At 42.2% G+C, this 72089-nt stretch overlaps 1 protein-coding gene and 1 long non-coding RNA gene across 25 annotated transcripts; one reads left to right on the forward strand and one right to left on the reverse strand.

Annotated features, from left to right (window-relative positions):
• Positions 1–3636: 3636 nt before the first annotated feature.
• LOC122456013 lies at positions 3637–26618 on the forward strand. Its single transcript, XR_006274613.1, has 3 exons — positions 3637–3649; positions 9367–9369; positions 25885–26618. It is a non-coding gene; the product is annotated as an uncharacterized LOC122456013 (long non-coding RNA).
• TPM1 (tropomyosin 1) lies at positions 11565–34708 on the reverse strand. 24 transcript variants are annotated; one of them, XM_038418757.2, is made up of 10 exons: positions 34326–34565; positions 33605–33730; positions 33305–33430; positions 24568–24701; positions 23071–23188; positions 22251–22321; positions 21308–21383; positions 20727–20789; positions 20370–20439; positions 11565–12461 (listed from the first exon to the last, which is right to left on the reverse strand). In XM_038418757.2, exons 1-10 carry the CDS (start codon positions 34437–34439, stop codon positions 12379–12381), a joined length of 981 nt encoding a protein of 326 aa, XP_038274685.1. In that variant the 5' UTR covers positions 34440–34565; the 3' UTR covers positions 11565–12378. The 24 variants fall into 24 exon arrangements, with proteins under 24 accessions (XP_038274685.1, XP_043349351.1, XP_038274671.1 ...); XM_043493416.1 differs by lacking the exon at positions 33605–33730 and adding an exon at positions 18970–19048 and having other exon boundaries at positions 11565–17341; positions 34326–34563; XM_038418743.2 differs by lacking the exons at positions 21308–21383; positions 33605–33730 and adding an exon at positions 21872–21947 and having other exon boundaries at positions 34326–34708.
• Between the last annotated feature and the right edge of the window lie 37381 nt (positions 34709–72089).

Consider the following 72089-nt stretch of genomic DNA (forward strand, 5'->3'; position numbering starts at 1 on the left):
CACACAGCCTGAAGGAGGAAATTTCAGTGGGGGGAGCGCACTATGTGAGGAGGCGATGGCATACGCGGATGAGGCAACCTCTCCACAGCTAAGGCAAACAGTTCATGAGGCTCAGGGGCTGGCCCAAGTCTCTCCAGTGTCAGTGGTACACGCTCCTCAACTGCAATTGGCCCTGGAACGGGAGCCGGAGTGGAGGACTGCCATGGAACCAAAGATTCCCTGGACCTTGGCAGTGTCAACCTGGAAGGACTGTGAGGTTCAATCAGCGGTACTGACGGATCCGATGGTCTGTGTGGTTTCTTGTGTTTGTGCACCTTGGAATGCGCCACTTCTCTGTGGCCAGAACTCGTGGATGGGGAGAGGATTCAAGAATTTCATTGGTTAATGGACAGAGCTCTCATACCCACCGAAATGGCATCACCCTTGAGGAACAAGAGCTCCATCTGCCTGTGTGGGGCTCATTTTCATTTTACAGCAGTAACAACTTCGGAACAGAGTATTTCCTGGGGATTAATGACCAGCTGGGACCCCATGCACTGCACCTTGCACCCACAATCCCTTGCACTGCACCTTGCACCCACAATCCCTTGCAGCTGGTTGTTAATCCCCAAGAAATGCCCTGTACTGGGGTCGTATATACATACAAAATATGCTCACTCACTCATTTGGTACCAGGTTGCTGACAGCTGGAAAAAAAAAAAAAGCAATGGGGGAAAATGGTGGGATCTTTGGCCTTTTTTAAACAGTCAAGAAACTTCCTGGGTTTTGAAGTCCTAGCCCAGTGAGGTTCCACTGAGGGAGCCAAAACAACCCTGAGAATTATTCTTATTAATCTGCAGTAGCCTGGACCTATGTTGTGGGTGCTTTCCAAGCACTTCAGTACAGTCCTGCTCTGAGGAGCACTCAGTCTAAGGACTGTGTTGTAACACAGCAAGCACCTGTACCCAACTGTGTTATGGCAGTTGTTGCTGATGTGTGCTGGAATTCAGGCTGTAACTCTTTCTGGGACATGGTTTGATCTCATCTAGACAGCCAAAGACAACAGGGGTAATTGGGGCCTAACGCAAGGTCCTTTGTGGCTTGGGAACTCTGAAGACTTATTTACAGCACTTGGGCTAACTTAATTCAAACTTCCCCCCTCCCCGCAAAATCAACCAACCAACCAAAACCCCACAAGCTTCTGAAACTTGAGGCCATTCAAAGAGAAACAATACTGGCTCCAGCAGTCAGCAATACCTTACTATCCACTGCACGTACCCGCCAACACCATTAGTGAAGCCAGGTTAGTTTACTCCTGGGGGTATAGAAATAGCAGTAAGGAATGTGTGCCTGCTCGTTGGGGAAATGGGGCAATTCTGTTGCTACAGAGACTTGGACAAACAAAACCGTTTCTCAGTGGTGCAGTAGCTAAATCACCAAAGGCCAAATCGGGCCGTAGTCTCTGGAGCCTTGTCCCAGGAGCCCACACTATTCTGCTGCATGAAGATTGCGGTGGGGAGAATCTGAAGAACTCACGCAGGAGTCTACACACTGGATGCATCACAGGGCTTTGTTCTGCAGGGACTTTTAGTTCCAGCCTGCTGCAGGAGCTTTAAAGTCAGAGGAGGGCAGTCAGTGGATCCACTGCTACCTGTATTTTACCAGCCATTTTCACCCATGGAAGAGGAGTGCACTGGCTGGGGGGATGGGTGATACTGCAGACCCAAAGCAGTAGCAATACATGGCAGGAGGCCTAAAGGGAGGATCCCCCCCCCCCCGAGGTTCCTACAGCTCCCCTTTATAGCATCTCTGACAACATTTCTGGTTGGCTCTTAGCCTTCTGTGCAGAGCTCTGCCCTATGGTTTCCCTTGTTTAGCTACTTTTCCTGTAGTTCATTTCTCTTCCTGGTTTTGATATTTTCTGGACAGCAAAACTATCTGCACAAATAAAATCATCCTGCTCTCCTGTCTGCTTCACACTCTGGAATGTGCATAATACTCTTTAGCATGTAAACGAGTAGCACTAAGGGTGAGGAGGGAAAAATCTGTGCAGGTTTCCTGTAACACTGTAATGGTACGTTTTTCTCTCAAAAGAAGGTAGAACATTTTAATGCTAATTTTAACCACACAAACTAGTTGCTCAGCAATAAGGGAATACTGTGTTTTAAAACAGAAATATATTTGCTGAGTCTCCATAAATTCTGACATGAAGAGGAGTTCATAAACAGCTTAGACAGACTCAGGCTATGGCTGCATTAGACATCTTACAGTGTAGTCAGGGTAGCAGTGTAGGGTTGCCACCCTAAGCCTACAAGAGCTCTCCAGTTATCCTCATTAATCCAATGAGAGGTGGTAGCTAACATAGCGCTGTCCACACCAGCACTTAGGTCAGTATCACTTATGTCACTCAGGGGTGCGTGTGTGTGGCTTATTCACACCCCTGAGTGTCATAAGTGGAAGTGTAGCTATACAGTAACTCCTCACTTAATGTGGTCCAGGAGTAATGTTGTTTCGTTGTCACGTTGCTGATCAATTAGGGAACATGCTCGTTTAAAGTTGCGCAATGCTCCCTTATAACATTGTTTGGCAGCCGCCTGCTTCGTCCACTGCTTGCAGGAAGAGCAGCCCACTGGAGCTAGCTGGTGGGAGCTTGGAACCAGGGTGGGCCGGCAGCCTCCTGTATCAGCTCCCCTAAGTTCCCTGTGCAGCAGCCGCCCATCAGACTATCAATTGCTGGGCAGCTCAGCTGTCCCTCCCCCCACCACCCTGTGCTGCTCCTGCCCTCTGCCTTGGAGCTGTTCCTGGGAGCCTCCTGCTTGCTGTTGATAGGGCTGTTTCCGTTGACTGTGAACCGCTCTCTGCTGATGCACTATGTTGGGGTTCAGGCTCCAGCTGAGCCTCTTGCGTAAGGTTATCTGCTGTTGCTGGTGCAGGTTCGGTGGGGTCCTCTGGCGTTGGGGTTGCAACCACTGGATTCAGTGCGGGCACTGGTTCTGGTGCTGGTTGTTCTGCCGGTTCCGTTTCTGAGACTGGCTCTGTCTGGATCTCTGTGACTGGTTCCACTATTGCTGTTGCAGACGTTGGCATGGGGTCCGGTTCCATGACCTCTGACCGGGTCCTGGTAGAAGTTTCCGGAACAGAGCTAGGCGTGACAGCTTGCTTAGTCTGGCTGCAGGTGACCATTCCCACTCTCTTGGGTAGCTTCACATGATTGGCCAAGTCTTCCCCCAACATCATGAGGATGGGATAATCATCATAGACTGCAAAAGTCCATGTTCCTGACCAGCCCTTGTACTGGACAGGCAACTTGGCTGTAGGCAAATTGAAAGAGTTGGATTAGAAGGGTTGAATTGTTACTTGGATCTCTGGGTCGATTAAATTGGGGTCCACTAAGGAAGCATGGATAGCCGACACTTGTGCTCCAGCGGTGACCTTCTTCCCGCCCACACTCACAGTTTCCCTCAACTCTGAGGGTATCTGGGAGGCATCTGGGCCTGAGGACCTCTGGTGTGATTCCGGGGCAATGAACTGTAATCTGTTGGGGTTCTTGGAGCAGTTGGCCTTTACATGCTCTGGCTCGTTACATTTAAAACATCATCCAGCTGACTGGTCACTGGGGTGAGGTGGGTTGCTGGAAAACGTTGTGGCAGGACGATAAGGTGTCTGGAGTGTTCCTTGGTGTGTAGTTGGGGCCTTGGGCTGTCCCCGGTAGTAGGGTGAGGTCAGAGGTTGTCCCTTCTGGTCTCCGCTCCAACTGCGACCAGGATTGTTCCTCTCTCCTCCCTCCACCCATTTTGTTCCGGCTTGCCCCTTCTGATATTCGCCGCAACTGCTACTAGTTTTTTTCTTTTCTGTCACCTCCACCCATTTGGCTCTCATCTCCCCCACCTCAATTACAGTTGTGGGCTTCCCATCTAGGATGTATCTTTCTATTTCCTCAGGAACACCCTCTAAGAACTGCTTCATTTGCATTAGGAAGGGCAACTCTTCTGGAGATTTAACACTTGCTCCTGATATCCAGGCATCCCAATGTTTCACAATGCGGTAGGCATGTCGGGTAAATGACACGTCTTGTTTCCACCTTTGGGCTCCGAACCGCCGACAGGAATGCTCGGGTGTTAGCCCCATTCTGACTCTCACCTTGGTTTTAAACAGTTCATACTCGTTCTTGTGTTCCTTAGGCATTTCAGCCGCCACCTCGGCTAAGGGTCCACTGAGCTGCGGCTTCAGCTCTACCATGTGTTGGTCTGTAGAGATGCTGTACCCAAGGCAGGCCCTTTCGAAGTTTTCTAAGGCGGCCTCGGTATCATCGCCTGTCTTGTAGGTGGGGAACTTCCTGGGATGTGAAGCGGTACCTGGAGAAAGATTGCTAGGTTTGTTAGTATATTCTGCTAGGCCTTTGCCTTCTCCATCTCCAGTGCATGCTTCCTCTTTTTCCTTTTCCTCCCGTTCTTTTTCCCTTGCCTCCATAGCTCTCCTGTGGGCAGCTTCTTGGGTTTTTTCTGCCTCTTTCGCTGCCTCCAGTTCTCTCCTGTGGGCAGCCTCCCTTTCCTCCTCAGCATGCTTCTATTCTTTTTCCTTTACCTCCATAGCTCTCCTGTGGGCAGCCTCTTTGGCTTTTTCCGCCTTGGATTCTGTCATCTTAACCTCTCTGTTTTTAACTAACTTTACACCTCAGAGTTAAAAAAAAGACAAAAAAAGTGGCTTGTAAAATTTTGCTGTGCTGTAATAATGATACCTTTGTTCTCTGATAGCTATTCTCAGCCTATAGAAAAATCCTTTTAAAAAAACCCTAACACCTTTGTCTCCAGGCAAATAGAAAGAAAACCCCTCTAGCTGCTCTTAGCTAAAAAAAACCAAAAAACAAAAACCTCTTCAGGTCTGTGAAAAACTTGTGAATTTCCTGCAGGAGGTTAACTACCCTGCTTTGAGGTAGAGAAAACTCCAGCTCAAAAAAGACAAATCCCTTTGTTATGCTTGCTGCTTTGACCTCCCAGGCAGAGACAAAAAAAACCCTCTAACTGCTGTCAGCTTAAAACCTGTTTCCAAGCAGCCCAAAGGAAAAAAAATGTCCTACTGTGCTTCTGGTTCAAAATGATCCCCCAAAAAATCTCAAATTGATCTCACTGCTCTGTCACCATGTCTAGGTTCCTTCCCCACTCTGAACTCTTGGGTACAGATGTGGGGACCTGCATGAAAGACCCCCTAAGCTTATTCTTACCAGCTTAGGTTAAAAACTTCCTCAAGGTACAAACTTTGCCTTGTCCTTGAACCCTATGCTGCCACCACCAAGCGTATTAAACAAAGAACAGGGAAAGAGCCCACTTGGAGACGTGTTCTCCCCAAAATATCCCCCCAAGCCTACACCCCCTTTCCTGGGGAAGGCTTGATAAAAATCCTTACCAATTTGAATAGGTGAACACAGACCCAAACCCTTGGATCTTAAGAACAATGAAAAAGCAATCAGGATCTTAAAAGAAGAATTTTAGTTAAAGAAAAAGTAAAAGAATCACCTCTGTAAAATCAGGATGGTAAATACCTTACAGGGTAATTAGATTCAAAACATAGAGAATCCCTCTAGGCAAAACCTTAAGTTACAAAAAGACACAAAAGCAGGAATATACATTCCATTCAGCACAGCTTATTTACCAGCCATTGTTTTTTTAAACAAAAGAAAATCTAATGCATTTCTAGTTAGATTGCTTACTAACTTTTTACAGAAGTTCTGAAGAACATTCCTGACCTGATCCTGGCAAAAGCATCACATAAAAAGACAGACCCTTTGTCGTCCCCCCCCCTCCAGCTTTGAAAGTAACTTGTGTCCTCATTGGTCATTTTGGTCAGGTGCCAGCGAGGTTATCCTAGCTTCTTAAACTTTTACAAGTGTAAGGGTTTTGCCAGGAAGGATTTTATAGTTCTCTATACAGAAAGGTGGTTACCCTTCCCTTTATATTTATGACAGAGGGTTGCTAATATCAGGGTGTCCCCCTCTCCCTGCTCCTGTACCCCATCTCCACAAAACACAGGGCGGGGGAGAAGGGGAAGGATAGGACAGGGCTCAGGACAGAGAGAGCTTGCTGGCAGCTTGCTGCTGTCTCAACTTGCTGATCTACTTAAAAAGGCAGTGTACTTAAAGAGGCAATGTGCATCTCTCTCTCTCTCACACACACACACACACGGTGTGTCTGTCTTTCTGCCATGCTGTGTCTCCTCTCTCCATTTGTGCTGCCTTGTAGAGCGTGAGGCTACATTAACGTGTTAATCTTTGAGGGCTTAGCCGAGTGCTAGTTCGTCATTTAGCAGCAAGGCATTCCCCGGGGAAATATCCCACCCTCTTCCACCCCCTGACTCCACCACCTCAACCAAGCTTCACAATCATCGTTGTGTACAGTATTAAATTGCTTAAAACTTAAAACGGTCTGTAGATATATCTATATATAAAAGATAGGCTTTTGTCTGGTGAAAAAAATTTCCCTGGAACCTAACCCTCCTATTTACATTAGTACTTATGGGGAAATTGGATTCGCTTAACATTGTTTCGCTTAAAGTAGCATTTTTTCAGGAACATAGCTACACGTTCAGCAAGGAGTTACTGTAGTTAAGCTTGTATGCAGCGTAGTTGTAGCTGTGTGGGTCCCAGGCTATTAGAGAGACAAGATGGATGAGGTAATATCTTTTACTTGATCAATTTCTGTTGGTGAGAGAAACAAGCCTTCAAGCCACACAGACCACTTCTTCAGGGCTGGGAAAGGTACTTCAAGCGGCACAGCTAAACGCAAACTGGAAAAGATGGTTTAGCATAAGTAGTTAGCACATATTGTAAGGGGCTGTTCGAGGTAGAGTGCCCCATTATGGTCATTCTCCCACAAATTTCTTTTCAGAAACACTACAGGACTGTATCAGAGCTCTCACTTGACCTTAGGACTTCATCCAAAAAACCACTGAAGTTGAAAGACTAATTGACTTCAGTGGACTTTTCATCAAGCCCATAGTATACACAACGCTTTGCAAGTGAAAAATGGCCAAGTCTTTGCTGCCAAAGGAGCTTACAATTAAATTATTTCTGGTAGCATTTTAGTATGGAAACTGGAGAACACTGTTAGAGGTGCTGATCATCAAAGAGATCTGCAAATGCAGTTTCCAAGCAGGGCTCTGCATAAGAATAAGGGCCAACACTTTGCAGGACTGGGGCCAAAGTTAGTTTTTTGTTCCCAATACTTGTATCTCATATTTGCTGTTCAATGCTGTATACAAATGAAACTGATTTTCATACGACTTTGCAAGCTGCTGTATGAAATGTGCATCTCATCTTATACGTGTCAGTTGCAGTGGACTAACAGTGTTCAGGAGGAGCTACTGTTTAAAAAAAATTGCGAAGTAGGAAGAAGAGACCAATATATATTAATGCTACACTAAGGACTCCTGGCATTTGATGACCTGTGAGTGAAGAAGTGACAAAATGGGACCCAATATGGGTGTCCTTATACAGGCAAATCTTCCACTTAAATCAATGGGAATTTGGCCTTTGTAGGACATGCAGTATTAGGTCCTTTGAATGCAATAGCTTCCTAGGTTACAAGGATGTAGAATTTCAGTGGGTTACAGAAATCAGATTATGAGGCTGTGGGAAATGGTGCAGCCCAGGTCAACATCTTTACTAACTATTAACAGAAATAGCATTTGAATTCTCTGCACAGAAAAGGTTTTTTGTGACTTCTTCAATGCTCTCCCCTATATAAATCAACTGACCCACATCCACATTGCTTACTAAGCGCCATTCATTTTTAGGGGTACCCTATGTTTATGCAATACTCAGGAATAGTTTACAAATTGGCAGGGCTCTGGCTTAGAAACAATGAGATAGGTTTGCAGTTGCAGCCAAGAATCCTATTCACATTTATACTGATTTTCCATAGCGTAACTCTTGGAAAGAACACAAAACAACTGAAGAAGGAAAATTAAACAGCCTTCCTCCATTTAAAAAAAAAAAAAAAAAAAGTATTCCTGTGTGTGTTTTCCAAGAGAACATATTAGGATGGAAAATCTCCACTTATTTTCTCTATAATATTAACCTTTCGTTAACCTTTTTGCCTTAATTCCCAATCATTCTTTCATTAATGTTCCTATTTTATTAAATAAAAAACTCCTCAAAATACAAATCTGTGTCCAAAAAAAAAAATGTCTAAAGAAAGATATCCCACTTCACAGTGGACTGGCTGATATTTTTTAATCTCCTCCTCTTTTGATTCTTTGTATTTTTTGCTTGCTAATTATTTTGGGCCAATTTCTGCTCTTACTTCCACCTGTAAGAATTGAGAGTAATTCCATTGAAGTTAGTGATCTTAACCCAGTTTTCCACTAGTGGAAATGAGAGCAGAAATTGGCCCGTTAAATTCCTCTTAGAGCTAATTCTCTAAAGGGTCATGTCCCATTGATGGGGACTGACAATATTTTACTGAGAAAGGACAGATCACAGGTGACTGGGAAAAGTACCTAATAGATATTACATATGCAAAGCACTACAGCATGTTTAAAGTGCTGGACAAGTAATACATAATGGTAGATTTAAATCTGCCAAATGTATTCTGGCATTCATGGAAGAAATGAATTGGACTGTCACACGAGAACGTACGCTGCAGAAAACTCAAAATGACATGGGATTCAGTGATTTAACAAAATCAATTTTCTATTAACTCAATTTCATGAGTCAGCATTTCTGCTGTAAGGAATGGGCAACAGCAGTAGGGAGAGAAACCCATGTTTGTTAGGAGTTAGATTTGGTTCTAAAAGTGGCACAACTGATCCTGCATGCAAACAGTCACACTCTCACATCAATGGGTCTTGCCTGCTAAAGAACTATAGGAGTGGGCCCACAATGGCAAATGGCTCAGGGGTATGAAATACATGATTAGCCTGATCCAAACAGATTTTATTGTGCCAATACAAGTGTACATCTGTGTGCACTGCCTGTGGCTAGAGTCAGCAAATAAAAGCCAAGTGGGGCTGGCTCATTCTCTAGAGCTCACATTTACCATCAGTTCTCCAAGGAGAAGGTAGGCATTTATTTGCCTATTGTGAAGGCTTATAACAACCATTACAGCACTTCATTTGAGGAAAGTTACTACAGGAGCTGAGAGAAAGAATGTGACTTTCAGCTGAATTCACATCTCTGTTGGCAGACATTTGCCATTTTAAGATCATCTCATTAAGAGATATTGGAAACGTAACAACCACACAAGAAGGGGGAAGCACTATTCATTGCTTCCTTGAAGGCGAGAGATTTTAATGTGTATACATAAAAGGTTTGTCCTTACTCAAGCGTATAGTAGTTTAAAACTAAGCATACAAGGACAGTCTATAGGACCATTAAAACAGCCATTGGGAGAGTCAGTATACTCTGTAGCATTTAACTAAGGGCTGAGAGCCAAGAATGCCTCCATTCATATCCCAGCCCAGGCAATGACTCACTGTGGCCTCGGGCCCAATCCTACAAACCAATACTACCTAGCATAGGATATACTACTGTGAGCAGTCCCGTCGACTTCACAACAGTGAGCAAGTGCAGGATTGGACTCTTACAGCCCCATCATGTGGCATTCCAGCCTTGCACTAAAGAAAGGGGATTATTAATATAATCTATTTTTGCACCTCTGGTATTTTCACATCTTCTGAGGGACAGCCCCATCCAAGTTAGATCAGATCTAGAGCTCCTCTTACATATTCTGCTTGTTTCCCATAGCCACGCATGGGTTATGGGAAACAGATAATAGCTGAAGCAGGGAAAAGCTCTGGCAATGTTCTAGCCCACCCTTACACTCGGGACTTGGTGGGGGGCAGATATAGTGCCATAACAGCAGCTCTGCACAACTGAGGGAGGCCTGTGACACTGGAAATATTCCCTGCCATGTTATAAATTCATAGATACTAAGGTCAGAAGGGACCATTCTGATCATCTAGTCCGACCTCCTGCACAATGCAGGCCACAGAATCTCACCCACCCACTCCTACGAAAACCTCACCTATGTCTGAGCTATTGAAGTCCTCAAATCATGGTTTAAAGACTTCAAGGAGCAGAGAATCCTCTCTCAAGTGACCCGTGCCCCATACTACAGAGGAAGGCGAAAAACCTCCAGAGCCTCTCCAATCTGCTCTGGAGGAAAATTCCTTCCTGACCCCAAATATGGCGATCAGCTAAACCCTGAGCATATGGGCAAGATTCACCAGCTAGATACTACAGAAAATTCTTTCCTGGGTAACTGAGATCCCATCCATCTAATATCCTATCTCAGGGGATTAGTCCTATTTACCCTGAATATTTAAGATCAATTAATTACCAAAATTTCCATCCCCTTTCTACAGTGGTGAGGGGCAATGGAGAAGCAGCTCCGGTATATTTTCCCTCCTCCCCAATTAGTACCTGAAAACATTTCCTGCTTCCTTATCCTTCCACTATTTCTTACAGAGCACATGACATTGTGAAGTTCCTTAGTTTCTATCAATTGCCCAGGATCCAGTAGTACAAACCTTTGGATGATCTGGAAGCATCTTTTTAACTTGCTCCCATTCCACTACCCTGGCTGCTGAGAGAAAGGAAGGAGGATAGGTAGCATATCCCCTCTCCCAGCAACCAGGGTGTGTGCATAGAAAAAAAAGGGGGATGAGGCATAATAGTCACCAATCCACCCCATCCCCATTTTTTCAAGTTCTCCAGTGACAAAGCAGGCAATTAAAATAAAGACAAATGCATGTTTAGAATCCAGCTGCTGAAACTATGAGGGGAGAGGAAAAGAATAGCTCATTCAGAGTGGGCTTGACCACAGAACTTTCAAAGAGTTACTATATCAAGTACATTAATATCTAAGATATACAAATATGCCATGGTGGGATTTTCAGATGCGCTCATTGTTGGGAGCTTTGTCACTGACTTCACTGAGAACCGAGTTAGGCCAAGGCCAAGGCCTTTTGAAAATCCTATCCACCAGTATAGAGAGATGGGTCTGAGCTGTAAAACTGGTTCAGAGTGTGAGGATACATGTCTTTACTGCCCAGTTAACTGCTTGACTATGAAATAATGTTCAAGCTACACAGAATGGTATATTAGCAGCTGGCAAGACATGCTAACTAGAATTGTAGTCTATATCCCAAGGAGTCAGACAATTCGAGTTAAAAGCACTACCATACTCAAAATAAGGGTTTGGACAGACTCGAGTTAGGGGCAATACTTGAGTTATGATTTGAGTTATCTCTGCAGTGAAGAGAAGTCCTGAGTGTGTTTGGATTGGGAGGTTTGTTTGGACCAATCTCTAAGAATATACACACACAACAATAATTAAAAATTAAGAGCATGTTATTATAGCACAAATAGTTTTTTAAAATTTTTTTTAACTACTGTGACCCTCTAGTAATAGGGCAAACAAAATGTAATAAGTTATTCATTTTGGCATTGCTTTCACTTTACTTTTAGAGAAGATGGAAAGCCAGCTTTTCAATATATTTTATCCCAATGAGCCACATCCATGCATACTCATGCTTTACATAGACAAAAAGCTGAAAAAATTCAAAATATAAATCACAAGACAGCAAAATTTTAAAAAATGTCCTAAAATGTGCGTTTTATTTCATATCATTATACAATGTTTACATACAGGTATACTTTTAAAATTGCTCAATATGTGTGTAAAATGAAGTGAGGCAAATACCAATCTATAAATTCCCCCCAATTCCACACAAATAAAATACATTTTAAAACAATCTCTCAAATTTATGTTTTCTCCAGAATTTACTTAATCTTTCATTTCAACATGAAAAATACAATGGAATGGATACTCAAGCTGAAATGCTGACCTACACATTTGTAATGAGCTGCAGATATACAAGTTAAAAACCAAAAAGTCTTAAATATTGTATGTTTAAATTCTTGGTTTTATTGAATTAGCACAGCTCAATAAAATTCAGATAAAATAAATTACCATGCTGGACTAACTTCTGATTTGTACAATATCAAACAAAAGACCACAGTTGTACCTTTTGTTCAAAGTAGCACCAGTCCACACCTGATTTGTCTCTCCAACATTAACTGTTTTGTTAAATATATAGCTGGCACTTGAGGTGGTATTCTTTCTGACATATCAAAGATGCCTGGACAGACTAAGCATACTGGTGTTGCTGAACTCTCTACAAAGTGTAGGCAACATTATATTGGGAAATGGCACATTGAAACCATAATAGTTCAACCTGCATATGGCTTGCCCATTTTGGTGTTTCCCTGACCCCTGCCTAGTATTTAGCAGATGTTCCTGTGACTGTGGTGAAACTAAAATAAAAACATATTTAAGGGGTTTCATGGCAAGCAGGTGTAAAAACAAAGGAATATATATGTGGTTGCAGCTAAGGAGGTTTTCACATGTTGTTTAACTCCAGTAAAGTTTGATCCAGCATCTGATGCATACTAAGGTTTTCTTCTTTGGCATGCGCCACTTTCTCTGTTATGGGATTAGAAAATCAAAATGTGAATAGCAGCTCTTTGGACACATCAATTTTCTTTATATGAAGGCATGCAATCATCACGTATAATGGAGGGGTTTATTATGATAAGAAATGTACATGCTCATAAATACCTATGTTCCCAGCCAAGACAGCAAGGGAACGGTCCAACTAACAAAATGAACTGCAAGTGATGCAAGTTTTGAACTGTTCTGCAGCTATGTATGTTAAAAACAACACATTGCCAAAAATAGACTAGATTTTTGTAAATTCCAGAAGCCATGTGCTGTGGCAATGGGGAGGTTTAATTTTTTTTTAAATGAACAGGCTAACAATAAATGACAGAATTTGCTAATCTGTATTCTAGGCAGTTCCACACTTTTGAAGTCGCATTATAATTCATAACTTGCAGAGAACGAGAACAAAAGAACCAAAAACTAAAATTAACAAGTTATATTAGCTGCTAAATAAAACAGCAGCAGTTTTATTGGCAGTTAGTAGTTTTATGTTGCATGCACACTTTTTTTTTTTTTAATAGACCTGTCATTTAACACTCTTACGTGATATAGTATGTGAGCACAATGTTCTGGAGCTACATGCTACCAGAATCCAGTAAAACCAACTTTATTGTGATGCAAGCATACCTCTAAACTGACCAGGTATTTCCAAAAGGCGTTCCTATTTCAGGACTGCTTTTATTCATATACAAGCCAATTTTATAGTAATTCAAAACAGTGCATTAAATTTCCAGATACAAAACAGCTGGGAATATATTTTATTTTGGTTTTGAAACCTGAATCTTGGCTAATATTTTTCTTCCTCTAGTTACCAGTAAAACTCTAATTTGTGACATCAGCTAAAAAGGATTATGATCTCTCTACAAAGAGGGGGGTTCATTTTTAAAATACCATCAGCTACCTATTGTAACTGGTACTGAAGTGGAAAGACACTATTACACAGGCAAAGAAAGAATTTGTGGCTGCTCCAAGAAACTACGGGAGCCTTATCAGAAGCGTTACTTTTCCACTTGCACTTCTTTCCCCAAGAGTGAACTGAGAATTTCATCCATTAATTTACAGCAGTTACAATCGGTTGGAAATCAATTTATAGGTTTCTTGCATATTTCTACCTTGACTCATTCATTCTTAAGGAACTTGAGAGTAAGTATGTTTAGACACAACTAAGTTTATTCACACTAAAGTTTAATCCTCATTCAATGCCAGCTTTAGTTCATTAGTTAGGCGACTGTTTTGCTCAAGTTGCTGGTAGAGTTGGTCTGTACAGTCAGCAAGCAGGTTAGAAGAAAAAGAGAGGCAGAATGAACAAAGATTAGAAGAGAAACAGGAGAGCAAGAGTTAATAAAGAAACTAGTCACACCACAGACAGTTCAGTAACTAGTTACACATTGAAAGAAAATCTTTACCTTACGGATCCCTTTATATTCTAGCTCTCTGATGACTAAATACCTACTCCAAAGCTCAAGAAATAGTTTACAATCTATATAGGATTTCTCTAAGACCCCTTTTGTGGAGTAGGCTTGTGAGTCAGGAAAACAAGAAGAAAAATGGGATAATTGCTACAGTATTCTCAGTGAAGCCACATGAAACAAACTTCCTTGCTTAAATTCATAGGGTTTACTTGTTTTATGAATGCCAGGACTCCTTGCAGATGTACAAGAGGTGGCAGAATCGTATTCAATACTCGCTAACTAAAAGCAATAGTATAATCAGCCTTCACTGCAGCAGAAATGCGTTAGTCAACAGCACACTATTTCTTGGCTTAATCCAAGTCACACTGAAATCACTGGAGCTTTTCCACTGAGTCTCCCATTTGGAGTTTTAAACCATTGAGTTCAACAGGAATTTGCTCAAGATCCACATGCTTCACTGCATGTTCTCTTTATTGTGCAATTTGGTAGTTGAAATGGTACTTTAGGAAGAGAACATGTATTTCTCAGCTATTGAAATAGGGAGATTTTGAGGTCTTTAAACTGGAATAAAAAAAACTCAAGTGCCTCTTTGACAGCTTTCACAAAAGACACCTTTCCTGTTATAGATGAAATGATAGCATGCAAATTCACAGCTGAATGTGTTGCCTGTACACTACTAAAGGACCGTCAACAGAGTTAGTTTTCAAGACTTGACAAAACTCTACAGTATTTAGATACTGAATCTAGAAAGCACTATTCCATGAAGTTGCATTCAGTTTCCCTTTCATTTTTTAGTGTATTTTTCTTGATAGCCTGGCTGTGAATTCTGAGACAGGGCTACACAGATTTCTGAACATCCTTACTCCACAACTTATTCAATTGTGGGGAACCATCCATTTTGCCTCTTTTACCCTTCTTGATAGCTGCAACTGCAGTGCTTTTCTCCTGGAAGATAGGTGTCCAGCGCCTCACAAAGATGGCCAGACCTTGCCATGAATTAGTTTGTAGGATGCACTTATGTAATGAGAGGCAAACACCAACTGCTACTCCTGAGAACCCAGGCTCCACTGACCAGGAGAGTAAGATCAGAGGATATACCAGAACACCACTACCAGACTGCCTCAATTTCTCTCTTTTACCTTCTCTTTTCCCAAGTCAATGTTTTATATTAACATACACTTGGAAACTGTATCCAAACCTAAATGTAGCTAAGCTTCCATTTTGAATGCCAAAATGCATTTAGTGCTTATAGAAATAATACTGTGTTACAATTTGAATTAAAATCTGAATGTTTACCTGTGTCAGTCAAAACTAAAGTTATATAAATCATTGAAGTAAGGATTCCCAATCTTTCTATGTGCCCAAATTGAGACTAGTGTTAAAATAACTAGCCACACTTGGAAATGTTGATCTTGTGCTTAATTCACTAACTTTTACATGTATACATAAAAGCCAAATAGGGACTTTTAACCTTAATAACTAGTAGATTTAAATTAGAAAAAGAAAAGAAAGAAAAACCATTGGCAAGGCCATAGTCAAATTTAAAAATAAATGTGTTTATAATCTGGACAGTCTTCACAATCATAGCAACTATCTGGTTAGACTCTACTGAAGTTACAATAAATAAATAAATAAATAAATAAATCCATTATGTTCCTTCCACAGCTGGTTCCAGAACTTTTTCTAATAAGCAGTAACATGGGTGAACAAATAGATATACTGAGCTGACAAGATCACATGAGCCAAAGTTATTAAAGAAAAGGGGAAGAGGTAATTTCCAACTGTATTCAAAAAGTGAGGGGAGTAAGGAACAATTACTAAATGCGAAGAAACAGCAGGGAGGGATGAAGGAAGTATTTTCAAGCCTCATGGAGAATTGCAACTAATGGCAGGTTTTAAAAATATAAATGGAAAAGCTCTACATGAGGTTACTTGATGGTATCTTTCAAACTGGAATGAGACATAGCCAAATTAAAAAGTTACTTTAAAATGGACCACCCTCAAATTCAAGCTCAAGTACATTGGCCAGAGCTTATAAACGTTTTGAGCATTAGAACTTTAGCAACAAAATCAAATGAAAGCAATAATTAGTAGTCAGTTCAGTTTCAATTGATATTCACTTTAATGTAAAGCTATTAAAAAAAAAGGACTTTTTCCATTGTGAAGGAAATGAAGTTAAAATAGGTAAAATGAACATAAGTCCTCCTTAAGCAGCATTAAGGCTTAGTTGTACATTACAGTAGAAGAGCAAGAAACGTCAATATTTAATGGTTTGTATTTAAAAGGAACACTGTCAGGTCAATCTGAACCCATCATTTCGGTTTTGTCAGACAAAATTTTACAAAACCTGAGATCAATGGAAAGATTTTAATTATACATGACGATACAATTTTTTTTTTGTTCAGATTTAAAAACATTCCCCTGAAGTCTCTGCAACTCGAACTTGCAGCTTTGTGCTAGCACAGTCTGTGAAACTGACTAAGAATGAAAGTGAAACTATTGTATTTCATCTCCCCAGTGAAATGTAAAAAGTAAACTAACAGTACCTATCTATGGTGATAGATCAATCAATTTTTAAAATTCTATAACCCATGTTGTTAATGAACACGGATAGGGACATTTGGTTATCTTATTTTGAAAAGAAAAAAAAAACCCATAGGATTTTTCACCTGATGCGACCCCTTTAAAAGTTCTTTTACTAGAAGTTAAACAACAAACTTATATAATGCAGGAAGTTTTCCACATCAAGACTTCAAGCTAGTAGGAAATTTTGGACTCTAGAAAAACACAACTGTCAAACGCTTAAAGGCCAAACTGGACTCTCAGCTATGTTCCCACGACCGAATGACCCCAGAGGGAGCTGTGTCCTTGCAGATTATGGCCCAACAATAAGACTCTAAAAAAAACACTAAACTCTAAGGAAAAAGTCATATCATCTGAATTTTAATTTGAGAGAAAAAGAGGATTGCGTTCCAAAAGCGACCAGTTTAAGATAGCCAAGAGTAGCATTATCATGCCATAGACTGGTATTTTTCATTTTGAAATTCTGCTTTGTTGATATTTTGGCAAGGTGTTTGCTGGGGTCAGTCAGAAGGGGGAGGAAAGGGCAGCAAAAAAACAAAGAAAAAATCAAAAATAATTCCTTAATGGCAAAAAAAGGCAGATTTTTAATATGATTAATAGTTGAAATGATCATGTAAATAAATAAAAGGCAAAGGAATAGCAAAAGGGATACATCTTACACAGTGGGATGTTTATTTTACATTGAAAGAAGTAGAGTTTCTGTACAATAGAAGGCACGAAGAGAGCAATGTCCTGAGCCAGGATACTAAAAGGAAAAAATAAGCTGGAGGACAGGACAATGAACCCATGAAACATCCAAGAGCTTGGAAAGGTGGTTTATCCAGCTTGCTGAAGATATCTTTGGAGAGGTGAAGCAAAGAAATTTATCTGCATGAAGATAAAAGGTGGGAAATAAAAGTGGCATAATGGAAAGAACTCAGAAAGCTGCAGTAATAGCACAGTGGAAGCAAACATGCCAAGATGATTACTAGTGAAATATCACACCACACTCCTTTTGGAACGCTATAGAAATGCTTCCATTTAAATAACTATGGAGAAATGTATTTATAGTTGAGAGTCAATTCCTGATTATCGTTCCATTTGTTAAACTCCATTTACGAAAAAAAAGTTACCTATAATTCAAAGGTAATTACAGAAATGCAGTTATAGTTACTAAACCTTCAAAGTTTATGGTGTTGTCTCAGATTTTAAGCCTACTTTCAAATTGGAAATCTCCCAAATTTAAATTATGCTACAATTGTTAGTGAGAAGATTTTGCATGGAAGGCACTGCACGTTATTCTCTGTAAATGGAGATAAAGCTGTTACAGTCCTACCAACTGTTTATAAGGATATTAGTGTGATAAATCACTGTGTGGAATTGTATTTCTGGGCTTAGAATCAAAACATACAAAACAGATAATATTAGGCCATAACCAAGAAGTTCCAACACTTGGAAGTTAGGAAAAAAAATAAAAAAATGAGTTTGTATATTTAAGGATTTAAAAAAAAAATTAAGCAGGGTAAAAAAATGTAAACCCTTCAATACATGCAAAAAACACTGGTGGCTCTAGCCAAAGGCTAAAATGTGTTAACTCTGAAAGTGAAGTGTAGAAACTGAAAGTAACATCTACAGCTAGGTGTGCTTTAGACAGAGCCACAAGCGTTCAGGATTTTCTGATCTCAGTTTTAAAAAATTAGTGCACATGAGAGTTATCAGTATGGGGAGGGGGGAGAGAATGTAAAGGTTTCAGCATAGCTGACTTCTGTTCAATGTCTTCAAAGCACACAAGAAAATTCGGTTTGCTTGAAACAACACTCTACCAACCAAACAAGACATTGGTCGGTTAGACCCTACGTATCTTTCAATTTTATCTCTTTTTCATTTTTTCTACTCAAAGTAAAAATTTCTGCTTTTTTACTCAAGCCAATACTCTATACTTCCACCGCTTTTTCTCTCAAACTACTTTATTTCACCGCTAACAAATGTGTGAAGGTTTATTTTTCAAATGATCTTCACAGAAAACCCACATCTCAACAGCTGTCACTTCTATTTTTAAAAATGGTCTTAAAGAGGTAATCATTATGATAAAATGAAAAACATTCTCTGTATGGCATGTAAGGAGACTCTTATCTTTTGGCAACTTCAAAATGATGAGCATTGTAGAAATTCTTGAACAGAAGTGAACTCAGAAGTGGAAAGTAAAAGAACAACCAAAGGGAAATGAGCCAGATAACTGCAAGGGAAAGAGGGTTTATGGATACAAAACAAATGGGTAAAAGTGAGTTGATTAAGCCACCCTTGCAAAACTGTCAGGAAATTTACCAGGCCAGGCACAATACTTGTCCACCCTTTAGCATGATGAAGAAAATACTAATGATGCTTTAACACTAAATCACACCCATTCAACGTATTCCTCCCCCTAAAGAGTGAGCAAGTATAATTTTGCAAGGCTGCAACTGAACAATCATGAGGGTAGAGAAGCAGGTGCAGGCACAGGTTGAGAGGACATTTACATGGAAGTCATATCATTGAGAGCGTGGTCCAGCTCCTCGCTGATTGCTTTGTACTTCAGTTTCTGAGAATATAACTCATCTAACATTCACCAGGGAAGGCAGAGGTGAAAGCAAATGGAGAATAATCAGGTGATTGAATGTGAAGGTGGTGGGATGGGACACCATCCGGAAACAGCATCAAAAAAGGGGAACAGTGCATAGAAGGAAGTGGCATGGCAGGCAGAGAACAAAAACAAACAATATATAAATTAGGAAGGAATACAAATGGTGAACAGCTTTATGTGAAAAGTCAATTAAAATTACTGAATCATCAGTAAGCCAAGCTGAGATATAGATAAAGCCGAAAAAAATAAAGTGTGCGACGAAAAAATAATTCCCATTTCCCTAAACTGTATTTAACTTGGATTATATAAGTTATCAAGGCACATGCAATGAGCTACAAGCCAGCAGGAGAGGGAAGAGTCTTGAAAATGGTGCTTAGGGAGAACCAGGTATCCCACTTCAGCTTTAAAAATGTTTTAGGTTTTGTATGATGTCATACCCTCAAGCTTTTCCAGAGGGTTAGTTCTTCCCAAGCATCTTATTTTTCTTTTTAACTGAGAAAGTGACCATAAATTCTCTGCAGCTGGCTGGCTCTTTTATAACCTTTAAAGACCTCTTGTACAAGTCAGCTTTCTAGATCAGCAATTAAGGTTCTTACAATACTGAACTTAAAGTCAACACAATTTTAGGAGTAAGTCTCATATAGCTTATCCTTTAATTACAAAGCACTATTGAATTCTATTCTCGAGATAAAAGAGAATTCTATTCTCTTTACTGCAATTTTGATAGATTTATCAGAGCCCTAAATGCAAACTTTGTGGAGTTAAATAGGCTGTGTCCCTGAATGTGTATACAAACCATTACCTTCACTGAAAATAGAAGCTGTTCTATGCCATGAAATAGTTGCCCTGACCTGCACTTATCTCAGTCATAAATTAAATTAACTCAATATTCCTAATTATAACAAACAACATACTACTCGTTGCTGATATTTGAAAGTAATTAAACTAGCATATTAATAACATTTACCATCTGATCATTTTCCTTATCTGAATATCCAAGTAAAAGAGTTTAAAGGAAAAAATAGTCTTAGAATATCAAAGAACAAGAAACAGGCAAGAGCAAAACACTGTCCAGCTAAAAAGTTTAATTAAGTGAGTTATAAATTTGGATTGGAAAGCACATCATTAATTTAGGATCTTATCCTGCCCATTTTAGTTATGCGAGTAGTCCTACTTATTTGCTTGGGACTAGTCACATAGAATAAAGATTTGTAGGATTGGGCACTAGACAAATCCCATGGGTGAGTATCAGCTTTCTATTCTGCAGGAAGTGTGAAAAACAAAGCACAATCGTACCTTCTAAGTCGTCAATGCTCTTCTCCAGCTTGGTTACTGACCTCTCCGCAAATTCAGCACGGGTCTCAGCCTGGAGTTAAAAAGACATACAAGGTCAAAAACTATACAAATGACATTAGGAAACTTTCATGATATTTACAAATACAAAGATAACAGTGAGTATGAGAAAAAAAAGTCTGTTCAATGACAGAATAATAGGAAATAGGTGTAATATTACAATCATCCTCCAATATTGTCTAATGTTGTATAGCTTTGATGCTAGCACCTAATATGCTATTTTCCACACTGACAAGTTAATTTCACATTAATCAGAGCAGTATCGTAAAATGCATTAATACAGGATTGTTCTAATTTTACCTCCTTCAGTTTGTCAGTCAGGATCTTAATCTCCTCTTCATATTTGTCTTCCTTTTGTGAATACTGTAATTAGAGAGAGCATCAGATGTCAGACCAAATATTCTCTATATGAAAAAAGAACATGTATGACAATCTTACATTGTAATGATAACCATATACTAGTTCTAAGTATGGATGAACTTAAATTTATCTTTCAAGACATAGCGGTCTTGCTCTCGTGTATTAAAAGGGCCACATTTTGCCCAAGTTGCAGAGTAGTAACTCAGGGCAGCATTTGGTACTATAATTTTAAGGTAGGAGGACAAATTGGAAAAAATTTAATATCTTAGCACACAAATTGCATTTGAAAGCTATAAATATAAAGTTTTAAGTAACATTGACGGATAATTAATGTTATGCATATTTAAATATAATTTATTATGTACTTGAATTAATGTCAGATTTCTGGCAATGGCCAGATAGTATCCAAGTAACAAGTCTAAATATTTCCATTTATCAAAATCCTTATTGAAATATGGTGTAAACATTTAAGGACAATGCATAAAAATCCAGGCCACTGGGGTTATAAGGCTCTAGCCTACCTTCTCAGCCTGAGCCTCCAGCGACTTCAGGTTGTTGGTCACAGTTTTCAACTCCTCTTCAAGCTCAGCACATTTGCTATTATTTTGGAACAGAGGCAGGAAAGGGGACAGGTGGGAGATCAGTCAAGCAAAAGAAAGAAAAAAAGGGGGGAGAAAGATTGAGAAAAATGAAAACTGAATTACAGAGCAAAAGAACGGCCTAAAAAGCAGCTGAATCCATCACAAATTGAAAGCAATTCATTACAATGCCAGAATTCTCTTAAAAAAAAAAAAATCCCATTACAAACAAGTTACCTACAGCACCAGGCTTACTTGGAAGTACTGACAGACCCTTTAAATATGAGATAGTTCAGCTTCTTTTTGGCTGCCAAAAGATCAGTTGTAAAGGTTAAATAAATAAAATAAAATAAAAAAGACCAAAGAAAGCCACCAAAGCAAGATGCAAAGAGAGTAAAGAGTGCAGTGAAGGTTCATTCATCATTACTGAGTGAACTAACAGCTATGAAAGCTCATCAAAGACTTGGGTTGCTGTTAAACCTGAAAACTGTATATTAGTATCAGTACCTTATCCTCTGCAGCCATTAATGCTTTCAAGGTTTGATCCATTATTCTTAATTGTTCTTCCAGCTGTCGGACTTGGCTGTTAGTGAACACATGAAATGCACAAAAGCCATTCACAAAATCAGTGTGCAGGTAGGGCATGCAGTGAAAAAAAAAAAAAAAAAAAAAAAAAAAACCCAAAAAAACCAAAAACACACACGCACCCACATACACCTACACACCCATTTACTTTGGTGTTTAACATTTATCTCAATCGTTACAGTAAATGAGCAAAACATAGCTTTGAGCTGAACACAAAGAAGTGTACTGCCAACATCTCGTGCAAGTATAGTCACTGTCTCGCAGTATCTCACACACCTCTCCAGGAAGTCACAGCACTTACCCTTCTGAGAGTTCAGCACGTTCTTCAGCACGCTCCAGATCGCTCTCTATGATCACCAGCTTACGAGCCACCTAGAGTAAGGCAAATAAAACAAACAAACAAAATCACACATTATTGCACACTATATGCTAGTGCAGCCAAAGCTTTGGATAATATCTCTCATTATAATGTTCTACGTATAGGGACAATACACTTCTCGTGGAATTACTGATTCAAGGAAATCTAATGGGTTCCTGGCTGCACTAGACCCTTGTTACTTATATAGGCCTCACTGCATCGCCTGACCAAGACTTTCATGTCCCCTACTCCCATTCACCAACATGACAGTTTAAAAATAAAATTTTCTTTTTATAGCTTCTCTGAAGACAGCAGTGATCCTTCTCTCAGTCATTTTGGAGCAATCATAGCTGATGCACCAGCATCTTGGTATGCGATGTCATGATATCACATAACAGGATGATGGACAGGGCAACATGTGCTTAATCCTGTCTGTGCTATTATTGTCCATTTTTGTCTGCCATTTTATCAAATATGGGTCTGTTCAGTGGGCTACTCTCTGCGAAGGAATGAGCACAGATCTCCACGCATACTTGTGCAACGGAATCCAAGTATGGATCAGATCTCTAGCAGTCAAACCGCAGTCTTGTCTCTCGAGGCACTCAGGAGCCTATTTCTCATATCAATCATTTGTGGGAACAGTGCTGCTCTCTTATTGACAGGGATGCTTGTGACCTTTTGTACTTGTAAGGCAAACAAAAGAGAAAAGCAGTAGTCAAAGCCTGTAAGGCCTCAGCTCTTCGATTTGCACTCAGGAACTGACCTCTTCATACTTGCGGTCAGCCTCCTCAGCAATGTGCTTGGCCTCTTTAAGCTGGATCTCCTGGATTTCCATTTTCTCCTCATCCTTCTGGGCTCTGTTCTCAATGACCTTCATTCCTCTGAAAGTCAGGAAAAACAAGAAATACGAGGCTTAGTGCTTCCTAGTTTATCTCCAATCCCTACACCATTTGGAGTGGATCTTTCTAAGACAGACTGAGATCGATGCAGCATGTCAGAGGTGTCATTTTATTTTACAAACTGTGAGGCAAAACTTCTCAGGTCTAGTTCTGGCTCCCTGCGTGCTTTCACAGGAGGTTGATAAGAAACTAATGGTATCTGAATTAAACAAGAGTGGTTCGTTATGCTGTTTGCACAACTCAGCATTGCATGAAAGTTTGCAATCAGCAGCATGACCACATTTTTCTTCAATTCAGTTAAAGTGCTCCCTCACCCAAAGGTGAATGACAAAAGGGACCTGCTTTTGATATCCTAAGAAAGTGACTAAGGACAATATGTAGCTTAAGCCTCAACGCTCTGGCACTGCATGTTCAACTCCCTGCTGGGTATTTTTCTGAGGTAGATAAATAAAGTTCTTTGTGATCTACTGTATCTGGACCTTAGAACCTAAAGTCCTTTCTGATCCGCACAAACAAAACATTTAGCATTTTTTCAAGAGCCAGGATTTGCCCCAGTTTGCTAAACCAAAATTCCCTTCCCCAACTGTTGTGCAATGTGCTGTGTGTCTGTCAAATGCTTCCCACCTCAAAAGGTGGCTGCATGATGAATAATGGCGTAGAGTGAGTCTGGAAAACGTTTAGCAACCTTTCCAGACAAAAGGCACTATTATGGGTATTAAATATAATTTTACAAGTCTACAGGTGGGATTTTCAAAAGCACTTAGTCCCTGGGCTCCTAACTCACTTAAGTACTTTTGAAAACCCTACCTCAAATCCCAGTCTGGACTGACTGTTTCTCTCCCCTTCCTTGGCCACGAAAGCACAAAACTGCATTAATGCACAAACCATATGAACAGGCAGAGCAGCAGTCTTTTCAAAGGCTTGCTAGTCTCTGGGTGGGCTTCTCAGTTGGATGCTCTGGAGAGATGGACTCTACAGTCTCCCATCAGGAGACTGAGTGTGCACCACCACAGAACTCTTGGCCCAAGATACAAAAGTCTTGGGATTGGATTAACCTGGGTCTCTCAAGAGGTAGCACAACACATCAAAAGCCAAAGCACCAAGCTTAACGGTCACAGGATCCATAAAGTTATCTCAAAACCTGACACATAAACAAGGACTAAAGTCTGCACGTTCAACATGTCCCTCCAAATTTTAACTGATTGAAGTCAACGCATGTAAAGGCACAGCAGATTACATGCCATCACAAGATATAGAAAGGTGGTTAATTTATTTTTATCCAACCCACATCTGGAAAATACTTGGCTTGTCATAAAGATAGCTTGCTGCTCAAATGAGAACATGAATCAGGCCATACCCACCTTTCACTCTCATCTGCTGCCTTCTCAGCCTCCTCAAGCTTCTGCAGAGCAGTTGCCAAACGCTCCTGAGCACGATCCAACTCTTCCTCAACCAGCTGGATACGTCTGTTCAGAGAAGCTACATCACTCTCAGCCTAAGTAGAAGCAGTAAAGAAAATGAATCCATAAAATAACCTAAGAGTCTTCTTTTGTAAAGGACCATTTAGATGGTTTCAGAACAACAGTTGGAAGAACGTAGTAAAAGAGAACACTAGTCTAAGTGTTAAGTGGTTAAGTGGCCAACAGATATTTTTTATGTATCTCTACAGATCTGCACGCACACACTCACTTGCGCGCGCTCTCTCTCTCTCTCTCTCCTATTCCTTCACTGAATTGTGTAGTTATCTCATAATGGAGGACAACTGATTGATTTTTCACCTGATATGAAATACCTAAATACTGTACAATGTGCCCTAAGAAACGCAAGTATTCTGTGAGTATATGTTTATTTTTTGGTTACTATGTATTCAGCTTGCACATATCCTCAGATTACAGAATCTCTACGTAAGCATTAAACAATGTCAAAATTACGTTTTGCCCATTTTACCCAGAACATATTATAGGAATATAAAGGATTTTAAATCCTATATCTTGAATCTGTATGTGGGAACTTGCCCTTCTTTTAACATCGGAATTTGTATGAACATTTCCTTGAGTTTAAGAAAGGTAGGAAGCAGCATCTCTATGACAAGGCATAGAGGAAACACCCAAAATTACAATACATGGGTGAAGGTATTTGCAAATATCCAGCTCATAAAGAGTGAACAGAACACTAAAAAAAACCCCAAAAATAAAACATGGAGTACTGGATACTAATGACTTTTTGCACGGGAGGGGACACAAGGCTGAAAAACAAGAGTCTAGCCTATTTTACTTTAACACAGGAATCCTGGCCTCACCAACTCTCACAACACATTTGGTTACATATTTTAATAATACTATCTGCATATTACCCTCAGCTTTGCTTTACTTGCATTAGATATTTGCTTAATCTTCTGTGTAACATTTACACCAAAACTATGCGCCTCTTATCTTTACAAGCTTTCACTTCTGACATTTTCCAAGCTACATTTGTTCTAGTCACAGAATAAGTACTGTGACAGCATTTTGTAAACAACTCCCTTATTAAGCCTCTCTGTTTCTTTCCAAAGGATATGAAGGGCAGTAGTGTTTAGAATAAAGGGTCACTATTTTAAAAGGAAAATTACTTCCAGGAATACAAATGACTTTTAATGCGCTGAAAACTATTTCAACATTTATTAACATTGCTCTAACAAGGAAGTGTGATTATGGTGCCTGCCATCACTGAATTCCAGTTTAGAGGTGGATTCAGTCATGGATGTGGTCAGCCTTCTCAGTAGAATTCTCTGGTCATGTTTTTGTGTAGAATAAAATAGGTGAAAATCAAAAAAAAAAAAAGTCACATCTAATTGAAACTACACATTTCTTTCATGGCAAAGGTACAAGTCAGTGCCTTTTTGCAATTTTTAGGATCCATCGTTTACAGCCATAACAACAACAACAACAATATTTGTACTACAGTAGTGTCTAGGAATGCTTGTCATGGACCAGGATCCCATTGTGCAAGGTGTAAATGAGGATCGATTATGTACTGGATAGCATCTATCCTTTGATGCAGAACCGCCACTAGAATGAATGAAATTATGCACACACAACAAGGGCACACACAAATTGGTAATCTACTTGAAGTCAATGGGAGCATTGACAGTAGGACTAGGGCCAAAATAAAATAAAATAAAAAAATCCCTAAGTATTACCTCCAATTTTATTCTTTTCTCAATCACAAACTACAGCTCAGAACTCTTATTAAAGGCCAGAGGTTTTATGAAAAGCACTTTGATATTTTAATTTGAAAAGTACAACTTTTTATGGGGGAAGGGGTTTTCAAATGTTAGTCTAAAAACACCTTGGGAAAGTGGTAATATTACAAGTTAACAATTATGTTAAAACTATTCTTAATGTGACAAGAGCACACAAAATACTTAGGAAACACAGGATGATAAAAGTTCAAGTCTTACTTCCTATTCTACAAGCAGTAACTCAGCAAGGGTTTACCAACTGGCCTTATAAGGCCTATGTTATTCTGCTGCAGAGCAGGACTTCTGTCCTTATATGGTAAGGAAAGGAAAAAATTACTGATGACATGGAGGGGCAGTCCCATGGCTAATAAATAAACACAACCGTTTGCACTGATGCCACAGCATTCACTATATACTGCATACTTTTACAGTGAGATGACATGAATAATATACCATTGTGTGTTAATTATTGTTCAGTGTAAAGAAGATATTGTTTTCCAGCTAATCATATAACAGATTGGGGTGGAGTGCAAAATGTATTATCAAATGTGGTCACTAGCAATGTATAAAATGTGGGGGGAGAGGGGCGGAGAGAGGGGAAGGTAGAATGGAGCATCATTCACTTATATTTCAAGAAAATGGCAGCCAATAGTGCAAGAAAAGAACAGTCTGTGTTCAGTCTTTTTTTAGTGTTCAAAAGTGGTAAGCTATGATATCATTTGGCTAGAGCTTTAGCTTTTTTATTGTTTGCATTTCTGTACCTTGCACAAAAGAAAAAAATATCTAGCTGGTGACATGCCATACAAGTCAAGCAATACATTATGGAAAGGATCATGTAGATTGCTTGCTGTAGTTCACTCTTTGGGAAGAAAAATGGAGTCAGAGTGTAGCTTCAGCATGGAGGCTTATTTGATATAGCAGAGCCACATATTTAGATGTGCCCATCAGTTCTGTTTTCTCCATTTATTCACATCAGTGCTGACCTCATTTCAAAGGAACTTAAAATATCATGCAAATAAATTCTGGAGAATTTCCACAATCTAAATAAAATATTCCAGGAAAGGAAGAAAACCTCTAACTTCCTCTAATGACAACACTTGATAAAATACTTAAGACCGCTTGTATGGATTTGATCCTGCTTCCAGTGAAGTCAGTGGCAAAACTGCCACTGTTTTCAATAGTGTAAGATCAGGCCCTAATAATTTAGTAGCAAAACTCGTCAATTAGTAGCAAAAAATGGTAATCAAGCTATTACCTCAATTGGGGAAATCAGGGTCCTTTACTCCAGGGATCTTATTATTGTTCTCAAGGTCTTAGAAAAGGAATCCATGTTTAAGGATGTTTAATATGGGAACTATTAAATTAGCAAAACTATGACATGATCTGCCTCTGTGAAAATGGTATGTGAAGTGACTGGTGAGAATGTAAAGTACTGTTACAGAATTCGAATGAGCCATCACTGTTGTCTCTGAGAAGGCCATCTGCAACCAGTCAGGAAGTATTCCACTTGCTGATGGACCTCAGATAACATGCTTGTGCATTTACTGCCTAGATTAGAACACACACAAAATTCCAGATTATAGGGAAAGGCCACCAGAGACCCTACAACCAGTTTTTCTATTATAATGAAATAAATGAATGCTGATAAGTGACATCAAAGAACAAAGTTTTCTATAAACACTGAAGACAGAAAACACCTCTGTGAGGTAAATTTTTACTATACACTTTTTACATATGGGAAACTTTAGCTACAGAGAAAAGGAGTACTTGTGGCACCTTAGAGACTAACAAATTTATTTGAGCATAAGTTTTCTGAAGCGAGCTGTAGCTCATGAAAGCTTATGCTCAAATAAATTTGTTAGTCTCTAAGGTGCCACAAGTACTCCTTTTCTTTTTGCGAATACAGACTAACACAGTTGCTACTCTGAAACCTGTCATTATTTAGGTACAGAGATACTAAAAGCATTACCAAAGGACAATGGCAAAGCAAAGAATAAAACTTCCAGTCCCTTGCAGTAACCACTAGACAAAACCACATCCCTAGACACATACTGGATGATGCTCCTTCTTTTTTTGTAATGTATTCTGTATAAAAACCTGAGCAAAACAAATATTTCTGTAAGGAGTATCTTGGTTCCTACTTTTTATACCCAAGCCATTAGCTGACCTTTAAACCATTTGCTAGTCTGAAAAAAAAGAGTTTGTTCACTTTAGAGAGAGGAAGGATGGTTAAGGCACTACCCTGGCTCTCAGTAGATCCAGGTTCACTTCCCTACTGTTCTTATAGACTTCCTGTGTGACCTTGGGGAGGTCACTTAGTTTCTCTGTGCTTTGGCTATCCATCTATAGAATGGGGATAATAGCACAGGGGTGCTGTGAGGATAAATATATTAAAGACTGAGACACTTAGATACTGGGTAATGTGGGCCATATAAGCACTTTAGACACACAGATTTGTATATCATTTAGAGACATTGTTGCCAAATGCTCAGAATTGGCTGCCCCAGTTCATAGTCACCTAAGTAAAAGTAACCTGATTTTCAGAAGAGCTGAGCACTTACCTCAGTAGGAACTGTAGGTACCCAGCACTTCAAAAATCAGGTCACTTATTTAGATGCCTAAATATATACTTAGAACCCCACTGTATGCACGCAACTTTGAACATTTTGTTCACTGTTCGTTAGCATGAACGTTTATGCTAGACAACCTAGTTTACCCTAAAATATCTTCAGAATCTTTTATTTTTAAACTTAACATTTTAGACTAATAGTCACAATTATCTAGTACTTATCTGAAATCCAAACCGTACTTGCTAAAAATATTTGTCTTGAGGTGTCTGTCTTAAGCCTGATGTTACATTCTTAGAAAAAAAAACCCATTTAACTGGCATTTAAAGTAACCACTGTGTTAGAGAAAACTGTCAATGAAGTCTCCAAGTCTAGGTTGTCCAGGAAAAGGAATGCAACAATAAATACTTCTGAAATTTGCAACCCATCAGGTACAGACTGCTATACATCCGTGATCACAAATCTGAAAAACAGGCTATCCTCCCAGGAAATAGGAGGATCACAAACACTGGCACTGAGTTTCACAATGGAATTGAGATTATGAAGCCTCATTAGGCCACTGAGCAGAACACAGCCCACAGCAAAGGGCCAGCTACACGCTTCCCAGTGTAAAAACTAATTTAAAGGGAAAGGGTGTATGTGCCCTTGCCTAGCCCCTAAAAGCTGCACAGTGCTGAATGAAAGGGTGGGGGAAAGGGGAACAGGGGACAGCCTGAGTCTCTGCCACCACCTCTGAGATTTGCCTCCAGGATACTGTTGTTCTGCTACGAATCTAAACCCAGCCCAGCCCTTCCCTTCCCCTTCACACACACGCTCCCACGCCAGCTCCTGCAGAGGCCACATGCAGGGAGCGAGAAGAAACCCGCCCGGCAATCAGCCCAAGGAGCGGCAGACAGGGATCTCGCTGGGTGTGTCCGCCAGCAGGGCGCAGGGCAGAGGAGATGGGGCGCGCACACAGCCCTGGGAAGGAGCGGGAAGGGCCGGCTGCCGGCCCCACGGAGAAGGCAGGAGCAGCCCTGGGGGGCGCTGCCCGGGGTTCGGTACCTGCTCTCGCAGCGCCCGCTCCTGGTCCAGGGCCCGCTGCAGGCTGCCCGCCTGCTCCTCGGCGGTGTCTGCCTGCTGTTGCAGGCTCCGGATCTTCCTCCGCACCGCCTCCAGCGAGCTCAGCCCCGCCATGGCCCCGGCCCCGGCCCCAGGCCCCGCACCGCCGCCGCTCCCTGCGCTGGGGCTCGGCTACACCTCGCCCCGCCTCGGCCCCGGAAGTTCCCCCGCCTCCCCCTGCGCTGCCCGGCGGCGTCCGCACTGCGCCCGGGGCTGCCCCGCGGGCAGGGCAACGGGGTGCGCACGGAGCCCCAGACCGGCCGGTGCCACAGGGAGCGTGCGGGGGCAGGCAGAGGAAACCCCAGGCTGGGCTCTGCAAATGGGGGGAGGGGAGGATACAGACAATGGGGGTTAGGAGACGAGGAAGGGCTCAGGAACCCGGCTGGGCTCTGCAATGGGGCGGGGTGGGAAGGCCCCAGGGACCCAGGCTAGCGCTGCAATGAGCGGAGGGAGGAGGTAGGACCTAGGCAGAACCCTGTAATGGGGGGTGGGGTGGAGGAAGGACACAGGGACCCTTGGACTCTGCAAGGACTGGAGGGGAGGGAGGGAGGGAGAGACATGGACCCAGGCGGGGCCCTGCAATGGGGGAGGGGAAGAAAGAGAGACGGACAGACACGGACCCAGGCGGGGCCCTGCAATGGGGGAGGGGAAGAAAGAGAGACGGACAGACACGGACCCAGGCTGGGCTCTGCAATGGGCGCGGGCGGATGGAGGACACACGGACCCAGGCTGGGGTCGGCACCGGTGGATTCAGCATGGCATGTGCAATGGCGGGTGGAGATGGAGAAGATCCCAGGGTGGCCCGTGCAGTGGGTGGGGGAAGGCACTGGACTCTAAAGAGGCTGGGGGGACGCTAGCCCGGCCGGTGTGAGGCAGGGCCAGTGGGCACGGTCCTGCTGCCTCCATTCATGCACGGGCGTTGCGGAGGGACGTGAGCAACTAGCCTGGCAGCGAGGGGCGGCAGCGCCACCTGCCGCCCACATTGAGGCCCATCTCTGTCCACGGGCTGCTCCCCAAGGCGGGAGAAGGGACGGACGGTGGCGGTGTGTGAAGCCACCAATCAAAGTGGGTGGAAGGCCAGGAGTTCCCCACCCTCCGCCTACATCGCAGAGGAACACTGAATAGGGACAAGGGCCCGCTTAGCTGACTCAGTCGCTCGGGAAGCTGTGCCGCATGTGCCACGTGGTGGGGTTTAAGGCACAGAGCCTGGAGCCTGCCAGGGAGCAATGCTCAGGGGGTTGTTACCCCCCAGGGGAGGTGAGTCGGTGGCTCTCAGGCTCAGGAAGTGGTTTAAGGCGTGACTGAATTTTGCATGGGTGAGTCATTTGATTTTCCTAACTCCCTCATGTGAGCTCACCCCCCACTCCCTGTGACAGATCTCTCTCTCAGAGCTTGGACCGATGTGCAGTAGGAGGAGGAATACTCTGAATAAACGATTTGTGCCCCCAAAGATACTCTATATATCTGCTTCCCCGCAACCCCTTATCACAACAGGAGACACCGCATACACCAGGAAACACAATATTGCAGAGCAGCTTTTAAATCTCTGCCTTTGTCTAGAAGAGAAAACAAGCCAGGCATCCAAGCTACCCTCTGCTTGAGCGGTTACTGCAAATAAAACTGCTTTCTCCACACCAGTTCCAAAATGGTGTTTTCCTTCCAAGTAAAGGGAAATGGCACCATGACTGCATTGGAGACGTCTCTCTTTTCATGAAAGCAATCTAGTAACATTTCTCTCCCCTCTCCTGCCTTCTTCTTCAGGCAAGCTATTTCCAAATAGTTTGCATACTTTTCCTTATAAGGAAGATCTCCTTGGATCTATATGCGGCTCCTTTGAACAAGTTAAATAAACGTCCTGCGGGAGAGCTGCCTCTCATCCATTTAGCCTTATACAGAGAAAGAAAGACATCTGATCCATATTATACAGAGTCTCTCTCTCTCTCTCTCACACACACACACACACACTTTTTTAAGATCCTGAGCTCCATCCTAAAATTAGGAATCAAGCTGTACAGCCTATACTGGGACTGAAACACTTTTTTAAAAAAAAGTAAACAGAAATGTATTGTTTTCTTTCATACACAATTAGATCTTTCTTGTTTACATTTCATCCTCTAAAGTATTTTCCCTGCACCTAAAATACTTTGCTTCATCATCATCTCTAAAACTCCTTCCCAACTGTATTATTTTTAGAGATTCATTTTAAAAGCTGAGTTAAGGGGGGAAATACATCATCAATTTGGAAGAGTTGTGCATCACCTAATCCTATAATTCAGAGGTGAAATTCACTCATAGGGAATTGAATCCTACAATGGTGGCCAGAGGGATCTGGATGTAAAGCTGTAGAAATGCTAAATTTATATGTACTACATGCATGAAACTATTTAATGCTTGTCAAGGGGCAAACAGATGGGTGGGATGAGGGTTCGGGTGGGGTGCAAGCTTTCACACGATACCGTATAAAGCATTGAGCTATATATAACCCCCAGCTTGCTCTCTGGATCTCTATCCCACTGACTGCAGACCTAGCAAATATCATCTTCGGGGGGGGGGGGGGCTGTCTTATCCTTTAACAGGTGAATTATTAACCTCAAATATCTCCAGACATTAAAATCCAGGAGATGGCCTTCAATTTAAGAACCACTGAGTTAGGGTAACCTAAGCTGTAATGCTTCAGTGAAGGCATAACTGATGTTAGGCCTCTTTTGTACCCCAGCAGGTAGCTGTGTATATGTTAAAAGACCCAGTATTAAGAGTAAAACAGCAATCCTTACTGTTCTTGGCATAGGGAAAAATAGACGCAATTAACTCACTGATAAAAACATCTTTAAATGACTGCAAATACTTTTCTCAGACAGGAGAAATGGTAATTTTTCCCTCTCTACCCGCCCCCTTTTAATCGTCTAAATAAACATCCCACCCACCCCTTACTTACAAGCTCTGTCTAGAGAGGTGGGTACACATGAAATGCACATGTGCTGAGTGAACAGAAATCCATGTCTGTGCCTTTGATGGTGTGTGCACCTCATGCAAGAAGGCAGCGTGGTTTCACCTCTGACCAGGAAACACCTGGCCCCTACAGCAAGCATGTCCCTGGGATGCAGCTGGACGGAAGCACAAGCATGTCTCCTGTGTAGAGGGCAGTAGGGTTTGGGAGGGTAGGGAGGGTGTTGTGTGTGTCTATTGGGGGAAGGGGGGGCACTAACTTACGTCTGCAGCCTTTTTCTCAGCCACTTCCAGCTTTTCCTGTGCATCTTTCAGGGACTCGGAGTATTTGTCCAGCTCATCCTCAGTGCCCTTCAGCTTCTTTTGCAGAGCCACCAAGTCGTCCTCCAGCTGCGAGATGGGTGGAAAGTGGTGGAGTAGGAAGGGGGGGAGGAAGGGTGCAGCAGGCAATGTGATCGCGCAAAGGAGAAGTGTGGGTGCGGAGGGACAGAAAAGGACAGACGGACAGAGAGAGAAGAGGAGAGAGAGTTAGATTCCCTTTTGCTCTTGGCAGAGGCACGCTACCTTGGTGGCCTTCTCTTCTGCTGAGAAGAGGCTTTCCTCCGCCTTGTGCAGCTCCTCCAGCACTTGGTCCCTCGTATCCTCCGTCACATGCAATTGCTTTTCCAATTGCACAATGTCCTCCTCAAACTAGGCGCACACAGAGGAAATACAATGCACAGATACATTTTTTCTGGATATTTCCCCCTCTTCCCTTCCCCAACCTCCCCGTAAATGCAATTTAAAAAAGAATCCAACTCCATCCCAGGAAAGGAGTGGAACACATCTGGAAAGCGGCACTGCATTTGCAAGGGAATACTTCTGCTTTCAGATGCTTAGCATAAAATGGGGGCGAGGAGGCTGGGGAACACATGGGCTAACTTGCACTTAGCTAAATCAAAGCAGAGCTGTCCGTCACCAGCCAGCTACTAATTTTTACACTTTATTCCGGCTCTAAGGGACATTTGAAGTCTGTCTGGCCCCCTTTTCCCCTTTCCCCCTCCCCAAATCCCTCGGGTAGTTATTCAAATCTATTCCACTGGTGTACATTCCGCTCTTTCGAGTTACTCAGTCCCTTTGGGCGGGGAGGGGAATCCCATGAAGCAAAGTCCAGCCAGTCGGTAAGAGCCCACACGGAGGAGAGCTGGGCCAAACTGCTGCTCCAGCCTGCGAGCTGCACGAGGACCCCGAGGGGGTGCTGCTGGGGGCTACTGACTCGCGCGCTGGCACGCGGCGAAATGCAGACCTGCTTGCTCCTGTCCTCCGCCGCCTTCTTATCCGCTTCGGCTTGCTCGGCTCGGTCCAGGGCGTTCTCCTTGTCGAGCTTCAGCATCTGCATCTTCTTCTTGATGGCATCCATGGTGGCGGCGGGCTAGGAGTCCACACGCACAGGCAGGACCCAGGCGGCGGAAGGGACGGGGCGGGCTGCGGGAGGCGGGTCTGTGCTGGGGCTGAGCGCCGGGCTGCAGTGCGAGCGCCGGCCGGGCAGCGCCGCGCAGATATGTACGTTCCACGGGGGCTGCCTGCATTCCTCAAGCCAGCCATCCAATACTTTTTTGGAGAGGGCTTGTCTCCCCCCCGCCCCCTGGCCTCGTCCCTAACCCCCCCCCCCCCCCCCGGCTCTCATCACTCCCAGCTTTTTTTTTTTCCCCCACCTCCAGCCTTTGCTCTCCCATTCGCTGCCGCCTACCATTTGACCGTGGATATGACTATATATGGGATCCGATGGGCTAGGGAGGGAAGGCGGGCGGGCAGGGGCAGAGACTTGTGCCTGGGTCTGCTCTGAATACGGGGGACGGGCCGTTTGCTGGTGCCGGGGGCAGGCCAGAGCGGGTTGCGCGGGTGATGCTGTGAGCGAGGGCGGACTGTCTGCAGGGAGCGAAGTTATGCCTGAACTGCCCCATCCTGCAAAGTACTGGCGTGAGCCGAGCGCTTGGGGGATCGTTCTGCTCCGCAGCGGGGCTGGCTCGTCCCATCCCAGAGCCTCCAGTAAAGCCCAGCCCCAAAAGCACCGGGAGCCCGCCGAGCTTTCCTCCCTTCCTGTAACAACAGGCTTCTTTCTAACAGACCACAAGGTATAGGCATTAACTCCATCGGGTCATTCCCTGGGGTGTGGTGACGGCTGGAGGGCTGTGTGTGGGTTTGTCTCACAAATCCATTCACAGTTTTCACACACAGCTTTAAGGAAACCTTAAAGAGCCTTGAGGCTCAATGATGTACAGGGCTGGTGAAACTTTCTTCGCTTTTGCCCTTTGCGCAGGGAGGAAGTCAGATTTCTGCACCCACAACTGGAACCGATCATCTTCTGGCTTGTTACTACATTTCTACTGGAACTACCAGATTTGGGAAGACAGTATGGGGAAAGAAAACAAGAGGGCCTGCTAGAGGTTAACTTTCTGCATTTAAAAAATGGATTAATTTAAAATAGTTCATCTCCTGTAAAACACATCAGTTTTTCTGACTGGAGAAAGAAATTATATTCCTAATAGAATGTAGGCAGATGGTGAGCTCTTAGAGATAGGGGCTGTTACATGTTCTGTGTTTGTACAGTGCCTAGCACAATCCAGACTAGGACCTCTACACACACTGTAATATCAATAATAATTTAAGTAAAACATGCAGTATTGGAAATAGGGATTGACTTATAAACAGGCATGTCTACTTCCCACATCCTCTTCTAATAGACCGATTTATTTTATTTTTTTTACAAGTTTTCCTATTTGTTTTCTCAGTGAGCAACCATCACTGCAACCAACCCCCAGACAAAAGAATGTTGCAGCCAGAAGGATTTCTCTGAATGTCTGTAAAGTAGTTATGTCAAGGAGGAGGAGTTTGTTCAGTGCCCCCAGAGATATGGACTCGGCCCTCTGAAAATAGCTGAGTTGATAAGGTTGACCAAACAACTTGTAAGCACTTCTGAGGTCTATCATATTCCTCTCCAGTATTTCATCACATTCTTAATCAGGAGAGAAGGGGTAGGTGGGAAACCCCTGTTACACATAAAAGTGGTGCAAGTGTTAACTTTCTAGCAATTGATTTTGGGCTCACGGGGCAGTTAAACTACAGAAAATGTTAAGGCAACTGGTTTGGTATGGTGAGTTGGGCAGATCTTGTAAATCTTTGCATAGTTTGTGCTGTAAAGAACGAAGACAAGTAGATCCATGTGAAATGATAGATGGCTGCTACTCCTGGGCTCTTCTCATATGAAATTAAAAGATTTACACAAAACCTGAAATGTATGAAGGAAATGTTTAGATAGTTTAAGTTAAAAATGAGAGACTCAAGCAACCCTGAAAACAATTAAGAAAATGATATATAATTAAATGGAGACTTATTTTCCCTACTGTGGTTTTTCCATAGTGAAATAAGGTGTTATGTTTCATTAGCACACGGAGCAAGATACAACAGGGTCTCTCCGACCCTGACAAACACAACACAGGTATACCTTCTCACAATTTAAGAAAGTAAATTGTGCTGTATGCGGAAGTGCATGATCTGCAGGATTTGATTGCACAAAGGTGGCAATGAACCAACCTCATGTGGCTTTTGTCCGGATTAAGGAATTTTAGAAAATTCCTCAATGAGGCTATGATTGGTTCAACTGAATCAATGTTAGCCATAGCATAGGCCAAGCTCCAACAGCGTCTAGCATGCTTACCTGCTGCTAGGGTGATCAGACATCCCGATATTATTGGGACTGTCCCGATATTAGGGGCTTTGTCTTATATAGGTAACTATACCTGCCTCCCTGGAAAAAAAAAAAAAAGTGTCCCAAATTTTCACACTTGTTTTCTGGTCACCCTAGCTGGGGCAATTAGAGCTGTGAAACAAAGGAGCCAAGGGAGGTAAGTATCCATCTCCCTTTGAATTTCAATGTTCAGAGCATCAAAGGGGGAACAAACCAAAAAACAACCAACCCTAAATTTCAACCCACCAGAGTTTGGGTCTGTGGGTTGGTTTCAGCCCATTATGAAGGCAGTGGCTATTTGCAGGATCTGAGTTCACATATCAAAAGGTGTAAAGTCAAAGGTGTTTGGATCAATCTCTACTACAGAATGTATAATTTCACCAGTGAAGGATAAGCTTTTTGTATTGTTATCCCTAGTGTAAAGGTTAATTGTAGTGCTCATTGCAATAGTATCTGATCGTCCTACAAGAGTAAAAGATAGTAATAGGGATATCTCTAGAGGATGAAATTCTTCCCTCTGTCTTCCTTTAAAATGGATTTAAACTGAGCCTGGGTGTCAGTGGTTAATTCCATCTGGATGAGGTGTCAAAAGACAAAATTGTGGGAAAGATATTTTAAATATACCTAGATAGGAACAAAGAGTCTGTTTTTAAAAAATCCTTTGTAAATTAATTTGTCTGCTTAGTCATTTATTTGTGATCACCTCTTTAACTTCCATCAGCTTCAGTGGGAGCAGGATTGGGCTCTTATCTGGGTTCGTATGGATTTAAAAAAAAAAACGAATTACATTTTGCATGGCAAACCAATTTTATTTTGAAATGCAGCAATATGTTTCATGCAGATGCTAGGGTTCCAAAACCAAAAATGACTTTAAAAGTGTAAAATGCTGTGGGATTAGGAATACTATAAGGCAGCTCTGTCGCCCCTGGGTAGAATTAATGTCTTGGCAAATTAAAATAACATCCTGAATATCAATTAAGGAGTGGGCCTCATAGGCACGGACAAGACTTGCATCTAGTTCCCTTTAGCTGAAAGGATGTTGGCCCTGACTGGGAGCCTCAAGGGTGGGATGGGGAACTTGGAAAGTAATGGGTATATTGGAAGTGGGCAATCCTTGGATCTCTGGAAGATACCTAGAGGAAGTTGCCACTTCCCCAGGAAAAAGGAAATCTTGAGGTTCTTCTCACACTAAAATCTCTGATTAGTGCAGTTTGTTTATATCATGACTCCAAGGTCTCCCATGGATCTGAATTTTAGAGGTGATTTAAATTGTTTTTCTGATAGAAACAAAGAGAAGCACAAACATGGTCATCTTACCTTTTACTGAACTTTTCAAGTTGCTTGGGTATTTCTGCTCCATCTGGCTAGAAAAGGTAGGCCTTGCATTTAAGAGATATACACGATTGTTTTCTCTCTCTCTGCTTTAAAAAGTGATACTTGAGGAAAGTATGTTTTGAAGTTACTTATTAATATTGAAAAAAGATGCAGCACAAACACTGATTTTCCAAGATAATGATAATACTCATACGTTACTAGTAACGCCAGTTACTCTTTCACCACTTTCAGCCAGAGATCTCTGTCATAGCACTTCAGCTGAGTTGAGGTTGTAATCCCTCTTAATTCACAACCAGCACACTGGCCCCTTAACAACCATTTTACCTGTCTCTGGCAAGATGACAGAAGATAATTGACATTGCTAAAAGAAAATACCTATTGCAGTTATATTGTGTTTTGTTAAATAAATTAGGCTTTTTAAAAGTTGGACAATACAGAGAAGAAAGACACAGAAAGAGTACGCTTAAACAATACTTTTAGTTTTCCCTGCAACAAAGGGTTCTGTTATCTAGTAAGCTTAATTGCCAGATGGTGTTACCTCTCAGAACATGACTGGAAGCTGACTTTTCTTAGACCAAATGCAGCAGTGGAATGTAACTTGAGAGGGATGTCTCTCTTTGTTCAGAGCTCAGGTTAGGTCTGAAAACACACAGAGGAGCAAGTGGATGTCGTATTCATATGCATATTGCCTTGAAACACATCCCTTCCTGATAAGGCTGTTTTTTAGGAATAAAACTTTACACCATCACAGATGCATTTCAAACAGGCTTTTTGAATTTGTCAGGTTACACACACACACACACACACACTTACACTTTAAAAAATTGTTCTGCTCTCCCTAGATGGCTGTTGTCTGAGCTGTTAAGACATGACACCTAACTACTGATGAGGACTGGTTTTGCCAGTTCTTGGCAAACAGATAAAGGTGATTAAGCACTCAAATAGGTCAGCTGTATGAGCTCACAGGTCTGTTTCATGCAGAGAGAGAGAGTTAGCAACACTAATTTATTTCAGTACAGGCAAAACCTGATTTGAACAAAGGTCTCACAGAGATCTGAAACATTTTTATAATTAGGGTCCATAAAAATGAATTTGGGATGGAGAGAACGACATGAATTTTGGGAATCAGAAAAAAAATCACTAATTTTTTTATATATTAAAATAAAATATATAACAAATACAACACTAAAAATCATAATTACTGATCAATTAGGCAGGCTTTGCCAACAGTTTGATTGATTGATCTTTTCATCTAAGGATCTCAAAGAGCTTTATAATAAATTAGCTAAACCACATAATATTCTGGCAAGATAGGTATATTATACAGAGCATAAAGTGAGAAAATAAAATGGAAGCAACTGAGAGGATAAATTACCCGCCCACAGTTCCACAATTCAATCTTGATCTTGAGCTCACTGAAATCAATGGCAAAACCTCCCATTGACTTCAGTGGTGCAAGGCTTAAGTTAGTGGTAGAACTTGAAATATAACACTGGAGTCTTGACTCCCAGTTCCCTGCTCAATCCACTGGATAATATGCACATGCAAAAAGTGTCTGTGAATATTACAGCTGCATGTACTAAAAGCTCTCACTGTCACCACTGTGAATGTTTTCAGTCATGTTTCTAGGATGAGCAGTACAGGTGTTAATTTAAGATTGGGAAATAAAGTGGGTAATAAACCACTGGCATTTTCTAAAATTATTTTACAATTTTTGCTTTGAAAATACTCTGTTCCCATCTGAACTTCTGTCATCCAAGAAGGCAGTTCCCTACAGTCTGCTAGTTTCCTTAAAGGTGAAAGTATTTATAGTACAGTCTTCGGCACCTGCCCTGATCTATAACGCAAGGGTCTGTTCAGATGCCACACCAAATTCTGTTGGTTAGAAACCATGAGCTAATGTCTTAAAATATCTCCAAGGAGGTCTGTAAGACTCACTTAATCCTAGTCACTCTACTATTATTAATACTACTAAACTATGCAATATTACATGTCCCCATTTTTTCCTTTTTTAAATCAAGAGGCCCTTGGGTTCAGGGAGCAGGTAATTATGAAATGCTATTTTCATTCTCTGAAAAAACAACAAGAGCTGAGCAGTGAAGAGGCAGAAAAAGACCAGAATTGGAACATTTTCCCACATCCTGCCTTTCATAGATTCAGAGAGTTTAAGGCCAGAAGGGACTATTAGATCATTGTGTTTGACCTCCTGGATACTGCATACTATTAAACTTCACCCAGTTACTCCTGTATTGAGCTCACTTGTATTTGGCTAAAGCATGCACTATTCTTAATGGATGACACTTGAGGCAGGTACAGCACAAGGGGATCCTGGCCCATTACTCAGACTCCAAGGTTCTACGATAATACAAATAATAATAATCAAGAGATGGAAAATCCAACACTAGCCTTAACAGCTTGTTTCAGTGGTTAATCATCCTTGCTGTTAAAAACATGTGCCTTATTTCTCATATGAATTTGTCTGGCTTCAGTTTCCAGCCATTAGTTCTTGTTACTCTTTCTCAACCAGATTAAGTCCTTTAGTACCCGGTATTTTCTCCCTGTGAAGGTAGTTATACATTGTAATCAAATCTCCCTGTAATCTTCTTTTTGATAAGATAAAACAGATCGAGTTCTTTACGTCTCTTGCTGTAATTCCAGCACCCTCTACAATTTTTTCAATATCCTTATGAAAACATAGACATCCAAACTGAACTTAACATTCCAGAATTAGTCTCACCAATGCTGTATACAAAGGTAAAACCACCTCGTTACTCCTGTTTACATCTCCATTACAGGCATTAGCCCGTTTTATAACAGCATTGTGCAGGGAGCTCTCGGTAAGCTGTTGGTCCATTATGACTCCTAAATCCTTGTCAGAGTTACTGCTTTCTAGAGGATTTAGTTGCTGCCTCTGTCCTATTTTCTTGAAAGTGATAAGTATGGAAAAGCCTGATTCCATGTGTTCTGGTCATCCCCTCTTAGCCCTGGTCTACACTAGGCGTTGAGGTCGAATTTAGCAGCGTTAAATCGATGTAACCCTGCACCCATCCACATGACAAAGCCCTTTTTTTTTTTTTTTTTTTTTTTTTGACTTAAAGGGCTCTTAAAATTGATTTCCTTACTCCACCCCCGACAAGGCGATTAGCGCTGAAATCAGTTTTGCTGGGTTGAATTTGGGGTACTATGGACACAATTAGATGGTATTGGCCTCCGGGAGCTATCCCAGAGTGCTCCATTGTGACCTCTCTGGACAGCACTCTCAACTCAGATGCACTGACAGGTAGACAGGAAAAGGCCCGCGAACTTTTGAATTTCAATTTCCTGTTTGGCCAGTGTGGCAAGCTGCAGGTGACCATGCAGAGCTCATCAGCAGAGGTGACCATGATGGAGTCCCAGAATCGCAAAAGAGTTCCAGCATGGACCAAACGGGAGGTACGGGATCTGATCGCTGTATGGGGAGAGGAATCCGTGCTATCAGAACTACGTTCCAGTTTTCGAAATGCCAAAATATTTGTGAAAATCTCCCAGTGCATGAAGGACAGAGTCCATAACAGGAACCCAAAGCAGTGCCGTGTGAAACTTAAGGAGCTGAGGCAAGCCTACCAGAAAACCAGAGAGGTGAACAGCCGCTCCTCGTCAGAGCCCCAAACATGCTGCTTCTATGATGAGCTGCATGCCATTTTAGGGGGTTCTGCCACCACTACCCCAGCCGTGTTGTTTGACTCCTTCAATGGAGATGGAGGCAACATGGAAGCAGGTTTTGGGGACGAGGAAGACGATGAGGAGGAGGCTGTAGATAGCTCACAGCAAACAAGCGGAGAAACCAGTTTTCCCGACAACCAGGAACTGTTTCTCACCCTGGACCTGGAGCCAGTACCCCCCGAACCCACCCCAGGCTGCCTCCCGGTCCCACCAGGCGAAGAAGGGACCTCTGGTGAGTGTACCTTTTAAAATACTATAAAAGATTTAAAAGCCAGCATGTTTAATGATTAATTTGCCCTGGCATTCGTGGTTCTCCTGGATGTACTCCCAAAGCCTTTGCAAAAGCAGCCTTATTCCATCCACCATGGTAGGACACTTTACCACTCCAGGCCAGTAGCACGTACTCGGGAATCATTGTAGAACAAAGCATTGCAGTGTATGTTTGCTGGCGTTCAAACAACATCCATTCTTTATCTCTCTGTGTTATCCTCAGGAGAGTGATATCGTTCATGGTCACCTGACTGAAATAGGGTGCTTTTCTTAAGGGGACATTCAGACGTGCCCGTTCCTGCTGGGCTGTTTGTCTATGGCTGAACAGAAATGTTCCCTGCTGTTAGCCACACGGGGGGGGGGGGAAATGCGACCTTGTAACGAAAGCACATGTGCTATGTATGTAAAGTTAACAGCAAGGTTTACCATGAAAGAGAGCGTACCCATTGTTCTATAAAAATGTGTCTTTTTAAATACCACTGTCCCTTTTTTTTTCTCTACCAGCTGCATGTGTTTCAAGGATCACAGGATCTTCTCCTTCCCAGAGGCAAGCAAAGATTAGAAGGCGAAAAAAAACGCACTCGCGATGAAATGTTCTCTGAGCTCATTCTGTCCTCCCACACTGACAGAGCACAGACGAATGCATGGAGGCAGACAATGTCAGAGTGCAGGAAAGCACAAAATGACCCGGAGGAGAGGTGGTGAGCTGAAGAGAGTAAGTGGCGGGCTGAAGAGAGAGCTGAAGCTGAAAGGTGACAGCAGCATGATGACAGGAGGCAGGATGCAATGCTGAGGCTGCTGGAGGATCAAACTAATATGCTCCAGAGTATGGTTGAGCTGCAGGAAAAGCAGCAGGAGCACAGACCGCCACTACAGCCCCTGTGTAACCAACCACCCTCCTCCCCAAGTTCCATAGCCTCCTCACCCAGATGCCCAAGAACGCAGTGGGGGGGCCTCTGGCTACCCAGCCACTCCACCCCAGAGGATTGCACAAGTAACAGAAGGCTGGCATTCAATAAGTTTTAAACTTTTAAAGTGCTGTGTGACCTTGTCCTTCCCTCCTCCACCACCCCTCCTGGGCTATCTTGGTAATTATCCCCCTATTTGTGTGATGAATTAATAAAGAATGCATGAATGTGAAGCAACAATGACTTTATTGCCTCTGCAAGCGGTGATCAAAAGGAGGTGGGGAGGGTGGTTAGCTTGCAGGGAAGTTGAGTCAACCAAGGGGCAGGGGGGGTTTCATCAAGGAGAAACAAACAGAACTTTCACACTGTAGCCTGGCCAGTCATGAAACTGGTTTTCAAAGCTTCTCTGATGCGCGCCGCACCCTCCTGTGCTCTTCTAACTACCCTGGTGTCTGGCTGTGCGTAACCAGCAGCCAGGCGATTTGCCTCAACCTCCCACCCCGCCATAAACGTCTCCCCTTTACTCTCACAGATATTGTGAAGCGCACAATGTACACAAAGCAAGCAGTAATAACCGTGGGAATACTGGTTTCGCTGAGGTCTAACCGAGTCAGTAAACTGCACCAGTGCGCTTTTAAACGTCCAAATGCACATTCTACCACCATTTTGCACTTGCTCAGCCTGTAGTTGAACAGCTCCTGACTACTCTCCAGGCTGCCTATGTATGGCTTCATGAGCCATGGCATTAAGGGGTAGGCTGGGTCCCCAAGGATAACTATAGGCATTTCAACATCCCCAACGGTTATTTTCTGGTCTGGGAAGAAAGTCCCTTCCTGCAGCTTTTGAAACAGACCAGAGTTCCTGAAGATGCGAGCGTCATGTACCTTTCCCAGCCATCCCACATTGATGTTGGTGAAATGTCCCTTGTGATCCACCAGTGCTTGCAGCACTATTGAAAAGTACCCCTTGCGGTTTATGTACTCACTGGCTTGGTGCTCCGGTGCCAAGATAGGGATATGGGTTCCGTCTAAGGCCCCACCACAGTTAGGGAATCCCATTGCAGCAAAGCCATCCACTGTGACCTGCACATTTCCCAGGGTCACTACCCTTGATATCAGCAGATCTTTGATTGCGTTGGCTACTTGCATCACAGCAGCCCCCACAGTAGATTTGCCCACTCCAAATTGATTCCCAACTGACCGGTAGCTGTCTGGCGTTGCAAGCTTCCGCAGGGCTATTTCCACTCGCTTCTCAACTGTGAGGGCTGCTCTCATCTTGGTATTCTTGCACCTCAGGGCAGGGGAAAGCAAGTCACAAAGTTCCATGAAAGTGCCCTTACGCATGCGAAAGTTTCGCAGCCACTGGAAATAGTCCCAGACCCGCAACACTATGCGATCTCACCAGTCTGTGCTTGTTTCCCGAGCCCAGAATTGGCGTTCCACTGCATGAACCTGCCCCATTAGCACCATGATGCCCACATTGGCAGGGCCCGTGCTTTGAGAGGTCTGTGTCCATGTACTCATCACTCTCGTCACCGCGCTGATGTCGCCTACTCGCCCGGTTTCGCTTTGCAAGGTTCTGGTGCTGCATATACTGCTGGATAATGCGTGTGGTGTTTAATGTGCTCCTAATTGCCAAAGTGATCTAAGCAGGCTCCATGCTTGCCATGGTATGGCGTCTGCAAAGAAAAAAGGCGCGGAACGATTGTCTGCTGTTGTCCTGACGGAGGGAGTGGCGACTGATGACACAGCTTACAGGGTTGGCTTACAGGGAATTAAAATCAACAAAGGGGGTGGCTTTGCGAGAAACTGAACGGCCGCCTCAAGGATAGAACTCAAAACCTCAAGGAAAGAACTCAAAATTGGGTTTAGCAGGCCGTCTATTTCACAGAGGGAGGGAGGAGAAAATGAATACAAAACAAATCTGGTCTATTTCTTGTTTTGAGCCACTTCATCTATCTTTATACATCATGCTGGCAGCAGACTGTGCAGTACAACTGCTAGTCATCGTCACCTCCTGGGTGCTCGGCAGAAGATGGTGCAGTATGACTACTGGCCATCATCTTCTGCTGGCTGCAAATTAAAAGACAGTGCACTGCCGATAGGACTCATGAGACGAAACAAGGGAAATGACCTGGCTGAGTCACTCCCATGTTTGCCCAGGCGCCCGGTTAAAAGAGCACCCAGGACTACGTCGACAACGGCTACCAGTCATACTGCACTGTCTGCTGCCAAAAGGCAATAAACTGCTGCTGTGTAGCAATGCAGTACCATATCCGCCAGCACCCAGGAGACATATGGTGACGGTTAGCTGAGTGGGCTCCATGCTTGCTGTGGTATGGCGTCTGCACAAGTAACTCAAGAAAAAAGGTGCAAAATGATGGTCTGCCCTTGCTTTTACGGCGGGAGGGAGGGAACGGGGGCCTGATGATATGTACCCAGAACCACCCGCAACAATGTTTTAGCCCCATCAGGCACTGGGATTTCTACCCAGATTCAAATGGGCGGTGGAGACTGTGGGAACTGTGGGATAGCTACCCACAGTGCAAAGCTCCGGAAGTCAACGGTTGCCTCGGTACTGTGGACACAGTCCGCCAACTACATGCACTTAGAGCATTTGTGTGGGGACACACACACTCGACTGTATAAAAACGCTTTCTACAAAACCGACTTCTATAAATTCGACCTAATTTCGTAGTGTAGACATACCCTTACTCTTCAATATCACAGCCTGTAATATTACACAAGGCGGGGAGCGGCGGGGGGGGAGGTCTTTTACAGGGATTCATGGTTTCAGTTGCAACCAGAGAAATCATGAAAGCAAGGGTGTAAAAATAGGCGAACATACATTTCTTCAAGCCCTTTGCAAAGCGGAGGCCTTGGGGTAATGGGAGTTGAAGAGCCAGCCCTCCCTGCAGTGGTGGCTCTTGTCCCAAAGGGCTGGGCTGGCTCTCTGCTCCAGGCATTGCCACCTGGTGCACGGGGTTGCAGCTCTGTCCAGGGTAGGCCCAGCTACCCCTCCCCCTGATGGAAGGGTGGCTGAGCCAATCCAGAGTGACACTGTGATCCTGTGTGCCAGGTTGCAACATAAGGAGCGGAGAGCTGGGCATAGCCCCACAGGAAGGAGGCACTGCTGTGGGGGGAGTGCAGGGCTGGCCCCCTCCCTCAGAGCCTTCCCTTTGCATGCTGGGATTAGAGTTGTGGTGCTGTGGTGAAGGGTGTTGCTGTGGGTGGTCAGTGCCCCCTCAGCAGTTTAGTGTAGTGCAACCATTGAACTGGGAGGCTACGTTCACCCCTGACACAAGTTCGTTCTTCTTCTCCACTCCTTGCACCTAAACCCAATAAATATGGAAATGTCAGGTAGGGAAAAAAATACTTGTCACTTGCTCTCTGAGTCTATTTAATGTGGAAGTCAATGAGGCCCAGTGAATATGGGACCCCCAAATGCTGTCTTTACAAAGTCACTTTTAGGGTAGAACCACATTGTCAGGTTTTTGTGTGGATACCCCACACAATAAACAACATGAATAACCGTGAAGCACGTGTCTGCCTGCTTTCATTTAATGAATACACTTGGGATTGTTTTTGCAGGAAGTCTATTGAAAGGCCTGGAGGAACAGTCAGTGAAAATGTTCCATCTCTTCCATTCATTTTGATTACAGTCTGTTTGCTCTTGAAAGTAGTGAGCACGGTACTGTGACATAGAAGGGAAGAATGCCAAAGATGATAAGTAAAACTCAAGGTAAAGTTTTCATAATGTGTTATGGAGGTACAAGTATGACATAAAGCCTGACCACACAAACACCAAGCTGAAATGGATTGTGCATTAACTATATCAGAGATCAAAAAAGAACTTTTGGACTGGGGGCTGACTGTCATGTCACATTGGTGTGAAACTGGCATTTATTAACTTAACTGAAGTTGCTCCTGATCTACATCAGTGCAATTGCTAATCAGACTCAGCCCTTCTGCATGTGAGGATAGGAAAAGCGTGGTAAAAATGCCCACCATATAGGCCTGGTTAGCAGATTGGAGTGGGACAAACTGGACAATAACAAAGACCCTACATTCAGAAGACGTTGGTCCATTTCTATTAAGCAGTTCTTTTGCCAATGCACTGAGATATATATATATACACACACTCTATGATTATAATGTCCACCAGCACATCTAGATAATTACAAGCTCTGCTAAAAGAAAAGGAGTACTTGTGGCACCTTAGAGACTAACAAATTTATTTGAGCATAAGCTTTCGTGAGCTACAGCTCACTTCATCGGATGCATTGATGAAGTGAGCTGTAGCTCACGAAAGCTTATGTTCAAATAAATTTGTTAGTCTCTAAGTGCCACAAGTACTCCTTTTCTTTTTGCAAATACAGACCAACACGGCGGCTACTCTGAAACCTGTCATTATGCAAAGCTCTGCTAAAGTATAGGTTTGCAATTTTTTGGCAGAACAACAAACATATCCATTTATGAAACCACTGAACTGTTTTACATTGCTGTCTGTATTGATATGAGGACATATAACAACAAGTAATTAAGATACAATTATGATAAAAACAGCAGCCAAAAAATCTGATGGCATTTTTGACACTCACACTTTAGCACCCTAGCTCAGTGGAGGAGAATGTAGAAATGGATTGTGGCAGCAAGCTGTTTACCTCTTCTTGGTGCCTGAGGGGAAACCTGATTAGGAATGTCTTGAGATCCAGTGGTAGAACCTGTGACTGTGACTATATAATAATAGCAATTTCTAGAGCAGTAGAGGCAGTACAGAAAGTGGAATAAAAGAACAGCATCAATAACTGCATGGGAATGGTAATTTCCTTGCAAGAATTACTTTTTGTATTGACAGGTTTCAGAGTAGCAGCCGTGTTAGTCTGTATTCGCAAAAAGAAAAGGAGTACTTGTGGCACCTTAGAGACTAACAAATTTATTAGAGCATAAGCTTTCGTGAGCTACAGCTCACTTCATCGGATGCATTTGGTGGAAAAAACAGAGGAGAGATTTATATACACACACACAGAGAACATGAAACAATGGGTTTATCATACACACTGTAAGGAGAGTGATCACTTAAGATAAGCCATCACCAACAGCGGGGGGGGGAAGGAGGAAAACCTTTCATGGTGACAAGCAGGTAGGCTAATTCCAGCAGTTAACAAGAATATCAGAGGAACAGTGGGGGGTGGGGTGGGAGGGAGAAATACCATGGGGAAATAGTTTTTAAAACCATTATTTTAAGCATTAGCAGTAAAACCCAAGAGATTTCAAGATGAAATGTACTTTGGGTTCTGAATGTAGCTAGAAATTGTGTCTTATTTTGAGAGTGTGACTCATTACTTTATTACTAGAAACAGAGTTAGGTATTTAGGCTCTGATTCAGTAAAGCACTTAAACACATGCTTAATATAAAGATCCCAAAGATGCATACAGAAATGAAGAGTTCCAATGAGCAATATAAAAGCAAACAGTACCCAGAACCACCAAACTCACTCACATGCTCATTCCACCCAAACACTGGTGAGACATTTTTAATGGTAGCTGGATGACCTATGGTATTGGTTACAGGTACACAGACAGACAGTTCTAAGCAATTGAATCTAGTTAATACTATTAGTGATTTAAGCCTTGATCCTGAAACTTCTTACATATTGACATTCTGCTACCCAGGCATGGAGCCCCAGCGACTTCAGTAGGCTCTATGCAGGGACAACACTCTGTCACAATTGTAAAGTTGCAGGATTGAGGCCTTAATGTGGATGCCATCTAACAGCTGTTCTGTTGTCTATGAAACATGAATTTCACATGAATGACCAAACACAGGCATCGCAAGAACCACCATTACATTTGACCCCTCTATTGGCAGCTGGGGCAGAGGGGTCACCAATCAAATGGGCTTAGAATATATGAGCTACCATCTCAACTATGGAGAAAGTTCCTTGAGGTCATTGCTGTCTATTGAGGTACATTGGCAGGGCCATGAGGGGAAGCTGCCACTCTTCTATGTTTTTTTTCCTAGTCTATTAATAAGCCGAGGACTTCGATCTGCAGGGCTGTCAATCTAGCACCTTTATTGAGCATCAACTTACTCTAAACAGACATTTTAAATAATACAATATTTTTGTGGTTGGGGATAGGGGTGACCAAAATGTGCTGCATTGTCAAGGCTTCAGACCCAACTCTTATTTATGCACAAACCAAGATGTGCGTGAGCACAGCCTAAGTGCTAGTTCATGCCCTCTTGCACCACCCCCATTCTGCTGTTTGTTGTGATATCTAAATTAGATTGTAAAGATACACTGCATGGATCACATCTCTTTATTTTGTAAATTTCCTAATGTGCTTTGGGAACAGTATAAATAGCACTGGCAGCTTCTCCAGCTCACCTCAATTCTGAGCCAAAAGGATAGACTTCAAGGTGGAGTGTGTTCAGTTTCAGTGCTTATTCAGTTTGGTCTTTCTGTTGAGACTCTGCAGTGCCGGTAAGTGCCGAAGGTGTGATGCAGACACCTGTCCATTTAGAACTTGGCTGCAACTGTCACCTTATTTCAAAAACAAATTTCTGTCAATATAAGCTTGGGACCAAATTTGATGCAGCAACCTAGTGGGGAAAAGGCTCCATATCCAGTTCCCCTACACAGTTGTGTTCTTACTCTATAGGCTAGGAGCCTCACTCTGAAATCTGTACATAGAGTTTTCCAATGAAAACAATGGAAAGGTCTGTGTTATAACCAACAGCAGGATGGGTCATGATCTGTTCTGATTTTTGGCCAGTAAGGAAATAAAGTAAAGAAAGAGACATTAAGCTTTAATATAAACAATCCTCTTTTCAAATGTCAGTTTGTCCTCTGTCCATGTAGCTGAACTGATACTATTTTATCCACTGCAATAGAAACCTTATATTTGCACAGCATGAAAACTGCTACTGAAGCAAAGAAACTGTGAAAGTGTTTAGTCTCGGGTCAGAAAATAGCACGTAAACTAGGTACAGCACAATAATTGTAACTCTACCATTCCAACATCTCTCTCTATGTATTCAATAAGCTTAACTTGCTTTTTCCTGCTCTCCTTGATTTCAGACATACAACCTACATTATCGAGATCTTTGAGCTGGTTACTTGACTAATTATTTAAGAATGACAAATGAGATTCAGCATTAGCCAACGTAATAACTTCAGTCCACTGGGAAAACAACCATTTTAAATTGTCCCTGCATTTCTTCTTTGATAGTTTTTTCTTTGTATCTCTGAATTCTTTTACTAATTTCTTAGCTGTTAATAGTTTTCTTGTTACAGAGCTTACTTCTTGTTCTCATTGGACTAAAGCCATTTTTTGCCGTAGAAGAGCCATAAGGATACACAGGCTCTAAATAGCTTTGTGAAAGTTTAAATCTACACCACCTAATTTTGTCCCTGCACTAGAGTGGGACCTGCTTAGAATGAATTAAAAGAAAGACCCAAGTTGTCTCCCTGGCCTGATTCTCCTCTAACTTAAACTGGATTTACACAAGGGCTAGCTTCATAGACTTCAATGGAGTTACTTCTGATTTAAACCAGCATAAGACATATCTAAATCATTACATCCAACATGTGGATTTTAACACCAATTATTGGAAACTTCTCTTTAGTGTGAAATTGTTCTTTGAATTAAAAAGAAATACTTCTCTGTGGGTTAAATTCATCCCAGCCATCTATGCCTGATGCCAGCATGAAAGGCTTTGTTTGGAGAAATTATATAGGGCAGGTTAGACAGATGGAAACTACCCCAACCTGTGGGCACGGGGCAGGACAGCCATTCTGCACCTGCTACTCCAGCTCCTGGGTTGGACCAGTGGCTGCGACCCTTGCAGGCTTTTCATGAAGAGATTTTTATATTAAGTTTGATGCATTTTAATGTGTGTTTTGCAGTTTCAAACTATCTTAGTTTCAAGAGGCTAAGACAGCTTCAGAGTATTTATATTTTATAGCAAAACAGAGTTCTTAAGATATTTTTGTTTTTCATTCTAAACAGGAAGTGGTCCGTATACTTCAAATTTTCATATCAATATTTTTGAGGGTATGGCTACACTGAAATCCCAGGCTGTGGGTGGAGCTGGTGCAGCCACACCTGAGCTATCTTTAACTATCTAGCGAGTCCCAAGCACAAGCTTTGGCACTGCCTAGTCCTGTAATTTCCCAGGGCTCTGGGTGAGCTTGTACAAGCAGTGCTGAAGCATGGGCTGCCACAGCTTCACTGTTCTAGGGTCTGAGCACGCTAGATTAAAGCCAGCTTGGCTCTGTTTACGAGCTTCAGTCTCACACTGCTACTGCAGCAGAGACATACTCTGCGTAGCAGATCGTTGTTTCAGACACTTCTAGTGTTGCATGCCATGCGTCTCTCATCTGATCACTGATGTAGTAACAATGGGTATCAAAATAGCAGCTTCCAGGTGCCAACAATGAAAGCAGAGCTAATCTTCCGTGTGTCAGCATGTTTAATATCCATCCCAACCATCCCATGGTCTGTGTGAATTGTTAATCAAGTAGAATTGAAAACTGGTGCTGAAGTGGCATAGCTGTTATAGCTGGATAACAGGCCAGGAGCCAGCCAGAAGCTAAGGTTTCGTTAGAGGCTATTTTAACATTCATTGGTCCATAGGGACAGTAAGCTTAGTAAACAATTGGACTTTTACTATAGCCCTCTGTCAGAGTGACTCTTGAAAGTTCATCACCAAGATTAACATTTTACAAAGAAACAACTGTACATTTCTCCTGTGGAACTAGCAGTGAGGTTAACAAGGGACTAAATGCCCCAATGGCCTCTTTGGGGAAGTTTTTTTTTCTGTTGAGCACAATTGCTCTTAAGCCATTTATGAGAAAGAAGAATAGTTTCTAATCTAGGTCACAAGGCTTCTAATTCCACTTATGATGACACAACAATGTGTGGTTCAACTGTAGGGTGACCATATTCCCCGAAGGGAAAACAGGACACCATGCAGGGCTCGCCTGAGCAGCCCCACATGGGGCTGGCCTGAGCCACTCACCCAAGCCCTCCTCCCCAGATGGTGGCAGGCAGGGCTAGGGCGAGGCGTGATACGCATACTACAAAGGGTGACCATATTTCCCAAAGGCTGGGACTGGCATTGCTGCTCACTGGAGCCCTGCTCCCCCCACCCCCCCACACATGGGGCTGGCATCACCGTTTGTCTCCCCCTCCCCTGCCCCGCACATTCTTCTGCATCCCACTTTTATGACAAATGCCCACTCTTGCCAAAAAAGTCAGGACAGCTGGGACAGGTTTTAAAAAAGGGACTGTACCAGCCAAAACGGGACATATGATCACCCTATTCAACTGCCCAGTGAATCTCCAAGTTCTACAGTGCTGTCCACAGCTGGCTTCATCTTTAAGCTGGAGCTCTGGGGCAAACTTTTCAAAAAACCCTAATCAATCAGATTTCAGAGTAGCAGCCATGTTAGTCTGTATCCACAAAAAGAACAGAAGTACTTGTGGCACCTTAGAGACTAAACAAATTTATTTGAGTATAAGCTTTCGTGGGCTACAGCCCACTTCATCAGATGCATAGAATGGATCATATAGTAAGAAGATACACACACACACACACACACGAAGAACATGAAAAGGTCGAAATAGCCATACCAACTGTAAGAGGCTAATTAATTAAGATGAGCTATTATCAGCAGGAGGAAAAAAAACTTTTGTAGTGATAATCAAGATGGCCCATTTAGACAGTTGACAAGAAGGTGTAAGGATACTTAACATGGGCAAATATATTCAATATGTGTAATGACCCAGCCACTCCCAGTCTTTCAAACCCAAGTATCTAGTTTGCACAGGTTTCAGAGTAGCAGCCGTGTTAGTCTGTATCCGCAAAAAGAACAGGAGTACTTGTGGCACCTTAGAGACTAACAAATTTATTTGAGCATAAGCCAAAGAATATTTCCAAAACACCTCTGAACAACATACTAACCCATAGAATCCTTCCTACTAACACTACAAAAAGAAGGATTCTGCGTGGACTCCTCATGAAGGTCAAAAAAACAGACTGGACTTCTACATAGAGTGCTTCCGTCGACGTGCACAGGCTGAAATTGTGGAAAAGCAGCATCACTTTCCCCATAACCTCAGTCATGCTGAACACAACGCCATCCACAGCCTCAGGAACAACTCTGACATCATAATCAAAAAGGCTGACAAAGGAGGTGCTGTCGTCATCATGAATAAGTTGGAATATGAATGAGAGGCTGCTAGGCAGCTCTCTAACTCCACATTCTACAAGCCATTACCCTCTGATCCCACTGAGGATTACCAAAAGAAACTACACCATCTGTTCCAGAAACTCCCTGAAAAAGCACAGGAACAGATCTGTGCAGACACATGCCTAGAATCCTGACCAGGGGTATTCTATCTGCTTCCCAAGATCCATAAACCTGAAAATCCTGGATGCCCCATCATCTCAGGCATTGGCACCCCGACAGCAGGATTGTCTGGCTATGTGGACTCTCTCCTCAGGCCCTACGCTACCAGCACTCCCAGCTATCTTCGAGACACCACTGACTTCCTGAGGAAACTACAATCCATGGGTGATCTTCCAGAAAACACCATCCTGGCCACTATGGATGTAGAAGCCCTCTGCACCAACATTCCACCCAAAGATGGACTACAAGCCATCAGGAACAGTATCCTTGATAATGTCACAGCAAACCTGGTGGCTGATCTTTGTGACTTTGTCCTCACCCACAAGTATTTCACATTTGGGGACAATATATACCTTTAAGTCAGTGGCACTGCTATGGATACCTCCATGGCCTCACAGTATACCAACATTTTTATGGCTGACTTAGAACAACGCTTCCTCAGCTCTCGTCCCCTAACACCGCTACTCTACTTGTGCTACATTGATGACATCTTCATCACCCATGGAGAAGAAGCCCTTGAAGAATTCCACCATGATTTCAACAATTTCCCTCCCACCGTCAACCTCAGCCTAGACCAATCCACACAAGTGGTCCATTTCCTGGACACTACAGTGCTAATAAGTGATGGTCACATAAACACCACCCTATACCAGAAACCTACGGACTGCTATACTTACCTACATGCCTCCAGCTTCCATCCAGGACACTCCAAACGATCCATTGTCTACAGCCAAGCTCTAAGATACAACCTCATTTGCTCCAATCCCTCAGACAGAGACAAATACCTACAAGATCTCTATCAAGCATTCTTAAAACTATAATACCCACCTGCTGAAGTGAAGAAACAGATTGACAGAGCCAGAAGAGTACCCAGAAGTCACCTACTAAAGGACAGGCCCAACAAAGAAAATAACAGAACACCACTAGCTGTCACCTTCAGCCCCAAACTAAAACCTCTCCAATGCGTCATCAAAGATCTACAACCTATCCTGAAAAATGATCCCTCACTCTCACAGATCTTGGGAGACAGACCAGTCCTCTCTTACAGACAGCCCCCCAACCTGAAGCAAATACTCTCCAGCAACCACACACCACACAATAAAAACAATAACCCAGGAACATATCCTTGCAACAAAGCCCGATGCCTACTCTGTCCACATATTTATTCAAGTGACACCATCATAGGACCTAATCACATTAGCCACGCCATCAGGGGCTCGTTCACCTGCACATCTACCAATGTGATATATGCCATCATGTGTCAGCAATGCCCCTCTGCCACATACATTGGCCAAACCGGACAGTCTCTACACAAAAGAATAAATGGACACAAATCTGACATCAGGAATCATAACATTCAAAAACCAGTAGGAGAACACTTCAACCTCTCTGGCCACTCAGTAACAGACTTAAAGGTGGCAATTTTGCAACAGAAAAGCTTCACAAACAGACTCCAATGAGAAACTATTGAGCTTGAATTAATATGCAAACTAGATAACATTAACCTGGGTTTGAATAGAGACTGGGAGTGGCTGGATCATTACACATGTTGAATCTATTTTCCTAAGTTAACTTATCCTCACACCTTCTTGTCACCTGTCTAAATGAGCCATCTTGATTATCACTACAAAAGTTTTTTTCTCCTGCTGATAATAGCTCATCTTAATTAATTAGCCTCTTACTCCACTTTTTCATGTTCTCTGTATGTATATATATCTTCTTACTATATGTTCCATTCTATACATCCGATGAAGTGGGCTGTAGCCTATGAAATTTTATGCTCAAATAAATTTGTTAGTCTCTAAGGTGCCACAAGTACTCCTGTTTAGTTTGCATATTAATTCAAGGTCAGCAGTTTCTTGATGGAGTCTGTTTTTGAAGCTTTTCTGTTGCAGAATTGCCACCTTTAAGTCTGTTACTGAGTGACCAGAGAGACTGAAGTGTTCTCCTACCGGTTTTTGAATGTTATGATTCCTAATGTCAGATTTGTGTCCATTTATTCTTTTGCATAGACACTGTCCGGTTTGGCCAATGTACGTGGCAGAGGGGGATTGCTGGCACATGATGGCATATATCACACTGGTAAATGTGCAGGTGAACGAGCCCCTGATGGCGTGGATAATGTGATTAGGTCTATGATGGTGTCACTTGAATAAATATGTATGTATATATATCTTCTTACTATATGTTCCATTCTGCGCATCCAATGAAGTTGGCTGTTGTCCACAAAAGCTTATGCTCAGATAAATTTGTTAATCTCTAAGGTGCCACATATACTCCTGTTCTAATCGATCAGAATTATTCTACTGAAAGTCAATGGGATTTAATTGCTTTTGTAAATTTTAGCCCTGTTCAGTTCACTCATTACTGAATTCACTCAGTGGACTCTTTACTTATCCATTTAAAGTATATAGGAAAAGTGTAGCAAATCAAAACTTTTCACCAATCCCCCACAACACTGATGCCTTAAGGTTTTATACTACTATTCAGCAAAATTTGGCCTCAGCATTCATGTATTGGCAAAAAATCTAACTCACACTGTTACGCAGAAATCAGTCTGGCATTCCCAAATCCGACCTGTAATAGGTAAACCATTTCTGTTTAATCATTGTATGTTTCTGAGAGCACTCAGTGTGCTAGACGCTAACTAGACTTTCAGGATGACAATTCCTGCCTCAAAACATATCTTAACAAATCATAAAAGGAGAATCTGGTCTCAGACATGATGTTGGGCACATTTTGTTGTAATTAAAAGGCCTATATTTAGAATTCAAAGCCACAGGGTCTTTTCATCCTTTGTCTGAGCCTGAATAATTCATAGTATATGTTAATGTAGGTGTCCCAAGGTGAGAATCAGCTCTTTATAGTAGTTTCACTTTCCTTCTGAACTCTGTGTGACTTATTTTAAATTTGATTTCCCTGTACAATTTCTTTGCCTAACACCTGTGGTGTTGGAAAAAGTGAATGCAAGAACTAAAACCATTTTAGAGTCTCAGGGAATCTGAGAAAATGGTTGGAAAAAACCAGCAATTTAAAAAATGTAAAGTAATTTATTCATGTATAATGAAGTCTTGATCCATCAAAGCACTTAATGCTGTGCTTAACGTTAAATGTTGGTTTTAAGTTAAGGACAAGTTTAAGTGTTTTGCTGACTTGGGATTAAATAATTAATACCACTTCCTGTATTAAAAATAAAATGTCATCAAACAAGTTGCAGAGACAAGTAGAAATGAATTTTAAATAGTTGGGTGGATGATGTTATAACCATTAGAGAGGCAGCACAGTCTATGGCTCTGACCTAGGACTGGGAACAAGGAACACCTATGTTCTAACCCAGGCTTGGCCACTGACTGTGGTATCTTTGACAAGTCACTTCACCTCTCTGCGTCAGTTTCTATATCTATATCTTGGGGCAATTACAGAGGTATAATAAAATTTGACATTCACAGATGCAATGAACTATATATGTAACATGTATTAAACATTAGTACAGTATTCTATTACAAGTGTCAACTTGAATACATGAAAATAATTTCTAGCAGTCTGTGCAATGTCTTTTAAGATTAATAACTGGGGAAAATTTAATTTCCAAATGTCAACATAAAGCATTACTAAAAAACATTGGAAATAGGAGTCAACATGAAATAACTTGATCAGTTACTTTATCGGTTACATATTTACTCACGATGTTAGAGTACAATGGTACCTAAAATTCTAGGTCTGTGATTCAGGACAGCACTTCAGCTAACTGTAAGGACATGATTTAACTTAAGACTTTATAGGAATTCTAAATATTGTCCTTTTAATTGCAACCAAATGTCCCCAGAATCATATGTTAAAACTAACTCTAGGCTTAAGGGCTAGAGGAGAGGAGAGAAAGCAGAGTTTAAGTGCAAAACTGCTTCAGATGGACTCACCAGGACAATGCCTAACAAATCTTTTTGACTCTGTGCCCATGTTAAGTTAATATAATGTTTTGCCAAGTGAAATCTATTCGTTTGGGAAGTTGCAGAGAAGGAGGAAAAGTAGTGAAAATCATTAGAGAGTTAAGCAGGGAATTGGAACTTTATCTGGAAAATGTGACTTTTCATAAGAAATTAAATCAATAACCAAACCAACAAGAGTTGGTTTATAGGAAGACACACTATTGTGAGGATAGTCTAATTGCCGGGGGATGGCGGAGAGAGGCATGTGTATGGGGAATTAACTCAAGTTTATCTTAAGTGAAGTCCATTCTATTATCTGTCAATAATATCTAAGCACAGTTCTTCATGTGTTATGCTCTCCTTTGGTTACATTGTCAAAGTTTGTTGTTAGATAGTCCAGCAGTTGGAAAGATATGGAACTGTTGTTTTTCAGCTGCTTCATTCCTTGTTTCCAGGAAGACAGCAGTTTTTTCCCCTCTTGACACTAAGAGCATCCCATTGGGTGAAGTGTCAAGAACAGCAACAGAAAATGCTGATGCAAACTGATGCTACAAGTCTATTTGGGTAAAAAAAAATTGAACAACATGAAAAGAAATCTTAAGAACATTCTAAGCTCATCCCCCAGTTATAGCTACAGTGTAGATGGTGCATTAAAAACTCATAACTTGGTTCAAAAAATGTCCTATACTGAATCTACTAAAAAATGAGATTTTTCATAAACATTACTGTTGATCATTATGTGGCGAGTGGTATCCTTGATTTAAAGGACACTATCAATTTAGTTTAGACCCACAATTTAGTAGCCTCTTTGTTTTTAAGACAACGAGTTTCTGTGTAAATGAAAATAATCTAGTGAGAAAACATTCTGAAGGAATTTAAACAACTCTCTTCAGAATCTTGAACAGGACCTATGTAACATTAAGTCCCTCTTAAAGACCGCCAGGCTTTCAGTAAACTATCTGGATGCACATATAACTTGCCCGTTGTTGTTTCCCTTCCCTGACCTCTGTTTACTGCTCTGACCCTCAGTTGCAAACAACTCAGAGCAGGCACCATCCTTACTGAGTGTGTGGAAAGTTCCTAGCTTGTAGTGTGCACTATTAAAAACAAACAAGAACAACAATGTGCTGGTCCATGAAAACCAGAAGGAGAAATCCATATGCACCCACAGAGCAAAGCTGGCCAAACTCCAGTAGCATTATTATCCCGGAGGAAAAAAATACTAAAAGTCAGCAAACTATTGACATGAGGAAAGGAAGTCACGTTTTTAAAAAGTCTTTAGAAACTGAAGTGTTATCAAGTAACCTAAGTAATTGTCTCTATAATCCCATGAGGAATTGTATAGCCAATGCCCTCTGACCATGAGCAGTGCAATGAGTTAAATATACCCATTTTCATAAAACTGTTTTTAAACAGAAAAAGAATGTTGCACCACTTTAAGGATGGGAAAAAAATCCCTAATGACAGCTCTTTTCTTATGAAACTAATAATTCAGTTAGCAAAAATATACTTAGTCAGCCGGTGGTTATTCTCATAGATCCAACTTGGACAGCACATATTCTGTACAAGGAGCACTGAAAAGTGTTTAATTCATTGGGCTCCATAAAAGCTTTGTACTGTGCACATACCTGCCTACAAGAGGAAATGAAAAAGCCTTACATTTCCCCCTCAGTTTTTTATACTTTTTGGCAAAAAAATTGACAGCAAATATATCCTCTTAAATAATATCCCTTCTCCTCCTTGAAAGGAAGCAGTGCTCAAGTTCTATCACTCTTAGAGCAACATTAAACTCTAGTATCTCAATCAAGAATTGTCTTCTTTGAAACCTGCCTGGATAGGACCCATTTCAAATTCCTTCTTTGACCTAGCCAGTGTGTCAATTTCACTGCTGTGACATCAGTGGCCTAAGTAGCTCTGGCACTCACCATGCTCCTAGAAGTCCCGAGCAATACAGAATCACTGGTCTGAGGTTACATAAACATGACTACACATTAGGATGTACCGGTTTTAAAAAGTTAGCCCTATTTGTCTACTCACAGGCAAGGCTGAACAAATGCCATTTGTTACCTAGATTTTCTCCATTAGTGTTTCTACCTGTATTTGTAACGCATGGGGCTTTGTAACCCATCTGTAAATATAATTTGCCGACACTACATGTGTCCTGGGGCATAAGGGCATCGTACCACTAATCAATCAAAGAAATAGTTCTGTTTCCTGATCAAGCGCATTGGGGTTATACACCAACCTTTTAAAAATATAAATAAAATATTAATTTATTGGGTTCTGGTATTCTATAGAACAAGGATCCATCATATTGATTTGAAGATTGCATCACGTTGTTACTATTGGCATTTCCCCAACCATGTCGTAAGAAGCTTCAGGAGGAGAAAATGCCCAGCTATCTGACCTGCAGAGGCAGAGGGTATGTCTATACTGCAATCAGAGGCTGTGATTGCAGCTCTTGTAGAAATACCTGAGCAAACTTTAATGTAGCCAGCTTGGGTACCAGTAAAGCCACAGCAGCATGGGCTAGCCGCCCACTTAATTACCCAGGGTCCCAGGTGTGCTTGTATAACCATAGGCACGGGAAGAAGGGGTATGAGGGTGCTGCAGCACTCCCAGATTTTACCCAGGGCTCTGTTCCTGGACCCGCACCTGGGGTCCCAGCTGGCAGCCATGTGCCCGAGCTCCACTCCTGGCGCCTCGGGCTTGGCTTTTGGCTGCCGGCCCGTGCCTGAGGCTTGGCACCCGCTCCAGCTGTGGCTCCAGCCTTTGCCCCCTTACCCCTGTCCACATCCCTCCTCCTGGAGCCACATCCCTGCTCCTGGCCCAGCTCTTGGGGGCAAGGGAGACGTGGAGATGTGTAAGGAGGGGCGCAGCACCCCCACTATACAATGTGCTGAAGCAGCTTCACTGCTACTGGTAACTGAGCTAGACAAATTAAAGCTACAGGAGCTGCAATCACAGCCTGGGATTGTGATGTAGACATACCTTAAATCTGTGATGGCAAAGCCAACCCGACAGTGTAAGAATTATGAAATGGCTTCAGAGTGTCTGGTTGTTAGCATCATTCTTGTCTTTCTGATATTCAGAAAGGATGAAAATCCTGCAGTTGGCAGAGGACAAAGCAACTCAGCCTGGTCATGGACTGATAACAAGCAGAGATTTGCTTTAGAAAATGAATATAAACCAGCTTGAGGCTGGCCTCAGTAGCAGTACTCTGTGCCACCAACAAGGGGATCCAAGTCTGTGGATGACCTCAAGGCTCTTGATCAGTCCCACACGTGGATTCTGGCTGCAGGGAGTGCTGCATGAACAAAGTTAATGAAGGTATTAGACTGGAAAGATCATCCTAGGGTTAAGACACTAGACTGGGATGCAGGAGGTATAGTTTCAATTCTCAGCTCTGCCATGGACTTCCTGTGGGATTTTAGACAAAGTAATCTCAAGGTGATGCATTTCCTGAGTATCCTTTTCCTGCAATTCAGTATTTTCTTTATTGAGAAACAGAAGCAAAACTCATTCTCTCTATTAAAGTTCTCTGACTGTCTTGAATCAGATGCTTGGGAGCTAAGTTTTTCCTCCCCAGGCTAGGAGGGCATTGGCAATTGACATAGCTAGGGTTAGGGTCCAGACAGCAAGAGGAGGGTGACAAGAATCATCTCCTGCTGGTTGATTCAAGATGGCACTGGCTTTACAGAAGGCCACTCACCCCTCAGAAAGTGAGGAAAAGAGCACTACAATATGCCAGCTACAGGAGATCAAGGATGACTAAGGGAGGTAGGGAACTTTCAGGCCTCTATCAGGATGATTTCATTTGGACTGGACATAGGCAGAGAGAACACTCATTGCTGAAATGGAATATTCAGTAAAGGAGGGATTTTCAAAAGCACCCCAAGTGACTTAAGAATGCAAATGCAACTGAAAGTCAAAGGGGACATGTGCTTTTCAGTCAACCGGGTGCTTTTGATAATCCTATCCTGAATAGCTCCCCACACATCAGACCCTTTAGAGACACATTGTTTTCTCCCACTTAAAATGGCCAAATAGATTAAATTCAAACTTGCAAACAAAATTCATTCCTGACCTGTCTTTATTATGCCAAGTTTCAGCCCAAAGCAAAATTTTTTGTGGCTGAGTTATTAACCGCCTCCCTAAAACCAGAATAGAAATGTGGATAGCTGTAATCTTTACACACGCATACTCACATACACAAGTTTTCTGAAGTCCGTGACTTAATCACATTAACCTAACTACCATGCTGAAATTAAAAAACAAACAAATAAACCACCCAATACATTAATTTAGTCTTGCATGAGGCTTCAAACATCACTTCTGGTCTGTAGCACCAAAGGCAGTCACTGTAATATAGAACAACACAGTCCAAAACTTTCTCTTGTGGGTGCCTAGGTGCCAAATTCATACTTAAGTATCTAAATAAGTGAGCTACTTTGAGGTACTGAGTGGTCTCAGCTCTTACTAACTTGCAGATGCTCAGAATCTCTAAAATTAGGCCACTTTAGTGCCTAAGTATGGATCTAGGGCAGGGATACTCAGACCTCAGTGGTTCAGAGCCAAATTAGTGATCAACACTACCCAGAAGAGCCACAGTAGTGTGAATTCATTGTTCATTTACTATTTATAGCAAAATGACTGACCAAGTATTATTTTATCAACTACAATCGGTTAACAACATAGTAAAAGCATCCTGATTGATTAAGATTGATTAATAATTAAATCACACTGTGCTTTAATACCATGTGCTGCACAGAGCCACAGGAGACACATTAAAGAGTCACTTGCAGCTTGCGAGCCTCAGTCTGAGTATCACTGATCTAGGGGGAGATTTCAAGGGCACAAAAGTCAGCTGAGCACCTCACTTCCATTGACAATGTATCTAGGGTTTCAACAGGATCATACTCGGGGCAGCATAGCCACTTGTGCTGCCCACTGCAGCTACACTTCTATTTTTAGCACACTAGCTCAGTTAGAGCTAGTGGGGGTATGGCTACCTGAGTTGGACACAATCTATGGGAGGTAGTAGGTACCTTTCTACTATTTATGCCTTTGAAAATCTCCCATTTAGGACTTAACTTTAGGCTTCCATATTTGGAAATATTGGTTACAATTCTCATCAAGGCAAACATTGCACATGGCTGAAATATATTGCTAACAACAGCAGTTACATATTACAAGATTTGGGGATGTTGCAATTTTACAGTGTTAAAACCAAATGTTAGCTGGTAGGAACGGATGACATTAGGGCAGCTGAGGAAAGTTTTACAGGACTTACTGGGTTTTTTTGTTTTGTTTTATTTTAAAGAGTTGCCATTTCCAAGTGGTTTTGCATTAGGATTTGGTACACATTGCTTGGGGCTGTTTTGGAAATCCATAATCTGCAGCACTGATGTGTAATTTAACCACTGTGTTCCAGTGTAAATCTACTGTATGGTAAAACAAGATACTCCTTTATTTGTTTTACACTACCATTGAGTGCCAGGTATAGATGAGATCAAAGGTGCAAGTTAGTCTAATAAAAACAGTAATAACAGGTGATTTATTCTATCTGCATATTCTAGTCAAATGTCACAATGAAGCAAGGATTAGAGCAGCAGTTCTCAAACTGTGGGTTGTGACTCCATTTTAATGGGATTGCCAGGGCTGGTGTTAGACTTGCTGGGGCCAAGAGCCAAAGCTGAAGCCTGAGCCCCACTGCCCGAAGGCTTCAGCCTTGCATGGCAGGGCTCAGGTTACAGGCCCCCCACCTGGGACTGAAGACCTTGGACTTTGGCTTTGCCCCCCCCCCAACCTGCGCAGGCTCAGGCTTTGGTCCCCTGTTGTGGGATCATGAAGTAATTTTTGTTGTCAGAGGGGGACACGGTGCAATGAAGTTTGAGAACCCCTTGACACCTTAAATATCTTATTGCAGTTAATTTTAGAGCACAAAATACTACAGTCTACTTCTGACTTGTCTAAGTAACATACAGGAGTTAGTTCAAAAAGTAATGTTTAGAGCTGGTCCAAAATTTTTTGACAATAGAATTTTCTGTAGGAAAATGCAGTTTATTCAAAATCTAAATGTTTTGTGAGAACGTGTCAATTGTTATGAAAATTTTGATGGAGACAAGTTGAAATGTTTTGTTTTGATAAAATAAAATGCTGTGTGTCATTTCATTTTGGCTGTTACATTGAAATATTAATTTTAATACACTTCTGTTTAATATAATATAGCCATTGAAATGAAATGTTTTGACATTATTAAAACAAAACGGTGCAACATTATTTTAATGAAATGTTTAAAAAGTTCTAAAAAACTAACTGTAACCATTCAGGAAAATGACTTGGGTTCACTGGGGGCAGCTCAATTAAAACGTCCGCTCAATGTGACGTACTAGGCAAAAGAGTAAATGTTTGGATGGGAGAGCAAATACTGAAAATATTATTGTGCCATTATAAAACCAAAGGTATGTCCTCACCGGGACCTGTGCGTTCAGCTCTGGTCAGCCTATAGCAAAGAGCAGAATTAGAGGAGGTTCAGACATGGGAGATGGAGACAATTAGAGGAATGGAAAGACGGCCATGTGACTGGAGAGAGAGTGAGCAGATTGGAACTGTTTATATTAGAAAGGAGACTAGTAAGAGGGGATACAGTTAAGGTATATAATGAACAGTGTAGATAAGGTAAATTGGGCGTTTCTAATTACCCTCTCTCACATGACAAGGAAAATGAGACATCACAGTAAAAGTGCAAGATAGCAAATTTAAAACTGATCAAAAGAAATACTTTTATACAACACAATTAACCTGCAGAACTGATTGCCACCAGGTATCATTCAGGCCAAGGCATTAGTAGGATTCTAATTAGGATTGAATATTTATGCAAATAATGAGAACATCCATTGCAGCATTAGATAGGACACTTTTTTTTAAAAGGCAGGATACAAACTCTCATGCCCTCAAGGTATAAGTCAGGCACCAGGAAGAAACCTAAACTGTGGGCAAGTATCAGAGGGGGTAGCCATGTTAGTCTGTATCCACAAAAACAACAAGGAGTCCGGTGGCACCTTAAAGACTAACAGATTTATTTGAGCATAAGCTTTCATGGGTAAAAATCCCACTTCTTCAGATGCATGGAGGGCAAGTTATTCCAGAATTGCACAATACAGATTTTCATATACCTTCCAATGAAACTGCTGGAACTGGCCATCAGAGCCAGAATCCTGGAATAGACAAATCAGTGCTCTCAGCTGGTATGGCATTTCCTGTATTTAGCATTTGCCTTCACATGTGGGTATTTTGCTTTGCAAGTTCCCTATCTGTTACAGACACAGTCAAAGCTTCCTGTGTTTATGGAATGTCTGCAGAAACCACTGGCTTTCTGGGTGGGGGAAACTGACCACAAGTGCTGAATGTTCATATATTGTCTCAAAATTCATCTGATATTTAAAAGCAGCCTTTAGGAACTGGAGTTCCCCTCTTCCTTCTCCACTCCACCCCAAAGTGTATTGACTTAAATGTTTGGGGGTTTTATATGGAAGATTTAATCAATTCTTTTTTTAAGAGAAAGAGAAAGGAAAGAAACTGCTTCCAGTAGCAAGATACTTGGTTGTGTCAGCCTTGAACTTTGTGAACTGTTCCCTTCCTGCTTGAATCTCAGGCTGGCGTCCCTCCCCTGCTGCATGAACACATGAAAATGCTCAACATTTTTTGTGGGGGAAGCACATTAAAAAAACACCGCCAAAATAATTCAACTAACTCCTTCTGCAGTCCTATGAAAGGGAACCACCCCCTTGGATCAACAGGGACTAGGGGATGAATCATGCTTGCCTTATTATCCCAGGTAACCCTACTGTCCCAGATTCTCTCCTTCTGTTCTTGCCCTAATTGACCAACTGAGAATTCACCTTCCTAGCGTAGGGGAGTTCTTAGAGAAGGAGTAAAGTGGCATAGCCTGGTCCGACACCAAATATCTCTGTACACACAGTGCTAAGGGACAGGAATCGGGGGGGGGGTGCACCTATAGTACACCAATTCCCAACTAGCAAGTGGTCCCATGCAGACCATAGCCTGTTGGCATAACTTAGAGAAGCTTCTAAGCAGCTTTAACTGATATCAGTGGGCTAGGCCAGTGCAAATGTCCAATGAGAATCAGAGAGTCATAACTTGCTCCTGGAACACCTCAACCCCACTCTCCTGTTCTGAGATGCTTGGTAAAAGTGAGATTCTGGGCCAGGGAGTTGGCACCATTTGCATGGGTGAGGTGAGCAGGACTTGACCCAGAGTCAGGAATGTCCCTTACGCTGGCCATTATTTAGTGCAGTATGGTAATGAAGGACTCCAGGATCTTTTTGGAAGCGTGCTCACAAACCAATGGAATTGGCTTAAAAAAATACCCCTTGTGTTTAGCAATAAAAATGGTAACACTTACAGTCCCCAGAGGCTTCCTTCCTTCCATGGGAACAGAAGAACTGTGAGAAAGAGAAGCCTGTGACACTCTTTTCTAGAAGAAAAGCCCTGGTTTGGAGCACTGATCGAGGTATGTTTCAACGTGTTTAAAATCTGTTGTAAATAAATCCAGGTTTGTGGAACTTTAACGGTTGAGTTTTTGGGGACTTTTACAGACAGATGTAGTCTGCAATTTCTGTGACCTAGCAGGGCAAACTTAATTGTTGTAAATCAGGTTTAAACCAATGAATGAATGTCCACACACAAGATAGCTAAATCGGTTTAACATCACACCTTTGGTTAAACTGTTGCTACCTCTGTGTTTAGATCAAGCACTGTATGAGCCCAGTGTTCCAGGGAAGTGGTCACCATCCCAACACGCTCCCCCACTGCAAGATTGAAAGGGGAGTGAAGGAACAATGTTGCCAGCCAGTTTAATTGAAAATAAAGGAGGAGTGAAAATGGGCAGGTGCCTGGCTTTAAAAGCTTGGCATTGCTAGTGCACTTCTATCTTAGGTACTAAAACAGCCCCCATTACCATAGTTTAAGAGCATCTCACAGCCTTGGTGTATTTAGTCTCACAAAATCCGGGTGCAGTAGGACGGTGCTAGCAGCCCCATTTAACAGATAAGATACTGAGGCAGAGGAAGGCTAAGTGACTTGCTCAAGGTCACACAGTAAGTCTAAGGTGGACTCGAACCCAGGTCTCCCAAGTCCTCTACACACCTCAATCACTGGACCATCCTTCCTCTTGATCACTGCTCTTTCATTCCTCTTCTTGCTTTCACTACTCCCTTACTCATGTGACGGCTGCAGGAACAGGTCCATAATATAGAAAAATGTGAAAAAATCAGAATAGTAGGTTTACCTTACCATGTTAATAGTTTTAATACAGTGCAGTGGTCTCCCACTGGAAAAGGTGTTTGAGAGGATTGGACAAAACACTTAGGGAGGGGTTTACAAAGCCATCTATGGAATTTGGATGCCAATTTCTATTAAAATTCATGGGAGTTGGGCATCAACTCCCTTAAACAGCTTTTAAAATCTCAGTCTTAACAGAGGGTAGGAAACAAGCCTGTGTTGTGAACAGAAATGATGCACTTTACAGAACTGTTTGGGAATCATTTTTTCATCAAAAATTGCCAATTCCTCAAAATCAAAACTGTTCCTGAAACGGGGTTGGATTCAAGGAATTTCTCCGTTTCAAAAAAATGGCAAGAAAAAAAGTTTCAAAGTTGTTGACATGTTTCGTTTTAATGTTGTCAAAACAAAAGAGTCCAGTATTCTTGTTCAAAATGACCTGTTTTAAAATTTAAGCTAATCAGACTAAAAAAAGGTTAAACAAAATGGGGAAAATAAGGTTGAAATTGAAACAAAATGTTTCAATGGCCCAAAGGAAAAACATTTTCATTTTCCAAGTTGTGAATGTTTTCAAGATTTCAACTTTTTCATCCCAATTTGAGATGGGGAAAAAATTGAAACTCTCAGAACTATTTGTGGGACAGAGAAACGATTTCCCACCCAGGTGTCCTGCTCGATAGACTCTTCATGTTCCAGTAGATATGGCACTGGACTGGGAACAGAAGACTAGGATTCTCCTGGCTGTACGAGGGGCCTGCTGGTGACCTTAGGTAAGTCATTTCACCTCCCTGTACATCTGTTTCTCCTCTCACCTTTTGTCTGCCTTGCATAGGTGCTGGAACTAGGGATGCTGGGGTGTGCTGCTGCACCCCCTGGCTTGAAGCAATAATAACAACTCAAACATGGTTTATGCCTTCCGCACCCCCACTATAAAAACTGTTCCAGCACCACTGCTGTCTTGTCCATCTAGGTTGTAAGCTCTTAGGGGCAGGAACTGTCTCTATGTTTTTATATAGCGCCTAGTACAATGCAGCCCTGATCTCTGCAATTCAACAACAAACATGGAAGATTGGAACTTGCAAAGAGAGATTTAAAAGCAACATTGTGTGTCAAAAAGCACCTTCCCTGGCAGAAATGTTAACATTAAAAGCTCTGTTGGGCAAGGGAGGAAAAACTCATACAAGATGCGATCATGGAAACAAAACATGGAACATGGAAAGCTTTCTTAGGCCTGATCTACGCTGGGTGGGGTCAGGGGGGGAAATCAATCTAAGATACGCAACTTCAGCTACGAGAATAGTGTAGCTGAAGTCAACGTATCTTAGATTGACTTAGAACCACTTACTTCGCGTCCTCGCGGCGCGGGATCGACGGCTGCCGCTCCCCTGTCGACTCTGCTTCCACCTCTCGCCGTGGTGGAGTTCCAGAGTTGATGGCAGAGCAATTGGGGATCGACTTATCACGTCTACACTCGACGCGATAAATTGATCCCCGATAGATCGATCACTACCCGCCGATCCGGCGGGTAGTGTAGACGTGGCCTTAGGAGAAACTCCTGATGAGCATTGTTGGGGAAGCAGAGGTGGCCAAAGACTCTCAGAGCCTTTGGGATGGTTGGAAGTATTGGAGCCCCTTTGGCCGTGCCACCCATTGGGAACAGCCTCCCCATAGCTCTCTCTTCTATTAACCATCCCTCATGTATCAAATCTCAACTGAGAACAGCTTCTCTCCCTTTCCTACATCAAGATAATGGAATAATAGAAATGTAGGAACCTCAAGAGGTCATCTAGTCAACCCCCAGCCTACCTGCACTGAGGCACAATTAAGTTTACCTATATCATCCCTGAGTGTTCTTATGATGTTTGTGATGGGCTTTGGGATGCAGTTTGTATGGAAAATGCCACACAAAATATCTAATAAAAATTCTCTCTTGAGATTGTCACCAACATTCTCCTTATGAACTCAGGCTAGTCCTCAAGAATTCACTTCACTTGCATTGGTGTACAACACACAGCAACTATTTAATTGGGTGCAGCAACACTATGCAGTTTAATTCAGCAGGTAAAGAACACATTGTTCAATCAAAACTGCAGGGGAAATTTAGGTAGGCAGAATATACATGCTCACACTGGAACTTAGCCAAAAAAACTGGGGTTAATGTACCTGCTCTTGCCCATAGTGTCATGGAACCTTTAAAGACAAGTGGCTGGGACTTCAGTTTTATGCCATATCCAAGAGCCCCGTAATATCACAGTGCCCCCATAACAACAAACTCAAGCATTTTGTTCTGTATTAACAGAGGGAAGAATGTCACTCATTGAATCACCATCACCATTTCCTGCAGTATCTGGATTCCAGGCAGTTTAGGGCCTTGTATACACAGGTAGTAGCTAGACTGATGGAAGAATTCTTCCATTGATCTAGTGCTGTCTACACTGGGAGTTAGGTTGGCTTAACTACGTCACTTAGGGGTGTGGATTTTTCGCACCCCTGAGTGAGATAGCTGGGTTGACCAATCTTTTTAGTGTAGGCCTGGCCTAAAAATCACACCAAGTTAGATCAGTTACAGCTCCCTTTGTAGCCAAGTCCCAGGTACTTGGAACCTGGACCACTCCAACTAGGTGTTGGTCAATGGGTAAGCTAAGTCATTGTGACTTTAGGGTATTTTGTTTGATTTTTGGCCAAGAATTTCTACTTCCCTTCCCCAATATCAGCTCCTCCACTTCAGCTCCTTGTCATCTCCATTCCATTTCCCACCTATTACTATTGCTATTACTGATTGTCCTTTATCACTGGTAGCTATGGTAGGAGTGCTAGAGTGGACAATATCCCTGCTCTGAGTAGTTTAGACAATACAATGGTAAAAATGCTGGCAGCCAAGTCAGTCCGAGCTGTGCTAGTGCTCCCACCATTGGCAACATTGAGAGTATAATGGATGGAAGCGATTGTGAGAATTATTTTTAGCTGTAAAGCTTATTGTGTGCAAGGCCTAAGAAACAAACTAGCTCACAGTGGTGCTGTAAGTGAACTAGAAATGCAATTGCTGGTATGTGGAAGAGGTTTATATTGCACTGATCTACAAAAGGGGATGGGGGCTGTTTGGTCAGGACACTCCTGCTAAAACCTTTTAATAATGTTGTAAAGGCACGTGTAGGAGGCGAAAGACTCTCACTGAAAAAAATCTCTTCTCTTAGGTAGGCGTGAAAGCAACTTTATTAATAAAGGGGAAAAATCAACCCCCTTGGTTTCCAAATTATTACTTTTTTAAAGGTTATTTTTACTGGTGTCTTTAAATTTTTTCCTTTGGAGTCCAATTGTGGTGCCATCTGCTCCTACAGTATATTTGTGAGCTGTGGTTTCCTTTAAAAAGCCACATACACATATGTATGTACAAATGTTAATGTAGTTCCCTATCTCCCCCAGCAAGATCAGACTGTGAGATATTTCCAGAAGTCCCCTGCCCTATCTAATTAGCCCAGTCATGCCTGGCTCATTTCTCTGCTGCCAGCATTTGCCAGTTCCCGTCAGTCAATAGATACTTACCACTAGATTACACTGTTGCCACTGTTACAACAATAAAAGAAGGAGGGGGAAAAAAAGGTCACTCTGTGGAGTATTGCCCTTAGTTCCCCTGAGATGCAAGGGGCTCTATTGCTCCACATTGTTCTAGGGCCTGATCCTAGCTAAAATACCACATGCAAGTAGCCCTTAACTCCTGCAAAGTGAGAGTCCATGGAACAACTCACAGTAATAAGGACTGCAGTTCTCTGCCACTCGTGCATTAGAAATTACAAAGCGGCAGCTTAGTGGAAGACACATTATTGTATTATGGAGGTGTATTCCTGTTTGATGTCCGTTTTTTGAGATGCACTATGCTGGCTTTTAAACAAGGGCTCCATACATTAATTGTTCAACTACAGAAGCTAAGCTGAGCCTATCATTACATCTAGGGCCGGCTCCAGCTTTTTTGCCACCCCAAGTGGCAAAGGGGAAAAAAAAAAAAAAAAAAGCCTGGTTAAGCTGCTGCCAAAGTGCCGCTGAAGAGGAAGAGAGGGACTGCAGGGGCCACTGCCGCTGAACGTGCCGCCCCAGTGACGGACAGAGTGCCGCCACTTTCTATTGGCCACCCCAGGCAACTACTTCCTTCGCTGGTGCCTGGAACCGGCCCTGATTACATCATGTATTGATTCAGAGCAGAAAATGATCCATCTGTATCCAGAACATTTCCCATGAAAAGTTCAAACAAACAAACAAACAAATCAATACAGACTCCCTACCTCTGGATAATAGTCCCTTCAAGTGTCAGTGATTTACTTTTTGCATTGAACAATGACTTTCAATAGTCATTTGCCAAATATTTGCCTGTTTCTGATTACCTAAATAGAACAATTAAGAACTGTACTATGAAAAGAGGGAGGAGCCAGACAGATTCCATGAAGTCTGCTGGAAGCTTTGCTGTGGCTAATCTATGTTACCTGCAGGGTGCTCAGATACTATGATGACAGGCAGCAGCATAAAACTCTAATGCAGATCCATAGATTTATTTTAAAATAGCAACTTGTATCCCTTTTATATAACTCCTTCAAGCCACTGTTCCTGTCATACACTTATTCAGGGCATTCTAGAAAGAATCAAAATAAATAATGACAGATTTCAGAGTAGCAGCTGTGTTAGTCTGTATCTGCAAAAAGAAAAGGAGAACTTGTGGCACCTTAAAGACTAACAAATTTATTTGAGCATAAGCTTTCGTGAGCGACAGCTCACTTATAAATAGATCTTCACACTGTTTTCTCTCCTGGGAAGGCTGCACAGATGGATGATAACTTGAGGTGTTCAAACAACAAACCGATACAATCAGCAATTATTGGAAAGATAGTAACAGAACTAGGAGCCAGTTATAGAAGATATTCAAGGTGATAAATTTTTGAGACGTTAATAAGATTATCCTCAGAGAAAGATGGTCTTGCAGACGAGATTATCCACAATCAGATTATCTCATGATGAGTTCCTACTGTGACAAACCAGTTCTGTAAAATGACTAACAATGGAAAGAGGGGAAGGATTACCAGCATCTGGGAGCTGGGATGGTGCAGTTGAATTTCTCTTTCAAATTTACAAATGTTTCCTTTTAGCTGCAGTAGGGATTGTACCAAGTGATATAATTAGATTCTTCAAGCATCAGTGGGATTTGTTGCCAAACAAATAATCTCTAGTAATCAACACCATGGGCAATATGAGAAGTGGAATTGTGATGCCACAATGTGCAAAAGGGCTAACAAGAACATTCATTTCATCACCATTTGCAAGGCTTTTGTAGGGCAAGATTCTGCTCTTGGTTGCCCATCTCTCTCTGAGATATTTCTAGGGTGGATCACTGTTGTATCCACGTGCTACCATAATCACTGATTGTAGCAACTTTCAGCATGAAAAATGAGTTTGGAATATTCAATATTGT

Source organism: Dermochelys coriacea, chromosome 10 (assembly GCF_009764565.3).
Source record: "Dermochelys coriacea isolate rDerCor1 chromosome 10, rDerCor1.pri.v4, whole genome shotgun sequence".
Taxonomy (NCBI): domain Eukaryota; kingdom Metazoa; phylum Chordata; order Testudines; family Dermochelyidae; genus Dermochelys; species Dermochelys coriacea.

Coding starts and splice junctions, on each gene's coding strand:
- TPM1 (XM_038418757.2), bottom strand. CDS start 34,439: ATGGATGCCATCAAGAAGAAGATGCAGATGCTGAAGCTCGACAAGGAG. Junction 33,431..33,604: donor CAGAAGAGAAGGCCACCAAG/GTAGCGTGCCTC, acceptor CCCATCTCGCAG/CTGGAGGACGACTTGGTGGC. Junction 24,702..33,304: donor CTGAGAAAAAGGCTGCAGAC/GTAAGTTAGTGC, acceptor GCTTCTACTTAG/GCTGAGAGTGATGTAGCTTC.